At 38.9% G+C, this 72,089-nt stretch overlaps 1 protein-coding gene across 7 annotated transcripts; it reads right to left on the bottom strand.

The window, feature by feature from the left end:
* Positions 1–14,007: 14,007 nt before the first annotated feature.
* Positions 14,008–60,178, bottom strand: PKIA (cAMP-dependent protein kinase inhibitor alpha). 7 transcript variants are annotated; one of them, XM_075023479.1, is made up of 6 exons: positions 59,441–59,663; positions 41,854–41,959; positions 38,540–38,672; positions 37,233–37,386; positions 21,670–21,847; positions 14,008–16,540 (listed from the first exon to the last, which is right to left on the bottom strand). In XM_075023479.1, the coding sequence occupies exons 5-6, from the start codon at positions 21,818–21,820 to the stop codon at positions 16,461–16,463; spliced, it is 231 nt and encodes a 76-aa protein (XP_074879580.1). In that variant the 5' UTR covers positions 21,821–21,847; positions 37,233–37,386; positions 38,540–38,672; positions 41,854–41,959; positions 59,441–59,663; the 3' UTR covers positions 14,008–16,460. The 7 variants fall into 7 exon arrangements, with proteins under 7 accessions (XP_074879580.1, XP_074879582.1, XP_074879581.1 ...); XM_075023481.1 differs by having other exon boundaries at positions 41,854–41,954; XM_075023480.1 differs by lacking the exon at positions 37,233–37,386.
* Between the last annotated feature and the right edge of the window lie 11,911 nt (positions 60,179–72,089).

The following is a 72,089-nucleotide window of genomic DNA, read 5'->3' as shown; positions in this document are numbered from 1 at the left end:
CTCACATTCTTACAGTTTCTTGCATTATTCTTACTTCTTATAGTTACTGTGCAAACCTCTCCTTCATTTCAAAGAGGATTTTGCCTGAAGGAGTTGTGCAAAAATTTCCCTATGCTTTATTCAAAGATGAATTCCTAAAGTTGTGAAGGTTCAGCTCAGTTAGGAAACTTGTAAGTAGGAGTAGAGAGTGAAATGCAGTGATGTTGTCAAATGCCATTTCGAAAATAGTAATGCTGTTTACCTAACAACCCTCCTAAAATTCTAGGCAGGCCCTGATACAGTACTCCTTTTCCTTCTTATGCAAGCTGTTATAATATTATGTTAAACAACAAAGGCATTCACTCCCAGAGTTTTTCAGTAATGCATGAAGGGATTGCTACATAGTCTTCTCCTGTTTCTACATTGTTTAATTAACCAGTAAGACTTAATTACTTAGTAAGGTTTATCATTCTCTGTCAAAATCTCACTAAAGGGTGCTGAAAAGCATGTCGCCAAGTACAATTACCATAACTGTAATAATTTATTACAGCTTTTTCATTAGTTAGTCCTTCCAAATTTGTTAGCCTGTGACTTGGTCAGGAAGTGTGAGGAGAACAGATTTCTCTCTGCAGTAGCCTCTTCCGAATGAGACTTTACAAAAGTGATAACAGTAAAGCCTGTGCCGCCACAGTGACTGTGGAGCGCTCTGGTGTCTGAGAGCCTCTGCCCAGCGAGGACGTTCTCCCTGACCGGCAGTGCTACCTCTGCTTTCTACTCAGGCCCCCAGAAGTGTAAGTCGTGTTTGTTTTGGGTACGGAGCACTGGCTTACAGGACAAGCTTTGTAAGTCTTCTTTCCTTAGTGCAATACAGTCAAGCAAAATGCTTGAAAACCTTGAAAAATGCTTTTCTTAAAAAAGAAGAAGAGGCTGTCCTGATCTGCGGTTGCCTTAATAGGCATCCATCTGCTATGTGACTTCATAGCTTGCTATGCTGTGCTGCATCCATCTGCTATGTGACTACGTAAAAGATGACTACAAATGGCTTTCTGAAACCCTTAAAGAAAAGTACCCCACTCCACAATTCAGCGTTGCAGGACTTAAAACATTAAATGGGACAAGGTGAAGTGTGAAGGAGGGAAAATTAATCTATGATTATTCAGGAAAACAAAATCCCAATGTGACTGTACAATTCTTGGAAGATGCTTCAGTCTGGGATGTGTGGCTGCTTCACGCCTCCCAAGGGGCTGCAACAGAAAGCCAAAAGCCTGTGTGCTGTTGGAGAGGACCAGTCCCAGCTGGAGCAGAAACGTAACACATTCTGTGACCGGCAGGACTGGAGATAGAGCTCGGCATCTCTAGAACCGGAGTTGCTAATGACGCGCTGGGTAAGTCTGAGGAAAGGTATTCACAGGAGTGGTGAATAAGATATGTCCTTGCAGGAGACATCTAACTGTCCTACCTTATTCTTAAAAATACTGCTGTACGCCAGAAATTGAACCAGAAGTGTGGTGTGCATCGGGTTTTTGCCATCTCTATGCGCACTGTCTGACTGTCTACTGTGTTCTCTGGCCTTGTAAATGTTTTAATTTCCAAACGTCCTCTGCCATCTCTCTGAAAGCATTCAAACCATGAAGAATTCCTCCAACAGATCTCACATGTATTACTATAATTATGTTTAACCGAGCAGTGTATGGTGTTGACAAAGTTACCTTCCTCTGTACATACTTTGAGTGAAGAAAAAATGTTCCACAATGTACCAGATGTCCTATCTTAGAAAGGATCTGGTCTGTAGGGTCTAGCAAGCATGGGATGAACCTTCCTAGAATACAGCACGGAACATCTAAATTAGAGGACCCAGGCTTGTGCCCTTGTGCCCCTCAGCCCCACAGGGATGTAAAAATTTTGTGTGTATCAGCTCCCTGTTCCCACTCACTGTAATGGTTTCCATTAAAAGGAAATTGCATCTGCTGGCCTAAAAAGCCTCTGTTTTGGACAATGAGAAAAAGTCACGTGTACTGAAGACAGCACTTGACCTCAGCAAATATAAGTTCCAGAAAGCACCATGTCTCAGGTAAAGAGGATTTAGCATATGAGACCTTCCCTTTTTCCTCTCCCAGTGTGTGAGTGAAGTGAGGGTGAAGTAGAGAAGTGGTATCACCCAGGTTCATGGGGATGTCAGTCACTAGCATGGGTATGTCCTAAGGATAAAACTTGGAGGCATGTAGAAGATGTCTGTTGCTGATACATACCATTATATTAAATTAATTACTTGCCATGTATTAAATATATGCATGCAATGATTTTATTTTTTTACCCTTATATGGATGACACCATGTTTCTATTTGGGTGACTGTTTTGTGAGAAAGTCTTGCGGTGTCAAGCTATGATGAAAAAAATGAACTCAGTATTTTATTTTTATACCTAGTAATAGTCATAATAATAATAATCGTCATCATCATCATCATCCCTCCTCGTAACTCCTCAAAGTCTCAAAGCTGAATGGCAAATAAATATGAGGGGGATAAAAGTAATCAAGGTTTTGTTTAAAGGGTTTGGGTTTTGTTTGCAGTTCAAATTTATTGTTTGGTCTTCTGAACTTTCAGAACAATATGCTATTCTCAGATGCTGCCATACAGCTCTTAACGCTGTAAGCAGTAACAATATTGTATTCATATGTTCAAGCAAAGAACTGAGCTCTGAAATATATTTGCCAGATTCTCTTAAGGGTGATTTTTAGGATAAAGCCATTTTGCATAAAAGGAACTCCAGTCCAATGGTGGAACCCCCTCTGGTGGACCTGAACTAGCAATTATGCAGCAAACACTCCAGGAATAAATACATCTATACACAGATTTAAATCCTGCTAAAATAATGAAGCTGATTTACAGAATGGGCTTGATGCAGAAATTACAGGGTACAGTTGATTCCTGCTCTCAAAGCCAATAAATAAATGTAATATTCACTTCAGCACTATTACTCCAGATTTACATCATAGGAACTGAATTTGCCCCAGCAGTCTCACATCTACTCAGGGACAATGTATTATAGAGAGATGGAGTCAAGGGGAAACTCCCACTTGTGATTTTTTTTCAGATGACCACTCAATTTCAGTGTCTGACTTCATAAATTTCTCTAGTCATAGTTACAGATTTATGGTGTACTTTTCTGTCATATACACTCGTATTTCTATGCATACCAGATATACCTTTCTGTTAAACACAGCTGTATAAGCTCTGTTGTTTTTTTCTATTTGTCTGAAGTATATTTTCTTACTGAAGAATAGGTCTTTATTTATAAAAGTCTTGTCAAAATATTTGTTCAGAATACTGTAAAACCAACTCCCCAGGTCAGGAAAGGACTAACTCCAATGTTTGTAGATTTTTTTTCTTCCTCCACCCCCAAATTGTATTCATCCAGTTGTATGTTTCTCTTGATAAAGGATATTTTGGGATTTTTTGTGAACTAGCAACATATCATAAATGAAAAAGGCAGATTGTGTTATAAAGGCAAAGACCCTCGGATGGGGAAGCAGTGGTTAACTGACAGCTTCAAAAGCACCTGTTTGTTACTAGCCTCTCCCAAAATTAGCCTGGAATATTAATGTCAGAATGAAGTCTGCTCCTAGACGCCACTGATTGGTTGAATAGTTATAGTTTAAAGAAGTTTTATTATTCTTCTTGTTGGAGGGACTATGTTGGTTATATCTAGATTTCAGATCAGTAGTGGTGTGTGATCTCTCCTGTGAGAGCTGAAGAGAGTTAATAAATGTTGGATTGCATTCATGAGGAGGATGCAACTATTGCAATTCTCTGTCCTTTGAGGATGCCTAGACTGACTCTGGGTTATGGGGATAGAAATGGGATCTGCAGAAGTCGTGCCTGTAGATAAGCCTGTAAAGAATAGCACAAGGTGGTGGTTAAGACCTGCTTGTAAAGGATGTAAATCTCTCCCTTTGGGCTTGGGGGTGCCTTTCTCTTCTTTGGCTTGACTGCTCTTACTAAGCTTGTAAGTCTCTTGTGAGTAATTTCCTTTGAAGATGAATTTATCAATCCTACTCTTTTTCCTTAAAGAAAACAATCAGCATAGTTTTGGACCCATTGCCAGGTAGTCTAGTGGTTGGGGCATTCACCTGGGAGAAGGTAAGGCCTTTGATTTCTTTTTACACAGTGGGGAAATGCTTTAAAAGGAAGGCTTGGGAGTCTGAGCACCAGAATACTTGCTTGCCTAGAAGGTAGATGATGGAGATTCAAAGCCTCAGACAAAGGATGGGATTTATTCTGAACCTTTGATGTCAGGGATCAAAGCTTTAATCTTCAAACTGTTGTGGAAACAGGCACTGTTGCTACATTCTTTGATAAAGTGGTGTCCTAGGAAGACTGAATGTTAGACTAAGACAGAGTGTACTGTCATGATCATCTGGGCCTTGTTTTGTTTTATGTATGCTCGAGGTACTTTCTTTAAAGAATAAAGTGCCCCAAATTTTCTGGGGCTTTCAACAGGAAAGGGGAAGAGATCTTACCTTCAGCCACAAAGAGACAGAGCATCTAGACCTTGGGCTATATTTAGGTCCCTTATTTAAGGTTTTGAGTTTTGACTTTAAAAGATCAGCTGGCAGAAGTGATGCATAGCTGTCTAAAAGAGAAGGAAATCAACTTTCTGGAAGAATGAAGGTTTTAGGAGGCAGTTCTGGCCTCGGTAGTCTCATACTCATTGTCTGTCATACTCAGAGCCACTAAATGAGCTTAGTCAAAAATAATCTCTGCAGGAGAACCCTTCTCTCCCACATTTATTTCACATTTTTGGTGAGGATGAGTGAGCATATCAGCTTACAGCTAAAAGGTGAAAGAAAGGGCTAACCTTTTTCATGTGTGAAGCTTCAAGGTTATATGCTGTACCTTCACTTCATATACAGTGCATTTGTACTTCCTTGTGATGCAGCTTGACAGACTAGTTCATAGAAATCATAGATTTCAAAGCCCAAGCTGTCAAACTACAGCATGAAAGCTTTTAAGATAAAATTGCTTACTTTTCCTGTAATGCATCTGCAAAAGGCTTGGTGTACTTTCTTTACTGGAATATAAATGCTAACATGCCATTAGATCTCCATAATGTACATGTGATCAGGCATACAGCTTTGAATTAAATAGTTCATCCTTTTGAACAAAGACAAAAATAATCTCAGCCTGCCTGGACTAGTTAGGTATTATAATGCTCATGAAAATGTCTTCTGGTTTTCCTGTTGCTGAAACTGAAAAAATAATGACTGAATTGCTATGTGATTGTAGTTGGTGAGCCAAGCGATTTTTCTGCTTGGGGAAATAGTACTGTTCTATTCATTATAGATTATAAAGATATGTAATATGCAATATATATCTATAATATCTCTATATATTATTATGTCTGTATAAAGGTAGTTAGTATATCTCCATATAGCTGTATCTAATTCATATGATTAGATGGAGCTAGAGATGTAGATATAGCTATAAATAAAGATATATAGCTATAGATATAGATACAGATATTTTATTGAACTGCATGGTTCAAGAAACAAGTAGTAAGAAAGGGAGCCTTTCACTGGTCTGAGCTCATTCAGATCTTAAGTGGGCAAAACATATTACTCCTGGCTGAGTAGTGGAATAGATTGATTTTCTTAGTCAGTATGCCTCCATATTATGAAAAAAACTCATCGGGATGTTTCTGAAACCCTTCCTAAGTGTTCTCTAGGGTGTAGACGAAACAGCAGAATAAAAAACCCTGAATTTTCATCTCGAAGCTGTTAGCTGCAGAGTCCACATGCTTCTCTGAAGCTGTACGTTTCCTGTGTAAAAATGTTCAAAAAGCCTTTTTATTTTACTCAGAGAGGCCAAAATGGGCTAATCTTTAAAGTATTCAAAGTAGATGTCTCAGGCTCAAACAAGCAATGTATTCAGTCTTCAGAAAGTGGCAAAACAAAGTACAGAGAGAAATGTCAGTATATGGTACATAAACAATAAAAAAGGAAATCAGTTTACAAATATGTACAAGACATATACAGGTAAAAAAGTAATAGATTATATGTAATTATATTGAATTCTGTCAAATATTATGTTCAGTTCTAGACATCACCACTGGTCTAATTTGTTATGATAATTCTTCTGTTATATTCACTTTGCAGCACTATTCAAATCTTAAAATAGAAAAGAACATGGTAGTAGATGGAAAGGAAATATTTTTCAAGGTGACATATATCTCCCCCCTCCTTCTACCATTAAGTGCAAAGAAATATGATAATATGAAATACAGTAGTGTCATCCTGTCCCTTTAAAATAAAAACACTGACACAACCCAATCCACAGCTTTTTCATATATGAAAAAGTTTTCAAGTTTTTCATGTAAGAACAATTTTCAAATTCATATCAAATATCACTGAAAGTTTAAAAGCAGAGACTTGTAGCTGTCTCTTACCACTGAAGGCATTTGTCAGCTCAGGCGTGCACTTTTGTATGCAATAAGGTTGCTGAAGTGAACAAACTCCAGATGCCTGTTACTGGGGTTAATATCCTTTTTTTAGAACCTTGCATGGATGGTCAAATCACTGTCTTTTGGGGTATTGCTTTGATGACCGTTTCCAAGGTTTGTTTTTTTTTCAGCTCAGTAGATTATTATATGTTGAGTAGTAGTATCAGTGTGTTTACCAACTGCAACCTCATTGTGAATCATCTTGTGTCTAAATCTGCAAAGCTGCATTCACCCAGTTAAAGTGGTTCCTGAAACATAATGATGACTACAGTGAAACTGGTACATATTTTTGGAATAGCTGTTCCACGTTGCATATAAGCCCTTGCTATCTGTTTTCATGAGAAAGGGCAAAATGAGCAGAAAATGTAGATGAAAAGACAAGTTTGTGAGTCCTGATTCTCTAGTGTATAGCTGTAAGGAAATATTCATGCTAGAAACTGAAGGGAATTGCCTGTGTAACTAAGCCAGGTAGTCCCCCCAAACACTTTTTGTAGGGGGCAGTTCAAAGAACCTAAACTAGATTGTGCTGCTCATTCATCCCCTGGAGAAGCTTCTCCCTCTGTTGACTATGCACATAGAAAACTAACTCTATCTCAGCCAAAACCAGTATACTTGGTTAGATGAGGGATAGGAATCATTGGCTTTAAATTGGGGTAATTTATTTAGTGAAACCTCAGGGCAAAAACCCCTCCATTAATTCTCCTTGTGATTGAAGTCTTCACCAAAAGTTTATCAGCTGAATCTGCTTCTGGGAATCAGAGTGTACCTCTACATGAGTTTTATACTAGTCCAAGTCTATTGTCTTCAGGGAAGGGAGTTTTTATGAGATTGCTCTATAATCTGTATAAATCAGATCCCCCCTTTTTAAAAAAATGTGTTATTTTTGCAGAATGTACTGAGCACAGTCTACTTATTATTTGTGTATATGTAATGTGGTGTAAAACTGTCTTCCTTCTTTTCTAGCTTGAAATTAACTGCTCAGTTCTTTACATTCACTTAGATTCAGTATTACTGTGAGAATGTTTAGGAAACTGAAATATCTGCTGAATAGTCTCACTTGCCCTAAAGAAATAAAAACAGCAGAGAAAAAATAATAATCATCAGTTTTAATATGGGAGATAAAAGTAGTAAGTTCTAAATGTTTTCTGACTTCACAACACATGAATAACAATCACTGAATTATTTTAGAGAAACAGAATAATGCTTCAGAGAACAGAGCCTGAATATCAGAGAACAGAGACAGCAGGGAGGGACCAAAAAGAGGTTGTGAGCACTTAGGAAGATGTCAACTGGCCTTGTGGGTCACTGACATGAAAGCAGGTCTCCTGCAGGTCAAACGGTGATACAAATATTATGTTGATGAATCTGTGTACAAGCTTTGCATCAACGTAATTAATGGTAAAACCACCATGGTAGAATAAATAAGGTACTTTGTCTTTTGAAACAACAGTGTCTCCAGGGCAATACAGTGACAATACAATGAGCTGACATTAACATCAGATATTTTATGGCCAACATTTGGTATAAGAATGCTATTTAGTAAAGGGTGTGGATTTTTCTGTAATATTAAATATGGGAACTTGTTTTGCTTTGACTTTCACAAGCCAGTAACTAGGACAAAGCACACCAAAGAAAGGAATATCTGCCTAAGTTTTCCAGTCCTTGAATATTCACATATCTATCTATCTATGTATCTATCTATCTATCTACCTACCTACCTACCTACCTATCTCAGGAAAGTACATAGTTTTCATCAGGGATTAGGGAAGAATGTGTTCCCAAACAAAAGAAACAGAATCCACGATTGATGAGGTTCACAGGTGGCTACATACATTTAGGTATACCAGTAACTCCACTGGAGAAAGCCAAGCACATGGCAGAACTGTGTTTGGAATAGTTAAATAGCAATTTCTATTTTTTGAGTGATACAAGCATCACATTTGTGCTATGTTTGGGAGTACCATTGCAGAAGAACTTACCATCACTGTCATAATTCATAATATTACAATATTCTGTGGACCCTGAATTTGTGAAAGCATAGATAGCCTACTTTAAAGGGAATGTAATTTCTCTGTGTGGCTTTTGTCTCATGCAGAACTGTTTCATAATCCTAAAAATGATTGGTCTAAAGACTTGATTTTGAAGAAGGAACCTATTATAGAGAGACATATAGATAAAATGGAAACCACTGCAGCACTAGGTCACTTTTTAGACCTCAGGAAAGAAGGTAGAAACCAGGTTTACTCATCAGAGTTGTGGCAATATTGATTATGTGTTATCATAAGCAAACATGTGGTTGAGGTGAATGGACAATCCTTTATTTTGGCAAGTATTGCCTTTAGAAAGGCAAGTATTTTAGATTGTGGACTTTTCCAGAGCTTCTAATACCTCCCAAACCTTCTTGAAATGTGGTGGAATTAACACTGAAACAAAGAGAGAAGCAGAAACAGAATGTCATGGATTAAGCATGATCCCCTAGAGAGCTATTTTGGACTGGAGACAGTAGAAAGCTTCTGTCGTCTTAGCTGTATGTGTATAAACATGCACCAATGTTGGTGGAGTGAAGGAGGCTCTCTCTGAGATTTTTTTAAGTGTCTGATCTGTTTTAGGCATTTGAGATTGACATCCTATTTCAGGACTCTTCTGGTCTTTTGTAAAAACATGTTGAAAAGTTGTATTTCTTTGAAGAAAGAAAAAACTAAAGCCTTGATGTGAAACTGACTGTCAGCAACAAGACACAATTTGGCAGGTGAGGTGGAAGGACTCTAATTGCTGTGTGGTATTGTTAATCTTCAGAAAAGCAGCTTTCTGAGACTTCTGCACTTCTATAGCGTAGTAACACCTAAGTATGTTTTACCAGCCTTTCCTGGTGCCTGGCATTAGTGATACAGTTTAGGAGCACATTGCGTCTTTTCATATCCAACACTAAGCCTCTCTGTAAGGAAATGGCAGACAGGCTTGTTTAAAAGATTACTAAAATGAAGTGGCTTCTCATCCACCTTTCCATATGATGTCTTTTTTTCTGCGCTAAAAAGCTGCTCTTTTGTGTTCCTTTTCTTTTTGAAACATCTTGGGCTACTTATATAGCCACCAAATCCCTTCATTACTGGTCTCTTTAACGTCTAGTCACTTGGCCCTGATCATGGGATTAGCACCAGGAAAGAGAGGTCTGTCATAAGCACCCTGTAATGCTTTGGAATAGCCCTTCTTGTTCTTCCGAATTTGCCTTGATGACATTCTGTTTGTTGTTGGGTTTTTTGCCGTGGTTTTTTTTGTTTGTTTGAGGTTTTTTTGCTTTTTTGTCAGGAATTTCAGTAAGCACAAACTTAGCGCAAATATCAGAAGGGTATTCTTTGTTTCTGCTGTGGTGACTTATTTTAATTTAAAGCCAATTTGATATACTCAGGTTCTTACTTTCCTGATAGTAAAGGTCACCAGGAAGGTATGCTGTTTTGTCTGTACTATCAGACTGGTGAATGCAGGCTGGGATTCTGCAGGCTATCCTCTTAGCAAGCGGAGTTTGTATGAAGACAAGGGAATGATGCAATTCTGATTTCAGTTCATTTACTGGAATCAGTTGCAAGGACAGCTTTAAAACCGCAGTTTTATTTCCCGCAGTTACGGAGAACTTATTTGTTGGGTACAGATGCAGATCCTGGGGAAGCTCTGAAAAATAATAGGCATTTTAAGAGATTAAGGACAAAAGGCAAGCCTGTAATTTGGTCATGTAAAAGATCCATTTACAATACTTTGCTCTCGTGATTTCCAAAGAATTTTCTCAACACCTTAATCATCCCAAATCCACCGTGGCTGTTTGGACCTTTTGTTTCTATAGGTCAGTTTTATTTCTAATCCTTCTGTTTAAAATACTACCCAGTGCCACCAGGAGGTGTCCGTGTGCTATTTATCGGTTACTTTCCGGGGTGCTTGCATTTTTTAATTTTTCCGGGGGGGGGGGCTGTGCTCCATAACAATGCCACAGTGGTAGCAATTTCTATAGGATCATTATTGTTACATAGCATTAGTGTTTGCACTTCCAAACAAATGAGGATGTTGTGTTTGTGTTGAGAAAGTTCTTCATTCTTTCCCTGGATGAGAAGAATTAAAGATGAAAAAGACCTGTTAAGTCATCCATCTTCTTCCTTTACAGCACACCCTGTTCTCTGAAGTATACTGTATAATGTATTGAGGATATCAGTCTGTTGCTAGGGTAATGATGACTATAATCAGATGTTACACAGCTACATTTTGACTGCATTGCAGGATCAAAGATGAGGCTGTGGAAATGAAGATCTTTTAATGAAATACGTAAAGTGTGTCCTATTTGCACTTGTGTATAACTTCCAGGATTAGTAAAGAGAGATGAGTGTATACTACAAAATGCTAAATATCACACAGTATTTTTATGTTGCATAGTCCCATTTGGTCTGTGATATTTAATTGGAAAATATCTAGTGTATTTTCAGTGTAAATATAGGCATAAAATATGTACAGATCCATAGTCATCCATAGGACATTACAAATGATTACAAGACATCCTACTACACTAAAGCCTAAAATAGTCCCATATTTATTACCACATGGATATTCAGAAGCATTCATTAGAGTGAATAGTAAATCTGATTTCATTTGAACATCAGATAGGAAGAAATAGTTGATAAAATACGATCAGCCCTGCCAGTGATATAATGTATGGTTCAGATGTAATTCCACAGGGTCTCTTGAAAATCCTGTTCCAACCAAATTAAAATTCAGTGTGTTGCAACAGTCACAAGCACTACCTGCAGATGCTGTATGTGAGGGAGGGCAATGTGCAGGAGTGACACTTTTTTCATGGCTGTGCAGTCAGATTGACTACTTCTGCTTCCTATTGCATCTTGCAATCAAAGTGTGTTTTGTTAAAACACATGCCATCCTTGCCAAGGAGAAATCATCAGCCTGAAAGAGATTTCCAAATACAATGGCGTGTTGTATGGGTTACGGCCAAACTTCTTAAAATGTTAAGAGATTTATAAATTTGCCAAATCTCATTTAGTAGTCACATTTCACTGAGGATATGTATTCATACTTAAAATTTGCTTCTATCTGTTTGCAATATCCATGTTTGATGAACACAATGAGACTTAATTTACATGCTAATGCAACAAAACAGACGCAGAATAGATCAACGCACCTGCTAACACATGCATTATTTGGGCCACACTAGTACTGATTGAATGACAGGTAGCTTTAATTCCCTGATGCTGGTTTGCAGAGCTGCTCAAGATTTGATCTCCCTACAAATATCTCCCACCCATCTCTCAGATGACATGTCACTATTTTCTATAAATTACTGCTGAGTTACTTTTTTTTATTTCATCTCTCATCCCTCATCCTTTTGTATGTTAAAAACGGATTAATTTTTCAGGATCTAAAGGTGTTCTTTTCATGGAAGTAGATCTAAGCATTAACTGATTAACCATTGATACAATAGGTTTATTATTTAACAAATAAAAACCACTTATCATCTGTCTTTGCTAGTGCAAGAAGGTAGTGTGGATTTTTTGCAAACATTTTTGTCTCAGACATTTTGGGAGCACTTGAGGATCTGCCTTGGTCAAGCCTGTATCAGGCTATCACCTATTACGCTACACTCATGGATCAGCACCAGGGATATTCTTTCTGAAGTCAAAATATCACCTATGTTGAACAATTTATCTTCTTTTTAGCCAAGACCAACATATCCTGACTGTCCATCATATGGTGGAGAAAGCTGTATTCTGCATTGGGCTCCACCTGCCTTACTATTAAGAAAAGATATCCTCCTTATATTGCTGGCCTATCTTCTTGAATTCATGCTTCCTTCCTGGCTCTATTGCTTCTCTTGTGCCAAGAACTTTGAAGCAGATCCCTCTTTGTGCATTGATCAAAAAGATGAAGAGAAACCACCTTTCCACTACAAGACTTTAGTCAGTTAAATATACAGAAATCCAGTACAGCACTCCATATCCGTATATTTCTAGGGTATTGTTTTACACAAGGTAAGCACAGGACAGAAAATGAACCAGCGAGGAAGAGAGGCAGAGCAAAACAAAGAAACAAGTCTGGGCAAAAATACAGCAGTTTAACGTAAGAATACTGCTAAGGTAAGGCAAACTTTGTCACAGTTGAGGTTACATTACTGTGCTCAGTCTCAAGACCAGCTCTCAAGTCTTTCCTTTTCACAAAAGTCATTGATGTTTCTGAAACATAAAATATAAACATTAAGCACACCTGGAATTCTTCACTGTTTAGCTGAGGAAGACATTCATACTGTAGAAGTTCCAGCTTAACCACTTTGGCAGTTGTTCCCCTCCTTCTGGGCACCAGATAATTTCATTATCCATTTGCAGGAAATCTAACTCCTCAGGACCTGTCACTCATACCAAGATACACTTTTTCCCACTTTAAAACTGTGGAAAAAAATGGCAAGGGAAATGGCAGGGATAGGTAGTAGGTATACTGACTTTTTTTCATATTTATTTAATAATTGTTGTATGGAAGGTCACGGTGAACTTCTGGCTTAAAATGATAGTTTGATGAAATAATGGTATGTGCATACTTGCTGCTGTCTTTTAATAGCGGCTTTCTGAAGCACATGGGCAGCATTAATGGAAATAAGCAGAAGAAAGAAATGCCAGTATCTCTGCCCAATTCTAGTTTTATATTCTTTGTGTTTCAAGTGGATGGAGAATCTAAACCCTGCAAATGCAATGCCTGTGAACATAGTCATCGACTTTATTATGGGCAACAAGAACATGAGTACAGAGACAATTTTTTGAAGTGACAGGCCTGGCAGGGTGAAGGAAGCACTGAAAACATACCAACTAAAGAGATGGTAAAACAAACAAAAAACCACCACCAAAAAAACCCTCCAAAGCCAAACCTTTAAGTTGTATTCTTTTAAGCTCATAATCCAGACCTAACTTTGTTGAGTTTATGTAGCTTTTGGAGAGGTCTTTCTAAGATAATCCTGAATTAAGCAAACTTCAATATTTTACCTATCCTGAGAACAATAAAATATAAAGATAAGTGGAACAGAAGCCAGAGTGGCAGGCTTACTGAAAAAGTTAACTAGCAAAGGGAAAAATAAACACAGTCAAAGTCCAATTCTGCCATCTGTGTCCCTGTTATATGATGCAATTACACAGAAGTAAAGGTGTGACTATACTTGAACTAGCTCTTTTGTAATTGCTTGGGTAATAATAGTACTGAAGATACAGTGCTGTGATTTGGCACAGACTAACCACACGTTTACGTAAAGCAAGGCCTGCTTATAGATGCTACAGAAATACCCCAAATAAAGACAGCAAGCAGAGTTCAAGTGATAAAGCAAGCACTCATACACTTTTGGGGGATGAGGAACATAAACAGCCTTTTACTCTACTGAATTGAATAGCGCTATTTTCCATCACAGAGAGATGTGTTTCACAACTCAGCAAAGGCCTCTGTAATTGTTTTAAAACCAAAAGAAAACAATAGGAGAAATAGAAGAAACAGGTACACAATAGAGAGGAAAGGCTGAAAGAAATTTTATTTCACAACACAGAAGAATTTAAGAAGGAAAGTGTACTGAACTAAAAGAAAAGCACTGAAGGAAAACCAACACTTAAATGTACTGTAATTACTTATTCCACTATTGCCTTTTTCTGTTACATTTTATTGATGATGTTTCATGGATCATCAATAAAGTAACACTGTAAAAAGCCCTAGAATCTTAATTCCTTCTGTTGTTTGTGCTGGATTGACAGCAGTCAATGACAAAGAGGCAACCAGTTCAGCTTGAAGACTTGATGCAAGAGCAAGCGGGGGGAAATAATTTTTAAAAGTTCAATAATAATGTATTAACTTTGAAAGGTACACCGAGTGAAACAAATGAATAAATAATTAGTTTAAGGGTAACAGTATTTTCAAAGCAAATTGAGTACTTCTGTTACCAAGAAGATAGGGCATTTGACAGCTAGTAAGACAGCGAGGCATTCAGCTTCCAAACAATAAAAGGTGAGAGTTAATATTACACTAATGAGCCACAAGCATACTGCTGGCTTGGTTTTTATTAACACTAATAAATGAGCTCATAATACTGTTCAGAAGTGGGGTTTTTTTTCTCCACACATCTCACAAAAGAATTTCAGGTGACAAGTACTGTGATACATATGGTAGAAACAAACAGCTGTGGCCACAAAGATGTTTTGTTAACTGATGATTAATATATTCAGGAAGCAATCACACTATTTATTAGTAAAAGTTTACAAACATTAAAAAGTGCATAACATTTGAAACCAACAACAACACAAAAATATATATAATATATATACTATATATAAAGAAAGTGACATCACCTCCTGTTAATAAAAGAAAACAAATCTTCTGACTTTGTGATTGGTGCTTATGTGATTGCCATGGTTTACTAGTCAGTCACTCTCTTTACTCACCTTAGTCACACAGAGGTGTGGCTGCCCCATTTCGCAGTATTCAGCCTCATGTATGGCCTTGTCTATTGGGGCAGGATGCGGGGAAGGAAATCAATCATCATAGCTACTGCAGAATAGTTTATTAAATTGTAGATATTTTAAGTAATCCCCTGGATGGACAAGCTATCCTGGTATTTCAATGAAGGTCCAGTTTGGACTGTCATTTTGGAATAGCTCAAATGGGAAAAATCCAGTCTTTCGGGTGCTAGATGCCAAGTCTCTCACTTCCCTTCCCACCTCCTAGCCAAAAGGCTGCTGTAGCACTTCTAGCACTTGGCTGTACCTAGTGCATCAGTAACAGGCTACTGTCTGTGCAAACTCAACAGCCTGATCAACTGAGGCAGAGACAAGGAATAGAAAAAATAGTCCCCCTGGCTGGATCCAGCCCATGATCCACTAGTTGGACTATCCTGCAATCTAAAACTCATTCCAGAATACATAACTGGCAATAACCTATGCCAGTTATTTTCCTATGTGTAAACAAGGCCCATCGTTAACAATGTGAACCAGGAAAATCTCTAGCACCACGGAATTTGTTTGAATTTTAACCCATATAAGGTTATAAATGTATTCTTAGAACTACCATAACAATAAAATACTTGGACTAACATTTTAAAAAAATATCTCGGAGAAAGATTAAGAAATTTGAGTAAAATTAGAAAAATGGGGAAGAATAACATAGAAGATTTAATTTGAGTCTCTGATATGCAACTAACTACAGGCAAGTGGTAAAACTGTACCAAGGACACAAAACACGCTGAAGTATTCACATTAACAAATCGTTTTGAAGGCTCATCTAGTAACAAATTAGAGTGTTGCTGAGTCATTTAGGTTTAGGCATAATCAATTTAGCGGTTGACGTTTTAAATCTATCATGTGCACATCACCACATTATGCAAAAAACCAGCCCTTTCAAAACGCGTGGTAGAAAAATTCACAGTAACAGAAATATTCTTCATAAGCAGTTGAGAAGGGGCAGTGTGGAGCATCTAAGTCGTACAATACAAAAACCATTGTAAATAACAGAGCTGTAAAACAGACGCAAAGTTCTAAAAACAGTGCTTTCTTTACAGTTCTTTTAATGGGTGAACACTTTGGCCAGAGAATTTTAACCTCTGAGGATCACACAAGCCTTTGCTTAAGATATACAATTCGATCCTCTGATGTTTCAAAGGCCATTTGCTACAAGATTTACCTGTTCTACTTTCTAAAAGTGTTCCCATCAAGTAGTCATTATGAAGGGATCCATCTGATGACACTATCCCAAGAAATCAATACATGTTCAACCATTGCTAATGACAGAGGTAGAGAAAATTCTGTCTTCTGCCACAGCTTGTACCCCCATTTTTAGCATTGTGTTGAGTGGGTTCCAGCAGTGAAGACACATGCACTTTCTTTTCCACCAGCTTGCTCATGGAAACAAATTTGTTCCAGCATGCTCTTGTAGTCTGAAAACATCCAGCAGCTGCTCCAGTCGGTCAAAGTCGGATGTCAGCTTTCTTGCTTTGCTCCCTCCCCTTGGGCCTCACCGGTTTGCTCACTTGGATTTCGTTGTGCATCTCCTTCTCCTTCTATAACATACAAAAAAAGGACAAGTGATCCACCCTAAACCAAAGAGGTCTTCCTCCCAGAAGCCCAACTGTTCATCCACTAGCCTCAAAAACAAAGTAAAAAGAAATTGAAACTGAAATCTTGCATTAAATTTGAAACCTTTTACTAAGATAGCTATACGTTGCATCTCAAGAGACACCTTCAAAAACAAATTCCTAGCTGCAATCACCACTATTTATTCACTGTAATACTATGACAATGTAAGAGAAAAAAAACCCCAACTAATTACACCAAGTCTGAACAGAGTTTAATATAAAGAGATGCAACTTCAATAAAAGGAATATTGTGTTAAAGCTGTGTTTGTTCTGTGTGTCCGTTTTCAGTACCATGCCCCATGGCGTTCAGTCTAGCTGTCTCACTGAAAACCACAGAACGATCTGAGGAACAGAAAAGATCTTACAGTGGCACAGGGAACAGACAACTCATAAAGCCTGTCTAAAGAAGGCTAAGAAGTGCATTGACAAGTGCTCTATTAGTACCTATATGCAAAGCATTGTATTTCACCTAACTACTAAAGACCTAACAGGTTCAGACAGCTTGAAGCTAAGTGCAAGAAAGACGCAAGTCCCTGAACAGTGGACTAGTTAGCTATAGGTACATAATAAGAAATAATGTTAGGTAAGAAATAATGTTAAGACATAAGTTCTCTATTGTATCTTGCAAGGATTCTGAGTAATTTGTATTGAACTGGCTTGATACAGTAGTTAAGAGAAGAAAATTCCATGGACTAAGTTGTAAAGAGGCCTAAGTAGAGACAGTAGTGCTTCTTAACTCTAATCTATAGATCCTTAGAATAATGACAGGGTTCTCAATACAGATATTTATTGTTTCCCCATTTCAAATCATACTGTACTTCTGCAGCTTTATTTCTGTTTATAGAAATAAGCATCATAAACACCTTCTCTTTTCTATATAGAAGAAACGGCACATTGCTAATGGAAAAATGTTCTTTGCATTGCAAAGGACATTGCAAAAAGCTCCGACATGATAGCTGCGTTTTGTGCATGTACTGAGTATTTAGGTGGCAAAATGCCTCAGAGGTTATTGGTAATTATCAAATTCAACCTGATGAAAAGTTGTGTGGAAGGCTGATTTAACCTATTAAACAGTGAGGTTTGTCCTGTTCATTAGGGGTTGAGTAATAAATAAAGATTTGTTTTGCAAGGCACTTTCTCAGAAAACTTTTTATTTCTCAGTTTTATCCCCCACATTACAAAGGATTCCATCAGGATGGATCTACGTGCAATTATTTCCTATTGGACAGAAATCCCTTTTGCCCAAGTTGTCCAAACACTTTCCACAAAGCCTCCTACATTTGTTCTGATACCGCAGAAGTCCAGATGAGTGGAATCTGATTTTTTTTATTCCTTTTTTCCCTGCTCCATACTCCATTTATTCTGACTACTAGGAAGTCTTTAATATGGCTCATACTATCTGGGCATGTCAAGCTTTTGTGAAAGAATTTTTTTTTTTTTTTTTTTTTAAAGACAAAACTGAAGAGAGGAAAAAAAACCTTTGCAAAGTTTTTGTGTTTAAAAGAAGAATCATCCTGGACACAAAGCCCAAACATTTCACTACCTAAATGTTAAACATAGTGCACAAAGATTCAAAGAAAGAGCACTAAGGTTCTAATACACCACTTCTTAAAAGATTTTCTCAACTCACTGAAAAAACTCACTAGTTGAAATCCATTTAATCTATAATACATTGTCACGGTACTACAGACTGTCTTCCTGCTGGCAGAGCTCTCCTACCAAAGGCCTTAAAATACATTTATGGAAATAATTTTTCTTCTAAGTTCTGAGAATCCCCAAATTGCCCAAGCACACTCTTAGACTATTCTTCCTTCAAAACCTGATGGCTATAAGCTCTTAAAAGTAGGAGTTGCAATTCTTACACAGTATTTTGAAACCAAGAGGCAATACTAAAAAGCCCCAAACCAAGTAATATACCATAAGGCATAATACAGTTGTGTTAGTTGGTAAACTAGCAACAGTTACTAGTTCTGCTAATGTGTAGCTTTTAGCTCATTTTTCTTCCTGTAACTTTACTGACTCTTCAGTGTCTATCAGTGTTCCCAATGCTTACACGTAAAACATTTCTACCATGAACTAAAATCACTTTTAATCACAAATTTCTACAATCACTCCTTCACTCCAGTTCTGTATGACTTCAACGCCTCTACTATCCTCAGTTTTTTGTAGAAGGTTGGACCATTACAACTTTTACAAGGAGGTCTCCTTTCCACTTCCGCACGGAATCTGCGTTCTGTGGCATATCTGCAGACAGCTAGAAAACCAGCAGCTTATTTTAGAGATTAGACTTGCAGAGAGTGGTCCTCATTCTTCATTGTACTTTTTCCCTACTACTTTATTTAGCTACAATCACCTGTAAGATGATCTGAATATAAAATTTCTTAGAATTGCATTGGTTACCTTGAGAGAGTTGAGCAGATGAGCTACCTGCCAATTTCTCTACTAAAATCTTTCTTTTGCCTTCTGTCTTATGATTTCTGTTGCAGTTTTCTACTTGTCAGATGTACACTGTGTTGATTTACTAAATTTAGATAAAATGGGTTGCCACAGAGTACGTGGAACCTGTATTTTGAAGTTTGGTAAATATATCCATTCCATAGATATTAGCAGGTTGTTAGCTTATTATGGACTAAGAATACTGAAACAGTTGTTTTGAAGGGAGGGTATTATACAGTAATTACATGTATTATATATAATTATGCAGTAAACTCTTGATTATCTGTTTTGGCTCATCAATGAGGACATGAACCAGCACTCTCTTCAGGTACCAAACAGTGCATGACAGAAAATATGTGGTCTTTGAACAAGGCCTTACTGCTTAGTGCTGTTCAAAGCTGTTCCTGTTCTTTACAGAAAATGTATCTGCAGGCTTTTCAAAGTGAATGTACTAAATATGCTTGGATAGCTTAATTTACATATGTTTTATAATAACCTCTTTTTTTTTTTTAATCTGCATTATCCTACTCTGCCATTACTCCATGCAGTTGAAAGCAAATGTACTTGAACTTTTGCAAGAAAATGCATATAGCTGTAATAAGAATAAAAGAAAAACAGAATCTAAACTTGATGTCTATATTTGTATAATTAGGTAGTACTTAGCATAAGTTGTTTCACATGCACCTTGAAAGAAATAAGATATAACCCCCAAATGTGTTCTCCTCTTAAGCCTGTCAGGTGTGATGCATATCTGCATCCCGCAAGGACTAGTATATTCTGAACAGGGATTTGGAATACAAAGTATTTTTTAGCCTCTATTTGGTTTGGAAATACATGACAGGATAATACACTAATACTTGTATGAATGATAATACAATGCATTTTCCAATATTTGTGGTTTGGAGATTTTTATCTGGCACCTAGGTGTGCTAATAATGCAAAATTTAAGTATATTTTCATGGTATCTAATTCAAACTTTGTAACCTCCTGAAGAAGTATGCAGGCATTTTTGTGTATCTACTACCTAAGGTAATTTTATGAGCAACTCTGTATGCTTTTCTGCAATGATTAAGTTAACCCAAGCTGCAAAAGAGGTCTCCAAGAAAAACTAAATAGACTCCTGAATTATGCATTTAAAATTAGGCTAACAGTTATTTAAACCACTTTCTTCACTACAGAGCTAACTGCATGTACAAAATGCATACCAACATATATTACACGCACAAAGTCACATTCTTTTTATAGCTCACAAAAGAACACAGTTCTGGCTTACAATCACTCCAACAGCTTAACTTAAAAAATAGGGATTGTTTAGATTTTCTAAATGGACAAGATCAAAGACAATTTGGGTAAGTGTAAATTTGAGACTGAAGAAAATTAGAGCAAGAAGGAAGGTTGGCATTATGCATTTCAAATGCCACCTACTTTATATTTTTCCAACATTTTACACGTATCCCCATATTAAAATAAATAGACACACCTACACACATACTAATAAAACTTTTCTTTTTAAATAGAAAAAAAATAATGGTCCTGCCCAGCTAGAATTGCATGCATCTAGAAGCTATAGGCCCCAAATTGGCAACTGCAGAAGGAAATGACTTAGGATGTACATTTGTCTGAAAGCCAAAAAAAACAATCCCCCCTTCCAGACAGCACTACAACCCTCCAAATGTCACACTGTCCATGTCTGATTGTCCAGTGATGAGACTGCCTCTCAGAACTCTTGCCATTGGCTCCAAGAAAAATATGTGCACAAACAGGGCAGCTGCTTATCAACAGTTTGTTCTTTGCCACATTTGTTTTCTTCTGCTATTATTAAAATAAGCACAAGACCTCTTTCCTAAGATATGAAAAGGTCTGTCAAATATCTGTAAGATCCATTCATTAACTGCCCCCCCAACATGAAAATAATTACACAGCCATATTACTATTTTTATTTAACATAAGGCCCTTCAGCATACACTGTCCCTCCTTCCTCTCAACTGAAGCTGCACAACCAACTAAAAATTTTGTTAATATTAGAGGTGAAGTAAGATTTAGGATTGCATTAGTGCTAATCACCTTAAAAGAAGGACAAAGTATCAGCAGAAAGGGGAAAGAAACAATTTATTTACCCAGAAACAAAGAGCCAAGTGAAACAAAGAGCCAAGTAAAACAAACAACAATGCATTGCTATTGCTCTGTCCTCTGGCAGATGAAAACAAAATTAATCTCCGCAATAACCTTTCAAGTAGACACATGGCTTCTCCTACAGGCTTCAAAACAGAGAGCTTCCATTAAAGGATATTATGAAGAGGTGGGTCTTAATAAAGACTTCCTTATTTTATTCCTTATACTCAATTTTCCATAAAATTTATCCTGATATGGACCCTGCCACTAGGCATTCACTGCAGAATTACTTTTTTTTTTCCAATAATATGTTGTACTTGCAAATAACCACCCTTCCCATTTATGAAATCTGGGCTTCCTATTGCAGACAACCCCCGCTGATCAGAAAAAAGTATTTTTGTTGCTGCAGGACAAGGGAATAATGTGTCCACATAAACCATGTTTTGCATACTACTCTTTTCATTTTAGTTTTAAATAAATATAATAAAAGACCAAAATGTACTCACCTGCTTTGTTTATATCAAGCTCTGATAACTTTAAGGCTAATTCACTAGAGTTCCCACCCGGAGAGGACACGAGTATGTCATGTAATGCATTTCTTCTGCCTGTTCTTCCTGAAGCAATAAAGTCTGCATATGTAGATTCCACATCAGTCATTGCTAACAAATATCCACATAGCAGTACCTGGATGGGAGAAAAAAACCAACACTTAGATTACCAGAAAAACAGATGATGTTATGGAACAGGAATAGAAGAACTGAGGGGTCTCACTGTGGAGTAGATTGGCTAAGCAGTAGAGCAGCAAAAGAAGATGCCTCAGTCTCAAAATTTGGAGAAATTAGGGAAGAAACAGAGTAGAAAGCAAAAAGTGTGTGTGGATTTTATGCAATCTGTATTCAACAGTATTTTAAACAACTTCATTTTTCATACTTCATAAAGTGCTAGTGAGTACTTTATAAAAGCAATGACCTCAGCAACATAATTTCTTTATAGAGATGTCTCTGCTTTTAATATTAGCTGGGAAGTAGGAGGTAGGTAGGGGGTGGAACAAAGTTCTTTTCTGCATAAAAAGCAGAGCGTAAGGAATAAGAAAGTACGAATCAATAATGCTTTTGCATGCAGAACACTGTGCTCATACACAGGCACAGCTATGTTTTCTGTATTTTCCTTTCTGTTAGTATGATTAGTTTTGGCATTGTATATAGATGTCTTCAGACTCAACTAATTTATTTTGGTGTGGTAGTTGCACCAAAGCGAATACATTACCATCAAGTCACTGAAACAAGTGGAGACATGCTAACAGAGCAAGCAGAATTAGCTAAACGCTACTGCAGAGGTTAGAAAGCAGTGCTCTGTAAGTTAGATATAAACTCAGAACTTATTTTCATTAGAAAATAATTATTTCTCCTGTTATTATGGAAGAATGTGATGATGTGCATTAATGTAAGATCTGCCAAAGATATAAGGAGACTCCTATTTCAACCTCAGTAAAAGAAAGATTTGCATCCCTGCTGGAGTATCTGCTGTATCTGCTGTAGATCGAACGCGTTAGGATTTTTTTTTCTTTTTCTTAAGTTACAGAATTGTAACCAGAGACAGGGGGAGGGGGAAGCACTTTCTCTTGCTGATCACACTGCTTTTACTGTAGTTCCATTTGTACTCATCTAAGGTCTCCTGCAAAAAGCTAGGCTACCACGCTTCAAATGTAGCTTCCTTCATGCTTTATGTTTGGATGCAGTAGGGGAATCAGGGAAGCTTTCTGCTAGAGCGGTACTCCAAAGAAAAGCAGCCCTGGGGAACCACTAAATAAAACCAGCACCCCCCACAGTTGTATGCTTCTTTCATTTCTAAGCATTATTTCTGTGGTTTAGCATATTGCAGAGAGAGGACATGGGCATAAGAGCAACATTGCACAGTTGCATACAGTGAGAAGCTTTAGCTATTTTTACTAAAGTAGGTGAAACTTGAAACTTCACATTTGCATAGAGCTTACAAATCTTTTTAATCAGTTCCTACTGCAGCTGCTGGACACTGAAGAAGCCCCTAAAGTCATCACAAACACTAACAGCAGCAAAAGATTCAGCTTTCTCTCTTTAAATAAAAAGAAAACAACCCTCAGTTTTTGCAAACACTTTATTTTAAACACAGATACATTAAAGACAACAGCCAACCCTTCCCCACCCTCAACTCTGAATAACTTCACAAGTCCTGTCCATTCTTCATCTTCATTCTAGTCCTCACCTCCCCAGCTTCAGTTAGCTGTATGAGGGTGTAGATATGATGTGTCTGAGAAGCCAAGAAAAGGGTTCTACGCCATATTTTATTTAGTCTAAATATAACTATATCAAGTATCATTGCAAGACTGACTGACTTAAAAAGAAGTTCATTGCTACAAGCTTTGCTGTCCCATGCCAAATGCTGAATGGCTGACAGGATAATTTTACTCCTATGAACAACCACTGTGAAACAGGAAACTGCTTTTAAGAAAACAAAAAAACCAAACCACAACAAAATACAACACAACACCCTCCCACCCCCAAACCAAAAAAACAACCACAAAACCTAACAGCAAACACCTACGGAATGGAAAGAGGTCAGCATTGACTGAAAGCCTGCCTGACACATAAAATACTGTAGTGCCTCTCAATTAACAAATGGTTTCATAAGCATGAAAGCATGTGCATTTCTTCCCGTGAAGTGCCCACTTCTTGAAACACTGCAAGAATATTGAAGCAAATGAGAAGTCTACCATTTGTTCTTTGCCCAAGGTGCAGATATCACAATGCCAAATATATCAACCACGTAGTAATGAAGCATGTAACTTACAAAGGTGAAGGGGAACAGTGAGGACAGTTGTGATACAGCACAAGTTTTCAGACTTATCTGACCTGTTCACTGAAGAGTATCATCCAGCAAGATCAGAAAATAAAAGATTTTAAGTGAAACTTACATGAGTTTTATTTGTTCATGCCTGTTATTGCAACTGGCCTGTAGAAAAGGAAGTGCAAAACCTGAAAGTAATCAATGCACAGGCTTGGATTTTGTCATTAGTGTAGCACCAGTCCAAAGTCATCATAGCTATCACTCCTGCGAAGACACTAACTTTGTTTTAGCATAGAAAAAACACCACAGAGAGGAATAGTCTTTTGTTACTTTGGAAGCTGCGTATCAGTGCCTCAGGAACAGAATAAGCAGAGAAGACTGTGACTGAGGTGGAACAAGCTATGGGGCTGTAAGGCTGGCAAAATGAGCAATGTTGTACTCCATGAGCAATTCCCTGGACTGTACAAACTGCACTCCACAGAATACTCTTCTGTAAGATTATACTGTTCTTGAAACATTCCATAAAACATGGAGACCACCAGAGGAAATCTCAAGCTTATTTAATTTTAGCTATGAAACAAGCTATAAAGCCATAGGAAAATGTGCTTGTGGAGAACTTTATTTTAAATGTTCATTTTCTATAGGCTCAATATGGCATTACTAACAACATTCTGATCAAAAAAGAATGTTACCAAACACACATTTATTAACACTTCTAAGTTTTCCTGTCTGCATCTTCTCCTAAATATCAAACACCATTCTGTTTTGTATTGGCATTATCTTGAGACATTACTGCATAAATATGGAACTCCACTGACATCACCCAAGAGCTCCCCTTCCAATGAATGGCTCAGTGCCCAGCAGTCTGTACTTATTCACTGAACCAGTCATTAAGGAATTACCATTCACTCAAAACCCCCTTTTTTTCCTTCAGTCTTTCTGGAAAGAGTGGAATTTGCTAATAATTCTGTGAAATATAATTGGAATTTCCTAACTAATTGAATTAACAGATATTCCTGTGTTAAAGATTGTGGTTGCAATCCCTCTAGTTCTACTAACTTTTTTTTTTCTAGTTGCAAAACCAGTACTCTGCTACATGGTATTAAACCGAAAGAAGGTGGCTGCAAACCTCACTGTTTCTGCCAACTGAACCAGCAAACTAAAGCAAGCAGTTCTGTGAGCATAAGGACTAATGAAACCAGCTGTCACAGGATTGGATCCCTTGGTAACTACTAAGATACTATCCCATCTGAAGTCGCCTCCCAGCTGTGCTTTGTCTTTCCCCCCATGTAGAGTCACTTTGCCTGGTAATGGTTTAGAGTTTGCAATACAGCCCGGGGGATTTTCATATGGCATCTTTCCTTTCCTCAGCTTCTTAATTTCATAAAACCTCTAGAAATGTGGGTATCTTAGATTTCTGTCTCTTTCACCTCCCAACTCCTTCCTCCCAAAGAAAGATGTGCTGAAAATTTGTTGAAAGCACTTAAAAAATTACGGAGGATGAGGAAGGTAGATAGGCATAGTTGCTATCTTGGATTTTAGCCAGCATCACAAGACATCTCTGTATTATTAATGAATATTCTGGATAATATATACTGCTACACCTGCAAAAGGCCTACTTCTATATTCTGTGCAAATGAAGAAGTTTTACAGGTAAGCATCATAAGGAGTAGAATTAGTATCCAGAGAATGCAGGAGGAGAAAAGAAGGATGACAAGAACAGTGTAATTTAATAGGTACAGAAAGAATCAGTATTTCTGTTTTCAGAAAGTTCCTGGAATACTCCTTGATCTCCATAATCTAATTTCTGTGTTAAATTTTCCATTTCCATGCTATATATAACAAATCTTATCCCCCAAGTTTCTGAAGGTAACTGTCAAATTTCTACAACTGTTTTCCTTCTTCTACGTACTTCGGTTTTATTGAAAGAGTTCTTAAAAAAACCCTAAAAAGTTAGTGGTGGCTTCACAAATGAAATACCAATTTGACTGCATTCCATAATCATTTAGTGATTATGATTCCATAATCATTTAGTACAAGTGTTACACAGTGCCATTGTTCTCAAGAGCTTGGAAGTGAACGTATATAAATTATGTGGCATACCAGCATGAATTAAAAATCAGTGTCTATAGAGTTTATGGGCTAGAAGTACCTAGGTTTGTTGAATTTAGCCTGTTTGAAGGACTAGCTACCTAAAAGAAGCCCAAACACATTTAAAGTACCTTCACTAATTGGTATTTATTATTATTTTAAAAGGAAGACAGGATAAGAACGGGCACTTGACACATGGCTTGTCTGTGGGATTTGGCATATGTTGTTGGCTAGCACAGGAGAGCTGCCATTTTCTTGGCAAACCTGCAGTGTAAGACTTAAGAGGTACAATCCTTCAACGTTTACTCCCCCTCTTTCTCCATATATGCTTAATGATGGCATTGAATAAGGGATTTTCAAATAAAACTCTCCCAGGCTTTGGCTGCTAAATGTTGTATCACGATCAGCACATTATTTAAATATAATTATCTATATTCAGCTTTCATAAGGGAACAAAAAAAAAAAAAAGAGAACTTGTCATTTAATAGCATGTCTGTTATGGTGTATAATTATGCTTTTAAAATAAATTTTTGTTCCAAATCTAGCCTTAGCTTAGAGATAGGGCTCTTTCCAGTGAGGAGATAGCTCTATTCTACAGCAACCTGTACCTAGATTCCCACTTCATGCATGGAATGCTATACTGAAAACAGAAACAGAGGAACAATTTAACAAAAGTATACTTCTTCCACAAGAGATTATATCTGTTGTGCTGTACAATAGTATTGCTTTTGCACAGACACAGATGAGCAAGAAAATATCATTAACTCTTCAAAGCCAATTAAAGGAAATATAACTGTCCATGCCAGCTAGCGAGCTGGACAGTATTTCAACCTGCACTTTGGAAATCCCTTAGGTAGTCTTGTCTGTGTGATGTTTCCATAGTGACTACCTCTATAAAATAGTAATGTAGAACAGGTCACTTACCTTTTTCATGGTTAACATGTTTTTACTGTGAACATAGTATACGTAGTACTCCTAGTACTAATAAGATCTTTATGGAAATTAGTGGGCAATTCAACTGGTTAAACAATGAAACAGAACAAAGAAAATGACTACCTGAGATTTTTTTTTAAACCAGAAAAAAATTAAGAAGCTGTTTTAAATCTGCATAAAAATAGCACTATGGTGTTGGATATCCTTCAGCTCATAACCTATATATAGAGATCATTCACTAAGACAGTTAATAGGTTCTCCTTCTGCGTTATCTAAGTTATATTTTACCTAAACAGATCTACAGAACTAAAAGCCAAATAGTTAAATTCTTACTATGTCCTTGCTCAGGCAAATTTCGTTATGCCCATGACCATAAGGATTTGGTCTCTCATCTACCACTTAATTTCAGTTCACAAATTCATTTTTATCTTCCACTATTCCATAAAAATGGGCAGTGAAATAAAAGCAGCAAATAAAAAAAAGCAAACATAATCCATGAAGTAATACTACAGGGACCTTGGTTCTTTGTCATTCCCACAGACAATTATTGAGGTTATTGGAAGTAATTATAAATAACAATAAATGTTTTGATATTTTGAAATTGACACCCTATGCAGGAAACAAATCACAACGTTTAAGTATTCACATGGGGACTCTTATGTTAGGGAACGGAAGAGGGTGAGCTACTATCTACCACCACTAGTCGCTGCTCATCCTAAAGAGAATACCAAACGGCAAACAAAACGTGTTTGAGAAAAGAGGCATCTATTGCTGTGTGACTTTTTTACTTGCAGTTGGTGAATGGACCTCTTGGCTTCTGAAGGGAAGGGGGGAGTTAAAGCATCACTTTTCAAGATGCTCTGATACTCTATGAACAACTACATCCATTGCTATAATACCTCATAAGCGTCAAGATGGATAAGCGCCTCAAGCAAGATGGGAGCTATCAAGCTCATCACGTGACACACATCTGGCAGCTCTGCTGAGCATTCCCACATCCATCTGAGTTCTGGGAAGGTTGATGTTACAGGGTTCTGGGAGCTATGCAGCACTGCAGTTTATTTCTTTAGAATGGTGTGGTGCTCCAAATCAAGGAGCAGGGTTAACACAATACTGAACAAACACAATGTTTTGTTCAAAAGGAATACTTTGAGCCTTTGGGGAAAGCCTGTCCACTGGGCCTCTATATGGCAATCCAGGAGCACTCCTTTCAGAACAGAGGGATAACACGAGAGGCAAGTCCAGAGAAGAATATGTAGGCACAAAATACACCCCTCAACAGGAAAGAGGAGCTCTTCCTCAACTGCTGGATTACTGGAAAAGCCCAATCTATTGAGCATTCACAACAGACTGGCAGCTTGGAAATGCTTTGCACAAAAAAGAAAAGACTTTCTGCAGAAGTGTAGAGTAGGTGTCTGCTTAGCATCAGGATGTTTAGTAGAGAGAAGGGGGGGAAGTTTTGTGGGCTTTGCTCATGAAGCATCTCTGTATCTTCCTAACCTTGCCCTTAATTCAGGATTCATGCTATAAGCAATTTTGTTCTCTCAGACACTCTTGTCAACAAGGGCCACCCTGCATAGCCAGCACTTTAAACATAATTCTCATTAGAAAACATAGCTGAGTCTCTGACGTCTATTCTTTAGAGAACTTTTTATAAGCACTGTAGTGACTATTTTTGTAACAGCTATGTCTCCTCTGTTGTATGTATTGCTACATACAACAGCATGTATATGGCTTTATGGGAAAAAAAAAAGAACAAAACACTGAACAGTCATGATCAGTAGTCTGCAAACTTTTTGGGCCAAACTGCTGTGAGCCACTGTAATCCTTATAGACAACTTTCAACTGAAAAAAATTATAGGTTTAGCCAACTTTTAACCGAAGGCCTAATAGCAAAATAGTTCTGTGAATTACCTGCAGACCAGTATGAGCCTTCTAAACAATCAGCAGTACAAAGACGATAATGTGGAAGCCACTCAGATAAAGGGTTTTCTATTAAACAGATTTCCAATTTTGGGCAGAAGCTTAATGCTATGGAAGGGGCTAAGAATGAGATTAATTGGACTAATTTTAAATGCCTCTATACACATATGTAGGTAGGTACCTATATGAGGTGATTCATCTGATCCATATTAAGCATTTGTTTTAGAATGAATGCAACTAGTACCTTCAATGTGCTTATCTCTTCCTACTGAATAGAAAAACAAGTCTAGAAGGTGAGCAGAGATCTTTGTTATACACGCATTAAGTTAGGTGACGTTAGTCCTACTCTAGATGTCCTAAAAGGATTCTGGTCCATTGAATTTTTAAATTGCTTATCCACATAAGACCTATTCCCTTCAAGATGTTCCCCCCCCCAGAGATACACATCTTGCTAGATATTACTTTACTAGTATTAATGCTTTCAAAGTCAAAGCAAAAAAAGACTTCATTCTCATAAAAAAAACCAACCCAAAAGGTGGCACACAGACAGTATGCAGTACATTGTTGTGTACTTTTCCAGTTAAATGGGAACCAGCTGTGTTTTTTAAGAAATAGCTCCATGGTGCAAGGCGACGTCCATTCATTTATAAGGGCTGAAATACTCAGCTGAACTATAGATTTGAATGGCTAAATATCCCTAAGTAATTTATTATAGTTGCTGCAATTCCTAACAGTGAACCATGAAACTAACATGAAGATTCACAATCTTTAGCTAGTTACAAGCCAAGAAACTTAGACCATCTCTTCCATATTAATATCTGTCCAAACTGATAAAATACATAGCTTTTTTATGCTAGGATAAGAACTAATGTGAGTCTTGCTCTTCATTGTTTTAAAATATCAGTAAAGGTAATGGCTAGCAAGAAGGTATTAGCTAGCACTGCCAAGATTTATCTATGCATGTGCTGGGTTGGGATAATATGATGAAATTACAAAACCACAATATGGGCATGAAGAATCAGATTTCAGGTAGGGAGACAGCATCCAAAAGGGTACTCTGTCTGGAGGACAAGACCAGGAAGAAAAAAAGCAGATGGAGATGGGGAGTATCGTGGTTTAACCCCAGCCAGCAACTAAGCACCACGCAGTCGCTCACTCACTTCCCCCCCCCACCCAGTGGGATGGGGGAGGGAATTGAGAGAAGAACTAAAACTCATGGGTTGAGATAAGAATGGTTTAATTGAAGAGAAAAGAAGAAACTAATAACACTAATAAAATGACAACAGTAATAATAAAAGGATTGAAATATACAAGCGATGCACAACGCAATTGCTCACCACTCCCCAACCAATGCCCAGTTAGTTCCTGAGTGGCGATCCCCTCACCCCCACTCCCCCCCAGTTTATATACTGGGCATGATGTCACATGGTGTGGAATACCCCATTGGCCAGTTTGGATCAGCTGCCCTGGCTGTGTCCCCTCCCAACTCCTTGTGCCCCTCCAGCCTTCTTGTTGGCTGGGCATGAGAAGCTGAAAAATCCTTGACTTTTAGTCCAAACATTACTTAGCAACAACTGAAAACATCAGTGTTATCAATAATCTTCTCACACCTAACTCAAAAACACGGCACTGTACCAGCTATGAGGAAGACAATTAACTCTATCCCAGCTGAAACCAGGACAGGAGGAAGCAGCAATTGCCTTGGAGAACCGAGAGTTAAGTTGGAGAAACCAGTTAAGCTCGTACAAGCAGAAAGATAGCTTCTAGTGTGGTAGACCCCTCCAGCTGCTCTACCAAGAGGTACCAGCTGGGCTGACTTGACTCAAGGACTTCACACAGGGCCGTTGTTTTGAATGAGGGGTTTGGCTCACTGAAAAGACATTTTATGGGGCAGGGGGAAACCTCAGACATCTTACAATGGAATGATAACCTGGTCAGGTGCTTGACAACATTTTATACTAATTCTTTGTATGGCATCTTTCTATTTACTAGTCACTAAAAAGACTGCTTTTAACATTGTGGAGCCTATTTACTAAGAAAATGGGTATCACTTTCCTCCTTCTGGAGGATTCCATCTTAAATATTTTAATTTTCCATCCTCAGAATACAGAGTATTTCCACCACTTACTGCTGAACCAAGATCTAACACAATTATGGTGCATAACAAACCACGGACATGGTTTAGTGGGAATGGTTGACAGTTGGACTCGATCTTAAAGGACTTTTCCAACCTAAACCATTCTATGATTCTATACATTGTTTCCAGGCAATACTCATATCATTACAATACCCATTTTCATCTGAAAATGCAATGCATGAGGTTGTCTTAGAAGACCTGTCTTATCTCACTGGAAGAGATTTAGCTTAATAGAATAATCCTTCCTATTACACTGCTCCCATTCCCAAGGTAACTAAAGTTTGCATTTTGTGATGTTCTGCATTCTGACAATTTGATTGATATGTTTACAGCATCTACAACAGCAGTTTGTAGATAACAAAAGCATTTCAAAGGGAAAGCATGCAGTCAGAACAGCAAAATGAAAATGTCTAGATAACAGTATCATGACAGCATTTAAAACTTAGCCTATATATTTATCCTCTGTGGACAGAAGGATGCACCAGCATTTTCATAAGGTTTCTTCCAGACCCATTTGCTAGGATCCTTCAATGTTTCAGTACAACATGTAGCCTAGCTACCAAGTATTCAAGATATCTAAATGCTCCACAGTTTACCTATCCTTAAACTCTTCCTTAGTATTTAAAAAACAACTGTCCAGCTTCCAAGACACTTTCCTCAAATCTTTAAGACATCCAAAGCTAATAGACAGATGCAACAAATTCAGCAGTTTCTGGTGGAATAGCTCAAGTGTCTGCATGTGACTACCTTTTGAAATGATGCAGCCATGACTCATCATGAAAGTATGTGTTGCAGCACCCAGAACAGAAGAGTTTGAGCTTATTACTGTTTCTTCTCAGGCGGTGGCAAAAACAGTGCTAGAAGGAAGGGATTTGCCTTTTCGGGTAGCAAGATCATCCACAACTGTATGTTACCAAATATTAAATATTGGTTCCTACGTTTGCTTTTAATAAAATCAATTACCTCTTGCAAAACCAAAGCTTCTATAGTATGGTGTGCTTCTGTTAAGATGTCACATTTCACAGGCAAGCTCGGGGTTTGCTAAGAATACACCCAATGACACCATACTTTTCAGTATTTGCAAAGATAAATACCACTGGGCCAGCCTGGAGACCTGTGAACATGAGACAAGCAGCTTTTTAATAATGTAAGTATTTGAACCTCTTTGTACCTCAACACATTAATCAGTATTTCATTCATGGTATATTTGGACAACTTTTTGGCTCGTCAATAATAAATTAACTTTTCCATGCAATTTTCTCCTGTGGCAGGCATTTAACATCTGCTTTACATTTGAATTAGTTTTCCCAGCCACCAGACATTCTGCCTTTCTTTTAATTACTATCTAGAAGCTACAAAAGAAGCACAATTTGGCTAACAGTATTTCAGTTTTTGTAACTTAAAAGCAGTTCAATTTATTATACCTCACGTGATAAATTCACATTTTATATTGCATATCATTTCACTTTGGTTTCTCTTAGTCTCAGCCTTACATTTTTCAAGGTTTCCATCATTTTTGCATTCTGTTCCCATGTGTACACCGACTACTTTAGAGTCTAAGGACTGCCTGGCTCTGTTGCTACGCAACAGCATAGCCTACTTAGGGCTTCCTGAAATAATCGTCTCAAATGTGCTTTTTTTCAAAGACTTGTTTCCAGCAGGAATACTTTACTGTTTCTTTATAATGGACCACTGATATTATTACCACAATAGTAGACAGTGGTCACCTGGGAAGTTTTGGTCGCTACTTAAGGTGACAAACAATGTTACTGCTTGCAAAATTCAGGACATACCTCCTGCATTAGCACCGGAAGGTAAATATCTAAAATATTGCTGTGTTTGCAAGATGTTCTCCAGGTATAAAAGAGCCATATACTTACAAGGAAAAAAAAAAAAATCTTAATTGTTCTTTGTCTTACTCTATTTCATTCAAGGAGAAAAAAAGTTCTCTATTTAATGTAGAATATGCCACAAGTCAGGAAAAAATAAACCCTCTTTATATGAAGTCTATTATAAAATTAATCAGCTCAACAGAAGGAACATATATGCAAATACTCCAAGTTGCAATTCATTATAAAATAGGTTGATTTCAGAATTCTTTAGAACATGGTTCCACATTTTTAAAATCATATTACAGATGCCATGAACTGGGGCTGCATTTGTTTTTTGAGGTACCTTCGTGCAGCCCTTGAGAAACTGTCCTGTGAAACATTCAATATTTCCAGCCTCAAACAGCATTTTTCTTGTTACGAACTTCTAGTGCTGCTGCTGCAAGGGTGGGCCAATGTTTTTTGTTTTCTTATTGCTGGCTTATTTTGGAATCTTAAGTTAATACATTTCTGTAACAATATGTAGAGCAATATAAACACAGGGTTCTTGTTAAAGTATCAATCAACTCTACAGGGCCAAATGCCTTACTATGCACCAGGCTAAAGGATCAAAGGAAGGAGGTTTAATACTAAAAAAGAGATTTTAATGAAAGGAAATATTTTACCTCATATTCTTCTCTTTTCCTTTTCCACCTTAGCATGCTCAGTAGCAATTGTGTTTATGGGGAGATGTGTCAGTCCAGAACTGAGGTAGAGAGAGAAAGGATGTTTCCCAGACCCAGAGAAAATAGGAATAGGTTTTAAATTAAGGCCCTTGCAGAGGCAAGTCCACCTGCAGTCTTTTAAAGGAAGAAGGGGAAGAGAGCAGCAATTTCATATTGTTTGCAAGATCCTAAGTCTTAAAGATACTCTTTTTCTTAAAAAGTAAGACTGTGGTAGGCACAGGAATGGGAATCTCAAAAACAAATGCATGAGGTGGTATAAAGGGGTAATTTTCTGTATCCATCTGTGTAGCCACATACATGCATAGTAGCCAAGCTATCCAACAATATGATTCAGCAAGGTTTAGTGAGTGTGACTCTCCCAGAGTGATGCATTTCAAGTCTCTATTCTTTAAAACCACATAAAAAGTACAGCTCAGACTCAAATCAGTTATCACTACTGTTTTGAAAGCAAAGAGGTCAAGACCTGAAGAGCAGCAACCTTTGGAAGGATCTTTACAGTAAGCCAACAGTCTGAAACCTGGAAATGATACATGATCAGCTGGAGGAGAGAAAAGCACTAATAAGGAAATCTTTTATGATGGGGAAATCCTTTAGTGTGTTCAGTTTGCATTTTACATTTTGCAGTATTTATGGGCATTTAAAAGACAGGTCAAATAATTTCTAACATAAAAAGACAAAAAGAAAGCCCTCATATTAGTCAGGTAAGTTTGAAGATGGGAACGCTACCGACCTCTTTTGCATGTCCACATTTAAAAAAGAATCTAATTAAGCAAAGAGGAAAAAAGCAAAACAAACAACAGCCCATCTTCCTGAATAATTGTTTTGTGACCTAGGATCATTTTGAACACTTCGGATTGAAAAATCTGTACTTCAGAAAGCTGTCCTTAACAATACTGACAAGTTTCCATGTGCTGCTACCAGATGGAAACTAAAAAAAATGGCTTGCATATACTAATATTTAATTAGCAGTTGTGCTGCATTACACAATCTGTCCATGAAACTCAGATTTAAGATGCATTTCTAGATGCAAACCCAGGTACCCTGATGAATATGATACCCAACAGCAACTGAGGAAGATACAGGCTCTGCAAACCACAGCTACTTAAAATCAGTGCTAGTTACAGCTTTAAAAGTGAGAGTTAAATACTGCTTTTATCCCCAATTTCAAGCCAAACTAAAGCTCAAATACTTAATTCTTATCCCTCTAATGTCCCAATTCTTTATCTAAAAGAAGAAAGGGCCAAATGGAGGAAGATAACAGGGTGGCACCTTACAAGAGGGGGGTGGTGGAAGCATATAAACAAAGTAGAATTTCCTTGACTCTCACAGAGCTCATTGATTTCAGCCAACCATAACAAATTGCTCAATCACTTTAAGAGATGGCCTATTAAAAAAGCATACAGTAGGCATTTTGTACTCATGCCAGGAAAAGCTATCCAACCAGACTAACACATATTTTCTGCAGCTCAAGCTCTTAATTCTGGCTCACAATTCTCCTTTTCACAGCAGCTGCTGAGTACTAAGAAATGTTAGAAGAGCATAAGAAGAATCTGAACATACAGTTCTTCCTACATGCATAAAACCAACAAAACGCAATAAAGTGCAAGCCATGTTTTCTGGATATGAACATACACACAGGTATGAGCAGAAACAGAACTTACAGAAACCCTTACTACCGTACAAAGTTTCTGAGAGGAATTCATGTCGTCAAACTACATGAGTACTTCCATACTTGACTTGAATAGCTTACCTGACCCCTCAGAGGCTGTGCAAAGCACTGAATCCCTCCTTTTTTCTATCTGCTGGTGTATTGTGGATAACGAAAGGAAGTACCAGCTGTCTGCTTCAGTAAGAATGCATATGTGGGCAGAATATTTCCTAAGACTTCCAATTCTGAAATTCTGGCAAAGGTAAAAACCTCTCAAGAATAAGAATAACCCACAGATGTGAGTTTTACCATTTTTCCATAAAAGGCAAACTGCAGCTATAACCTCAAAGAGGAAGAAGATAACTATATAAAAGATGTTGCTCCAAATCTAAAGCAACAGAAAAAACACACACATATCTCATAGTCACTACAGAAGTGCCTTGTTCAAGTAAAAGCTAAACTTTAGAAATAAAGAGAATAAAAGAATTACATAATTGAGAACAAATGAAGAGAAAAGACATACAGACAGACCACGGTAAGAAAGTGCATCAAAATAAACCCAAGTGGACTCTAAGACTGAGCAGGAAGAAACAATCAATATTAAGTGCCTCCTGGCGAAGAAGAGAAAGAAACCTCCTTTATAACCATTATTCCTCCTCACAAAGATCTTGGGATGCTGACAGCTAGTTGTAAGCCTCTACCCTTTCTCAACTAAAACTGTCCACCTTTGGACCTAGATGAACATGGGAAGGACCATAACACCAGAGAAAATTAGTAGATATCAGGAAGGTTACCTATACAATGGTTTGAGTGTTCAGGGTCAGGGAACTTCAAAAATGACCTCATCCATCCATGTAAATATACGTAGGTATGCCTGCCGAGATGGGCACCATTAAATATTCGCTCCATCTGCATTACTACTTGCATCTAGAAATACTTACCAGTAGAGTCTGGGACCCTATTAGATTTTCTATAAGCTGTTTGAGAACTGCCTCATATTCCAAATATTTGTCTATTTTAAAAAATTATCTTTTAGTACCTAAAATGATTAGCTTTAAAGAACCACCTGTGGTGGGTTGACCTTGGCTGGCTGCCAGATGCCCACCCAGCTGCTCTCACTCTCCCTTAACAGGACAGAGGGAGAAAATAAGATGAAAGAGCCAGTGGGTCAAGATAAAGACAGGGAGATCTGTTACCAATAATCAGCAGTGGCAAAACAGACAACTTGGGGAAAATTAACTTACTGTGAGAAACAAAGACAAGTTAAAACAACACCTTCCCTCCACCCCCCTCTTTTTCCCAGGCTCAGCTTCACTCCTTCAGTTCCTGACTGCTCTACCTCCTCCCCACCACCCAGCAGCCTGGGGGATGGGGAATGGGAGGGTGCAGTCAGGTCAGTCCGTAACAGTTCCTCTCTGTGGCTCCTTCCTCACACTTTTGCCCTGGTCCAACATTGGTCCTTCCCATGGGCTCTCCCCAGGCTGCAGTTCTTTCAGGATATACCAGGCAGCTCTGGTGTGGCACATACTGGCAGGCAAATACCTGCTCCACTGCGGTCTCCTCCACAGGCTGCAGGGGAATCTCTTCTCCAGTCCCTGGAGCACCTCCTCCTCCTTCTTCAACCGTTGTGTTCCCTCTGCTGTTTCTCACTCTTTTGTTTCCTCCTCCTCTACCTGTGTGGCAGGTTTTAGTCCTTTTCTTACATGTGTTTTCCCTGAGGGACCACCATCCTGGCTGCGGGGCTCAGCCGGGCCCTGCAGTGATGCTGGCTGGAACTGGCTGGAACCGGCTGGAACCGGCTGTGTCCGGCTCAGGGCAGCCCCGGCCTCTCCTCACAGAGGCTGCCCTGCAGCCATCTCACTGCCAACACCTGGGCACTGACACCCAGTACACCCACCGATAAAACTCATATTCATCATAAGATACTACGTGGATATAAATGGCCATGAGAAGCACTTACTGTGCTTTCCAGTGTCTTCCTTAAACTTCAGTAATTGCCGAGACTGCCCTTCTTTCACTTAAGACTGGGATATCACAGGCACGTGATGATCTCATCCGTTACATGTCCCTGATACCTCACAGCTGATATGAGGCAGTCTCTTTCCAAGCAAAGGCTATGTGGCAAGTGTGTTAAAACCACGAGAGAGAGAGAGAGAGAGAGATAATAAGGCACTATTCTCTACTCACCAGTCTTTACTATCACAGACCAAAAAAAATCTCAGCGGTCTCAAAGATCATGATCACTGTAGCTATGACTTTTATAGACGCCAGAAGCAATACCTTTTTCCCCAAGACCGAAGCCCTTGTTTTACACGAGAGAGGACAAGGAATCCCTTCTCTGTTATTTTAAGTAACTTAAACATGAGATTAGCTTTGACATTTTTAGGTTTCTGTACCAAGAAAGGCAGAGGAGTACATACCAGCTTTTTGAGCCTATAGGCTACTTCCAAGAAAGCATTCACTATAGAAACAAGATTACAAGTTTTTTCAAGATCGCACCACATTATGCAGCTGAATTAATGCTTCTCAGAAGAGCAAGAAGTGCCAAGGATGCAAGCACTTTGCAAGAGGTGACATGTTTGTTTGTGGGTTTACTCTAAGCATTGATTAGCTTGTTTAAAAAGTAAGTACTCCACAAGGGCAGTAGGTAAAACTAAGACACTTGCCCATATGCAAGTAACATGCCAAGTTTGGGTGAATGAACACAGTATGTAGAAACTCATATTTTTAGTTTCAGATGACCAACACAAGATACTACAAAGGACCTCATGCTTCAGAAATTACTAAGAACTAACCTTTTTAAAAAGTATCTTGGGATAAGTAGTGAAATAAACTAACAAACCCAAGCCTCTTATCACTTCTGAAAAGTTGACTTAATGTAATGTTGAACTGTAGGACACCACCCATGAAATTTGAAGATATAGTGCAAACTTCAAGACTTAAGTTGATGAAAAAACCTCTGTGATTTCAGCTGAGTCAGAAATTCACCCATACTGTAAAAAACATTAAGGGAAGAAAGCGGGGCGGGGGGAGGGGGGGGAGATAAAGACATTTTTCTTTTTACTACTAAGCAATTAATGTCCACATTTTCTAACACGACTATTTACAATGGATTAAAAGTTTCACTGAACATATGCTTCATAGGCAACCTTCAGGTAAGTAAATTTTAACTTTTAGTGCAGTATCTTTGAAATTTACCACCCCAATCACAAAAACTGATCTTTTCTACCCTTCCCTTGAACAAAATTTTCCATTGCTATTACATACCTTATACCTACAACCTCCTCATGATCCAACAGAAACAGCACCAGTATTTTCAAACAAATAGTACTGATATTTGCATAACAGAAAATATTCCATATTTGTGTTCATCACAGACTCCAGTGAAATCAGAGCTGAACTAAAAATGGAAAGACAAGAAGTATCTTCATTTCAGAAAAGCTTTTCAGCACAGTCTGAGTGAAATAACATTCAGATAAGAGAGATCTTAACCATACCCTGCTCAGCCTCAGTGTCTTTCTGTTCTAAATCTTTCTTTCCAAAATGCTCCTCCTCCCCCTAAACAAATTGCTTGTTAACCCTTTGTCAGGAATATCTTTAAGTATGACTTTCAGAATCAAGCAGTATTTTCCCCCTTTTGTATTTTTCCACTCTTCTTGCTTAATCCCCTACAGGCATTATTCAAATATTAATACTTGAATATTAAAATCAATTAAAATTTTAAATATTTAATTCTATTATTAATTATTATATATAAACTTTCAAAAAAGTTTAAACATGCAAAACACTGAAAGGAAAAAAAACTGCCAAGAATCTGAAAGGCTAATTGAAATGGAAAACTATTTCCCCAGAGCTGACTTTTGGATGAAGACTCACACACTCTGGGCACTTCACTTGTGTGAAGCACTGCCGAATCCACATGTCTTGACACATGTCCCCTCCTTTCCACAGAGCTATTTTGCATGATGTCATTACTGGAATAACACATTTGTATCCAGACAGCAGTGATCTACATGTGCCAAGATGCTTTTTGGGAATCACTACAAATCTTTTAGCCATTTGACTTGTATGCCAAATGAGGCAAACCTACCTGTAAAGTCAAAGGGAATTTGGCTATTTGCCTGAAACTCCATATACATCACATTACATAACATGATGATTTTTAGGTCCATTAAAGCTATTTTTAAGTAAATTATTCTCCTGTTTGGCATACCTCAGTATACCATTTAAGAGACCACCAAAGCTAATGGGTTCAACAGAAAGTAAACCCAAACTTATTCAAAGTTTTCCCCACAAAAGAATAAAAAGGGAGGGGACTCCCTTTTTAAAGAATAAAATGGAAGGGTTTTTTTTTTTCCTTTTTTTGAACAAACTGTACTACAGAGAGGGTGTAAAGGTATGCAGATTCTCCAAGTCTGACAATTGAAAGACAATATTATTTGAAGACAGGATTAAAATGAAGAGCTATGCCATCCTCATGACAAAAACAGTAGCACAGGAAAAGGCAGACACTATATTCACCTTAGGAATATAAGCAGAAAGAAGGGGTTTTGTTTATTTTTAAAAAACAAACAAACAAAACCCCCACACTCACAGGAAAAACACAACCACACCTCCCCCACTCATCACACACAACACCAAACAAATGCTTCTTACCCAATGAAGCTTATTTGAAACATTTTCAGCCAACTTTCTGGTTAAATGATAACTTGAAGAAAAAAGAAACAAACCCCAAAAGACCACCACCCACACAAAAAAAAAAAAAAACAAGCCCCAGATAAACTGAACAAAACAATCCACCACCTCTAATTTGATTAAATACAGATGGTGACCACGTTGCCAACAAAGGCAAACTGTTTTAGTCTGATTATTAAGCATGTAATCAAATACTCCAGTGAGCTCTAATGTTACTGCATAAAGTTTTTATGAAGCTGCATAGTGTTATGTCTTTTAGATGTTACAACAGTAACAATCAAGTATTTCAGAGTTAAACCTTGCGACTCAAGACAATTTTTGCTCTGTTCAGCTTCATATTAGGTTCATTCTTCCACATTCTTCCTATTAATCTTGGGCACTCTAAAACAACAATAATAAGGCAGAGGAGCTCCAGAGACAGAACCATGCCTGATACTAGATAAGGAGAAGGTTCTTTCTTAGAAACAAAAGGCTGATGAGGTACATCTAGAAGAATAAGTAGCTTCACGTGCTTCATTAAGAAAATTACTCTCAGTATACTATTATAAGGCTGAATATCTTTTTCCTTAAAATATGCAAAGACAAAAACATGCTATGTTGCAAGGCTATTTTTATTTGCTGTGAAGAAGTGTCAAAAATATTGTGTTGATCATGATTAATACCAAATTGATCAGCATAGAATTTAGCAGCTATAATCCTATGCTAGTTTTGTTTTAAGAAAGCAAGAATTATAAATAGGCAAAAGCAAAGTTAAACTATAGTAGTGCAGGATGATTAGACAAAAAACCTGTGTTCTATATAAAGAGATTACTTCATGTTATGACACTAGGAACAATACCAGCAAATATACCTTCTTTTCTGATTCTCAGGTGGGGGGGTGGGGGGGGTGTTTTCTCTATCCAAAACAAATATTTTTCACTAGCTTTCCTTAACAAGCCTGTACAGAAAGACTTAGCAGTTGAAAGTAAATATATTTCAGTAGAGGAAGCTACCAGGTCTCCAGGAGCAGTGTTGACAACATTCACAATAAAAAGAACCACACAGAAACCCCAACAAAATCATTAACTTCTACACTCTTTGCTTGATTTCTGTTGCTTCTTGTCCCATACCAGTACAATTTGAATGATATACAGTTATTAATTTAAATTAATATACTTCCCAGGGTTGCTTTAGATTTCACAGATTTCAGCATGTGATGGAGCTTTTCTTGAATAATTTTTTATGTGGGTGGATTTGCTAGAAGCATAGGTTTAGTTTGCAATGCCTGTTGTCACATACCTGTTTTTCTGCACCAGAGTAAGGTACATTAAACAATGACAAACTCATTAACACCTAAATATAGAATTGCTTGTTTGGTTTGCATTTCATTTTCTTAGTGAGAATTTCACTTTGTGTGGCAGCATACAGAAAACAGAAGCAATCTCTTCACAGAGAACACTGTGGTCATGTCTTACAGGTTCAGGAAAATACCAGCTTGCCATAGCTCTGTTCCTCACGTAGAAGTTTGAGAACCATATCATCTTGGCACTTGAGTATTATTCTGCTGCAATTGGACACTTTCTGTGGGGCAGGTCTAACTGAAGCTGTGTCTATTGCGTGATCTTAGATCAGCTTATTCCTGTTAAATAAGTACCAAGCGACAGAAAAGCTTGTCTTGTGCATAAAACCGACAGCTAGGACTTCCAGAACTGCTCATATATTTTACTCCAAAGTCAATTAAAAACAACAAAAATAATCTAAGGAGCATGATCCAGGAGTGGAAGCTTCCTATTTTTCAGCACACAAATCATAAGACTACAGAGTCGGGCATCCTCTTGTCAGCAAAAAGGCACAGGACCAGAAGGAAAGCAATTATGCTTGTACATAATAAACCAGTTTCAACATACCTTTTATACTGGTGGTTGCGTCCTCTACTTGGACATGGTTTCAGGTTCCTTGAGGTCAAGGACAGTTTGGAGTCCAGGTCTCCTCCTTCCTTCACATGAAGCTATTCTATGGAAGATGAGCAATGAGATTCTCTTCTTCCCCATCTCCACGCAGAAGCTATTAAGTTAAACGCTGACCCTGAGTCAGGACTGATAAGTCTGTACGGGCACACCTAGTAAATCAACAGATCTCTTTGAATCATAGAAAAACTTTGGCTGGAAGGGACATCTAGAGGCTATCAAGTCCAACAACCACTTGCTCAAAGCTAGGCTATCTTTAAACTTCAGTCTTGTTTCTCAGGGACTCCAGATCAGTTTTGAGTATCTCCAAGGATGGCGGTTCCCCAGGCACTTTGGACAACCTATACCAGTGCTATTCCATTCTTGCAGTGAAAGATTTCCCTTTCATGTAGTTGGAATTTCTCTCATTGCAACTTGTGACCATTGCCATCTACCCTTTTGTTGTACACCTCCAAGAAAAGTCTACGTCATCTCCATAACCCTCCTTGGGTAATGCAGTTAAATCTCCTTGTAGTGTCTTCTCTACACTGAACAAACCCAGTTCCTTCAGTCCCTGCTTGTACATCATGTGCTCCAGCCTCATAATGGTTTTGGTAGCCTCCACTAAACTTGAGCTGGTGTGTCAATATCTCTTTTGTACCCACCGGTCCCAATGACCACAATGGCACACTGCTGCCTCATTCTTCGTGAGTTTAGGATCAGAGAGTCCTAGTTACCAGATCATAAACAGTCCTAGGTGAGACAGATGGTATGCATGTAGAAAGAGTCTGGCCAGCAGTTCTAGATGCTTATAGTTTCTAAATAAAATAGGAAAGATTAACAGTCTTGAATTCAGTCTCCTAAAAGATACATGTAGTTCCCAGATATTTTCTTGGCTCAAGAGTCCAGTTTCATTAAAAGCACTGTAGAACCAAAGGGTACTGGATGACAGTAACATTGTTTCATTCCATTGTTTAACTAGTGAGTTAAAAAATAAGTTTCGATTGTTTAACTAGTGAGTTTTAAAAGTTGTCACTATCACCATGTCATAGGTGAAATACAGCCCTCAACTTACACACACAACTGAGTCTTGATAAGATGATTACCTGACATTAGTGTGGCCTACTCTAGACTTGCTTGTAACTGATATATTAAATACAAGTAACTAGATATTTTCCTTTTAATCACACATGCACAGATTTTATAAAATCAGATTTTAGCTCTCTACTTGCTGGAGGATAACACCACAGGTTTAGACTAAAGTTGATACTCCTTCATATCCTGGTACAATTCAAAACGTTAACATTACAGGCCAAAGCAATTAATCTATAAAGGATTAATCTATAACACTAATCCACAAAGGATGAGAGTTTTAACTCTTCACAAGGCAATCTGTCCTCTCAGCTTGTGGTCTCAGGCAAGGACTACCTAGATAGCTGCTCACAGGCCTAAAACTTAAGCAGACTGCCTGCATGAACCAGGCACTGAAAGATCCAACTGTGAGATCAAGACAGCATGTTTTAAATTACAGACTGTGTGATTAGGCACAGTGACGGCCACCTTCTCTTCTGGAGAAAGACCTGTTAATTACTTTGCTGTCTGCCTTCTGCTGCCATTTCTTGTCCTGAAGGACAAGCCGCCCTTTACCTCCTTCTCTTCCCCCTGCTCAGACTTCAGAGTCTATTTTCCCTTTGGAAAAGTGGACCATATCTACTCCTCCACTCCCCAGATACCAATATTCAATTAGGAACAAGCCCCTTGATATTTTTTAAGCCCAAAACAGTGCTACAGATTGAGTAACCATTAAGATTTCATTAATTAAGGTTGCAGAAAGTAGAAGTATAATCTGATACAAAATTAATGCAAAGCGTTCTCAGGATACCAGCTTTAATTAACTTTACTGGAGAATTTTCACTGGTTGAATTCTCATCAGATTCTACCTATACAGTCAAAAATATTTAATTTCTCAAGAGAAGATGAAGATTTGCATATTAACTCCTACATTTGCAAGAACACACATTCTTTGGCCTTGAGCTTGATGATAGCTGAAACAGAAACACTGCTATGTATTTTGCTACTAACACATCTACTTACTCTACCTAATAAAGTCTTACATGTACATCTTATCTACAAGCTGGGTAGCATACTACAGGAGGCAGAACGATGATCTCCATTATAAACCGGCACACAAAAGAAGGCCTTAGGAATACACAGGGTCAGCAGGCATTGAAATAAGACCTTATATTAAAATCAATTTTTGAAGTAGTAAAGTAAAAAAATCGTAAGAAATTCCATCCGTTAGCAGCATCTGGAAAAAACGACATCATAATGCATTTTTGCAGTAAGGTTTCCTCATTAGTATATTGTAATTATGAACTTTTAAAGCCTTTCAGTGAGTTTGTTTTTAAACTATGAATTTGTAAAAGAAGCTAGGAAAAAAAGCAATAGATGTATAGTATGAAGCAATCACTCAGACATATGGTCCAGAGTACAGAGCTGACCTTCACATCTGTCCTGTGAGAGAAAATAGAAAGAAAGGGGAGGGGTACAAGAACAGAGCAAGCTGGAACTGCTAGAGGCTGAAGACAAAGGATTCTACAAAGGCAACTCATATGGAGTTCTGGCTACAGCACTGAAAAACAAGTAGTTTATAAATGAGGGATTTTTTTTGTTGTGTTGTTGTTGTTTTATATCTTTAAAAGCTGCTTCTCAGAGACTCCTCAAAAGATCTTATTCATTGTAATTGGTGACCTTTTTTTGCATTTCTTCATCTTGTGTTTCTCATGCCATTTTCCTTAATTAATTTGAAAGACCCAGTCAGCATCCTCTGACTGCAACTTATACAAGAGGTTCTCTTCATGCTAATAGATAACATGCATATGGCACAGCTGGCAGTCTTCTGTTTTCACAGCAGTCAAGTCTTCATTATATCTACTACAAGAGAACTAGGGAAGATAATGTGACATTAAGCCCCCTGCTTGATTTTTAGGCAACACGCTGATGTCTGGAAGAATCTTACCCTGTTGTAGATAGAACAAGGAGCTGTAACAGAACAGACTGTACCAAAGTTCAAAATGAAAAAAAAAAAAAACAAAAAAAACAAAAAAACAAAACCAAAACAAAACCCAAAACCAAATAAAACAAAGTTCATATTGTCCAGTACAAACAAAGTAGAAAGAACCAAGACACACAATGTAATCACAAGGAATTAATGAGGTGTAAAACATTTAAATGAGGCAAACAAAGTGATGAGTCATATGGAAAGAAACAGAAATGCACAGTTTCAGCATTTCAACAGTTTCCCAGATTTCAAGAAAAAAAATTATCATTTTGGAAGATTTAATAGGTAAATTTGCAATGAACATGAAGACAGATGCATTACATATAAGCAGCCAAAAAAGCAATAGTCATACAGGTCTTTAAGATGGCCTGGGAGAACTCTTAATCCTCTTTGTGCTGTCTTTGAATTCTTCTAACAAACATGCTTAATGAGCCTTATGAAGAGGTATTTTACAGTATTGTTGACAAATGTGCTATATTTAAACAACATTCTGACTACAGACACTTTTGAACAAGTAAACTTAATTTGTATTTCTTTGGTTTCACAGTTTTATTTTAAGAGAAAGATTGAAAGTTTGTGTGTCAAGCTAAGTCATCAACAGGAAAACAAATTTTTCCATTGGTAAAATATGGAAGCTGTATGAAATCACGTAGCTCTCCAGATATTCACAGTTCTTTAGAGCACTTCTGAATTCTGTTTCTACTTTCTACTGTAGGAAAAGTTTCCCCCTTGCTTTTCTTTCTTGGTGTCAGGGGAGGTCAGGGAGGAGAGAGAAAGGTAAGAGAACACCCACAAATACTGCAAACCATTGCAGAGACTGAGCAAGAAAGGGAAAACCAGATACTCATTGTCAGATAGATACTCGTTGTCAGATAGATACATATCTGTATTTTCTGAGCAGGTAAGACTTCTGTAACTACTCCATCTTTTAGAAACCTTTTCCCAGTGAATCCAGAAGCAGCTGCTTACAGTCTGGGCCGGTACTGATCTGAACACCACCATGAATGTGTTGGGAAGACATTCATCACACCTATGTGACAGGTACAAAGAAGTTCCAGTGGGTAAGACATAGGTATGAACTTAACACATCATATGTTCTGCTGTAACTGCTTACCACCGTGTTGCCTGGCACTAGAACCAACTAGCAAACGTGGCAGGTAACATACAAGAGGTGTTTGAGTTGGCAGACATCAAATAGCATTAACTTCAGTTTTCACTGAGTAAAATACACTATTAAGCCGATTTCCTTTAGACAAACTTATAACCTCCAAAATGTATAAAGCCAGCACATCAGGGTCTCTTTGACAGGATCTTTTTTTCATTAACCATCAGTGATTTGCATTCATTATAAAGCTGTCCTCCAAAGCTATAAGTGAAAAGTATATTGCTTTTTCTACTATTTTGCCTGGGATTCGTATCAGATCAATAGACCTTGGTAACTAAGTTATTATATTTATCCTTTTTTATAAAATATATTATATTAGCTTTCTTTTGACTCCTGTAATTTCCTTGCTATTCCAAAATATTCAGTGAAGAGTACAAGAGCATGGAAGAAGGAATGGTGAACAGTTTACTTTAAATTTGGGTGGCACTGTTGGGTGTTTTTTTGAGCAAGTTGTACCCAACAATGTGGAACAAACAAACTCCACCCTTTTTGGTAGCTTATATAAGCATAGCAACAGAAACAGACTAGCAGATTTGTCACAGATGTCATTAGAAGATGAGAAGGATGCCATAGAAGGGCCACAGAAATAAATGGACTTCATCAAAGGCTTGTAGAAAAATCTCCCTGGGAGATAAAAATTCTTTCTTGCCTATGTCTTCTCCTAAGAAGCCTGAGGAAGGAGTCAAAATTATTTCTGTGGTTATGTGAAGTATCTTGTCAGAAAGGTACTTCAAATGGTGAAGACTACAAATGACAAGCTGGTAAACTACTTTCTTTCTGAAATGGGTTATTTGAAGTAAAGCCATTTTAGCTTCCTCACAGCACCTAGCAGAAAAATTTGCATGTTGAGACAAGCTTCATATGTGTAAGTATGTACTTCTCCTTCTGCTTCGGATAGATGAGAAAACACCAAGCACATCCTCTTCCAAGCAATTGTGAAAATAGAAATTACTTGCCAAAACAGGTATTTTCAGCAGAAGGCTAGGGCTAAGGCATATTGTCTGATAGATCCTGCTGGAGCTGCTCCAGCAAATAAAAGGGCTAGAGTATTGCTCAGTGCAGGTAGTAGAGTAGCTTCTGTCATTTTGAGATGCGAAGCAGCTCCCCAAAATGCTTGCCTGTAGAAAAAGCAGCAAAACATGCCAGTCAGTGAGACCAAAAAAAGAGATCCTGGTTACATTCAAGTTGCATGTTTCACAAGTACTTTGCAGACTTGTCATGATTAAATGTCAGGATGAGACCTAGGCATTCCCATTCTCTGCATCACCGTTCCAGTTTCCATGGAAAGGACATGTACTTGTGCACAGTCCAAGTAGGTGTGCTGTGTGTGATCCAAATGCAGATGGTGAGGCACTCAGCTTGGCATTTTAGAGCTTATTCCAGTCTTGGTTTATTCCTCTTGTGTTCAGAGACAAAAGGATTTTCAGAGGATGACAAAGAATCCTTCAGGAACAACAGGTTATTGTCAGATATAGTTGTGTGCAGATTTCCCAGGTGAAACCAAGCAAATTACTACAAAAGCCAGAATGTGTTTTCCTTAAGTTCTACGTGCAGCTCTTGAAGCAGTCAGTAAATAGGGAAGGAGAGACATAAAGAGAAAGCAACCTATGTTCTGCTTTGGTTAGGTTTTGAATGATAAAGCACTTGAAGGAAGACGACTTGAATTAAACTTGTGAATAGTTTGCCCTTTCAGTTAACAGACAAGCCAGCATTCAGCAAGGCCTTGCTTGCAATCTTCCTTATTTATAGAAGCACATGGATACTGACTTCATCTATGTCTCACTCTCAGATGTCATCCATGCCACCTTAAATAACCAATAATTCTGGTCAAATATGTCTAAAAACCACACTCAAGGGTAGGAGAGAAGAGACCCTTTTCACAGACAGATGATTATGGGGAGGTACATAACGGCCACTTCAACAATTTTTCTTTAGCCTTAATAGGCTTCTTTTCTGTCTCTCTTTGTACTTGATCATTTGTAAACTGAAGACCTCTGATTCAATGCTTTCAGTAGCTGAAAGAATTTTAAGAATCTTCTTTTCTGATTCCCATTTTACACATTAACTTCCCACAATTAATGCCTCTTTCTTTAGCTTGCTTTTAGCTTTCAAAGGCTGCTCCTGCATGGAATAAACCTGTATGCTTTGCTATTTAATCCTACAGAATCTTTTCATGCTTCCCTGAATACTTTTTCATTTAGTGATACATCAGCTGGGTTGAATATAAACAGCCTCCATGCCAAGTGTAAGATTTTAGCTTTAAATGAGCTGGCTAGTTGGAGAGAAAAGTAGGAACCTAAAAGAAAAGCAAAACAAAAAACCCAACACAGAAGCCTTTGTTCCTCAATTTATAAGAAGTCTTTATGCCCAAACTATAAAACAGAAGCACCTGACTACCACCCAAATACATATACAGGCAGAAAAGAAAAAGGATAGGAAAAGTTCAGAGTAGAGATCACAGCTACCTTTACTTTCGGTTAATCAAATTTTGCTATTACTAATCTTTATAAAAGGAACTACTTCTTCCCTCATATTGGTCTTGCACTCATTAGTTCCACACAGAAGGCACTTTGTGTGGATGAGGAGGGAAAAACTTACCCACAGGACAAAAAACTGACACATCAACATTAGTATGCGTATACAAATAATAAGTTTTAAGTCCTATAATTGACTTATCCAGAAAGACCCTCACTAGAGTCACCCTCCCATTCTTCTGGTGACAGTTAACTCCTATTTATGTTATCCTTTCCAACCTGTTCACATCTATGTCCTTACACAAGAATCTCTTGAGAGACAACCCTTGGTGAAAATAAAAGCCTAATATTTTGGCCACTGTTATCAGAATGTTAATTACTTACATAAATTACCACTACATAGGGAGAATCAACAAAATTGAGGTGCTAAACTGTAACTTCTCTTGGATTTTCACATCTCACCTTAACACAGAACAAACACATGAAGAGAGTAAAACTATTGAAAGCCTCTACAACTGTTACTATGAAAGCCATCGTACTCCAAATTATTTCTGTATATCTGCCTTCCCTGACAAGGCCTTCAAATGTGCTCAGAGAATAGAGATAAATTAGAACACTTCACTGGAATTACTGCTCTCTGAGCAGAACAGGAACACTTCAGAAAGGGGGATGGGAAGTTGAAGTTCTTCAACAGAACAATCGGCAGATATGAAGCAAGTAAGTGTTCAAGAAGAGTGTCACAGAAGGAACATCAGTTGAAAGACAGATCTCGCAGGATGCATAGAAAGCTTCCACTGTTTTCATCAGTTTGAACAGAGAAAAGCCAGACAAATTGGCTGAAAATCTGGTCTGCCTCAACAGCAACCACATCAAGGGAAAGACAGGTAAACTATAAGGCTTCTAACAAGAGAATTTATTTTCTAAACAACATTCACATTACCTACTGGGAAATGGGAGGTAACCCACACCAATTCCCAGACCAAGTTTTAGACTTGCTCAGAAAAACAAGTTGACACAAGCCAAAAATGTACCAAAATACTTGGCAACAGTTTAACACTCATATATGAAACTGTTCTAGCGCTCAGCAGTGTTCACAGACACTGTTTAACTTAAAGCAAAGATTGCAACTCTGATCCTGCTGATACAAACAAAACGCCTCAAAACCCCCATACTTGTCACCAAAATTCATACAAGGAAAGAATTACGAAAGGACATGCTGAAGACCAGCCCTGAGAGGAGAGTGTAATGAATCACTACTAAGCACAGAAACACCGGCAACTGCTCCTCTCAGGAGGAGCTGTATAGAAGAGCTTACTTGCCAAAAGCACGCCTGGACACCAAAATGAGGTGCTCAGGTTCTGCTTGAGGCTCAAAGAACACACGACATTCAGTAATTGGCTCAGATCACACAGCCTGGAAAGCAGGGGAAACTTGCAATGTTTTTGGCACTTTTTTCTCCCCCTGTAGTAGGAAATTAATGCAACATACCACCACAAGAAGATAGGCAGTCACTTGGATGCTGACCCCAGAATAATGCTAAAGTTTTCTTTTTTCTAGAATTCTGCCTTGTAGTTTGCTTAAGAAATCACATGCATTTGTTTAAGGTAGGCACTCTTAGTCTCCAAATAAATGTATAAACATATTTATAAATGTCTTGATCTCAGCTGGGATAGAGTTAATTTTCTTCCTATTAGCTGGCATAGTATTATGTTTTGGATTCAGTATGAGAAGAATGTGGATAACACACTGATGTTTTCAGTGGTTGCTAAGTAGTGTTTAGACTAAGTCAAGGATTTTTCAGCTTCTGATGCCCAGCCAGCAAGAAGGCTGGAGGGGCACAAGGAGTTAGGAGGGGACACAGCCAGGGCAGCTGACCCCAAATGGCCAAAGGGGTATTCCATACCATGCGTCATCATGCCCAGTACATAAACTGGGGCAAGTTGGCTGTGGGGGGTGGATTGCTGCTCGGGCACTAACTGGGCATCGGTCGGTGAGTGGTGAGCAATTGCATTGTGAATCACTTGTTTTGTATATTCCAATCCTTTTATTATTCTTGTCATTTTATTATTGTTATTATTATCATTATTAGTTTCTTCCTTTCTGTTCTGTTAAACTGTTCTTATCTCAACCCACGAGTTTCACCTTTTTCCTTCTGATTCTCTCCCCCACCCCACTGGGTGGGGGGGAAGTGAGTGAGCAGCTGCATGGTGCTTAGTTGCTGGCTGGAGTCAAATCACAATAAAATACCGTGCTACCAAGAGAGACCCAACTATAAACTGAAAAATTTTACTTACTGACAAAATTCAGTAAAAAAATATACTTGCAAAATGAGTACCAGTGCCTGGCTTAGACAGACCAAGAAGGCTAGAGGAGATGGAAGAACAGAAATGTTAACAAAGAGTGGACTTGGAGAATCTAGTAAACTTACACAAAAAACATTTGCATAGTGTGTTGTCCAACTAGAAACGCTGCTTAAGAAGCAGAACTGCAGTCTGTAACGGATCAATGACCTTCAAAAATTGCTTCTATGAGGCACAAAAGTGATAGGAAAGAGAATTTTCTGCTTGGAAGGAAATAGCATGGTTCAGCGTGCTGCAGCAGTCATCAGAAATCAGTACCTTTTTCTGGAGATTAGCATAAATAACTCCCTGATCTGCAGTCTTATCAGCTATACCACTGTGGGAAAACAATGTTTAAATAACAGCTTTCAGCCCCTACTTGCAAATGATGTCAATGAAAATGGAAGTGCTGCAAAGTGTTTTGAGGTCTTCCATGATGAAAGGTGCTACATAAATAATATATTTCCCCAGTATCTGAGAAAAAGAGAATAACAGAAATGCCTCCTCTTGCTCTTTGGTCGCTACAGCAATTGCCTAAATGTGCAGACTGTACAATTGAGAAGTATCTTCTTCTACAGTGACAATTAGCTAATGCATCATACTATGCAAAATATTTCCATGCACTTGCTTCCTTATGTACTAATTAAAACATTCCCCATTATTAGCTTTCTATATATTAAAAGCCTATTGTTACATGAACATATAATGAATACTCAAGCATCAGTGAAGAAGTGATGTTACATGCTTAAGTTTCTTATACAGTATCTATGTTCCTCTGGGTACACAGCTATCATGTTCATCTTCTATAAATACCCATTCAAACTTTATTTGTTCTGGAGATGCTCTGTGCATGCATTGGGGACGAGTGAAGGCTTTGCACATGTTTTTAACCATTTATCAGTGCTTTTGTAAAATTCAAGAGAATATAGCCATTTCCCTAGTCAGGCCCTAGTAGTACCACATTAGGCATAGATACAAAAATTACACTCTAAAAGGACATGTAGCAGTGGTGGCATTATTTTTGCACATTGTCGCTCAGAGCAAATGACACTGGCATTATACAATTCTTTACTACCTTATAATATTATAGCTGCCATTCAACAGATTAACATCTGAACTCCCTGCAGGTAAATAAACACATTGGGGGGGGAGGGGGGAGGGAGGTGTTCAACAAGACCTCTAGCTATTCAGAATAACTTAAAGGACTCCCCATTCAGGATAAATATTCTGCTTGGAAAAGGCTTTGGTGTTTGTCTAAGAATTGAATGTAAACATTAGTCGCCTGTATATAAAAAAACGTATAATAAAATGGGCTTACTTGACTGACAAAAAGCTGTGGTTTCCTTAGGCTTTTAAGGCATGCCGTAATCAATTTTGATAAGCTATGTCTCTTTTTCAAGTCATACAGCTTCTATATTCATGCATACTCCGTTCACATCTCTTATCACGCTTTGACTCCATGAGACCTTACAAATAACAATTACTTAAAATGCAGCAGTCTATTTTTAGTTTGTTTTTTTTTTAGTGTTTCACATTATGCCTGCCTCTTAGAGTCTGAAATTTTTTCACATGCTCCAATTCTTACATGCATTAAGAAATCCTATTCTTTTTTATTTTCTGCTTGCCATGTCTGAGCTCACAAACATTAGCCCAAATCAGTAAAGCTGCCATCATCCCACTATTTTAGAACAAGAGGAACACAAAACAAAGGGTTTATGACTGAATCTCCCTTGCTCTATAAGGCTACACACTACAGTTTGCTCTTTCTTACATTTAAAATACACATTTTTGATATCCAGCTATCAACTTTTATGTCTCCTGCTAATGGCATGAGTTCCTTCCAGGCATACAAACATATTGTTGTACTGAACCTACAATGAAAATGAACCTAACAGGGACACAAGAGATCAGCCCAAATGAAACATGTAATTAGTAACTGGAAAAAATATGCTCAGTAAAAAAAAACTGGGAAAGGAATGGAACAGAAATAGAAATTATCATGCTACTAAACAGAGTTCCTAAGTTCTGTCCATTGCACATCAGAAATATATTTGCAGCAAGTATATAAAAATGTGACAAAGAACGAATCAGATATGGAATAGAATCTATATATACAGAAAGAATAAATAGACCAAAATGACTGTTCTTGAGGAAAAAGCTAATGTGATAGATGTGCGAAATCATGACTGATTTAATGAGAAACTGAAAAGGAAACAACTGTTTAACATTTCTCACATCATGACAATTAAAAGGGGCCCCAACTAAATCATTAGGCAACAAATTTTAAGGCAAAACAAAGATACTTACTTCCTTAATGCTCTACATGCACTGAATCATATAACTGCCAAAGATACTGTAGAGGCTGAGAATCTAAATCAGATCAACCAAACACATATAGCAAGGACACGATACCCTCTGCAATTAAACGTAATAGTGCAAACATTACTTTATGCTCATGGAACTCCTAATCAATGCTGGGCACCAAACACTGGGAGACTGTATCAAAAGATGATTACTCCATTTAATTTATGCATTACTTCTCTAAGCATCCTTTACTAGAATTTTGCCAGTGGTCTTATTTTAATAGCAGATTTATATTCTTACAGGCTACATCTATAATGATACGCCACACAGCTTTTCTAGCAAGAAGAGGGTTTTGTCCATCCTATACAGCTTGAACAGGCATCTGACAGTCACCGTTCTAGCATGAACAACTATTATTTAATTTACTAGCTATTCTAAACCCAACCAATGCCATCTGTCATGCACCACAGGAAAAAAAAAAGTCTCCATATGTATTTCATTTAAAAAAAAACAAACAACCACAAAACAAACAAAAAAGACACTTACCCTAATAGTTCTTAAGAGCTCTTCTTAAACTTAAATACAACACGTCTTTCGTTCCTTTTTTTGTTAAATATATATTTTGCAGTGTATAATAGTGTTTTCTTGGAATTCACTGGCAACATGCAGATATCAAGAACTTTCTATGCCTCAAGCAAGCACCTTGGGAAGTTTGAAAGCAGCAGAGTCTGTTTATCCTGATTGCCCTTTTAAATTTACATCTCAGTGAAGTGAGAATGATAGTGAACTGCCATTTAACATCAAGAATTTTTCTTGGTCCACTTGTGGATAGATGATTTCAAAGTAGAAATACATTTTTGATTTCTACTTTGATGAGATTAGACAAAAAAAAAAAAAAAAAGAAAACCACACAAGTAAAGACAAATCTAGAGAGTTACAGACCAGAATTATCGGCAGAACTCTAGAAATTCTTTGAAAGCAAAGTTGAGAATCCAAGTGACTAATTAGATTGGACAAAGAAAACAGGGAATTGATGGAATATTTGTTTACCTAACTTTCAGTTTAGAACTGACTTTTCCATGGAAAAAAAAATATATTAGGAGACATTCTTGATCAAGACTCAAGTTCTGCTTTATTTACTTTCCCTAGCTTTGAAGTGTGAAAACTCTGCTTTTGAGCCTTGGCCTGAAGGAGTTCACATCAACTGTGCTCAAGGCTTCTGAGCATAGAGAATCTATGCACTCACACTTTTTACAGTTCTTTGGGTTGATCAGCTACCCAAATAGCAGTGGTCGTTTTCACAGAACACCTTGTACAAGATTCACTGACAGCTGTCTCATTAAGCGTCATAGCTTTGACTGTCCTATGAAGTTTACCTCTCTCCTACCTACAAACAATCAGTAAGTAGAGATGCTAAACAGGAACCAATTTAAGGCTCCTGCTGAAGTAATAATATCCTTTACCAATATGATCCACAGTATTTTAAGTGAGGTTTAACATGTACTATAAACAGTATCATGGAAGGACCATTAATAAGTATCTGTGCTATTTTAAAACAACAGGTGGTGAGATCGTTTCACCACAGTTATGTACTCACCATATGTGTAAGTGGAAATTCTGTAGGAGGTAGAAGGCAAATGAGTGAATAGTTAGCAAATATATATATTATATAATATATATAATTATATAGATATATTAAGATGTATATGATCTCATTAAAGCTGCAGCACATTTTACAGGCTAGCTAACAGCTGCCAAGATAACTTTGATATACCTTTGCGTCTTTTGGAACAGTTGCTAGAACAAAGATGTGACAAAAAAAGCAGTCAAATTAAGAGAAACTAAAATTGTATGTTGGAGTTAGACCTATTTGCCTACCGCATCTGATAAATCACTGAGACATTAGTGCAAAAAGGTATGCATAATTGTGCAAAGACCAGCCAGTTGCTTTAACACACTTCTGAACACAGCGAAGGTTAAATTGCCACCCATGAGTCCTGTAAAGCCGAAGAACAGCAGTGTAGCCAATTTTAAAATTAATTTGAATAAAGTTTAGAAAACAAAACAAATTCTGCTAGAGAGAACTATACCCTGGCTGACGTGGAAATTCTTCCACTGCAGCTCTTCTGCAGAGTTCATGTTTTATACTTGGTTCACCCAGAGAAGAAGGGCAGAGATACCCTGGAATCATTTTACCACCACAGAAATGCGACCAGCTCAGAAATGCAGCGTATCTTTGGTATGTTAGGGAGGACAAAAACCACTATCATATCTTATTGGTTCTACCATAAGAAATAAAGGAAGAAAAATAAAATTATTTGATCTGGCATTTGGCTGGGACATTTGCATCAACTCTCCTATGAGAGAGTCCATTTTGTGTTACTTTCTCCTCTGATATGTTTATATTTAAAGACAGGAATATATACTGGAAGCGCACACTTCTTGTACAATCAGATCCTTTCTTTTATAATGTTGTTTCAAAAGTGTCATTTTGTAAGAGCATACAATATGAAGACTTTCTTGAAAATAGTCCTCAATGCATCATGAAACTAATACATATAAATGGATTCATCCTAGTGTTGCTGTCACATGCAGTCCTCTTCAAGAGAGAGGCTTAAATCAGCTTGGTTTTGCATGAAGCATACATGAACTCTGCACTTCTATCTCCAAATTTCAGATATTAAACTCAGGGGCTCATTATCCGGGTTGTGAAGTGCTGACTTACTTGATTAGGTCAAATTCAAGACAAAAAGATGATTAATGCCTGTCTTGTTCCCACCACTAATATATTATAAATGGATGAAACTGTTAGTTCTCCTTAACAATTGCTACCTTTGCAGTTGACTGGCCACTCACATAAAGATCTTCTATTGATAATAATTAAAGAGCCCAACATGAAATCCATCTGCATAGTAGGAGACAAAGTTTAAGTCTATGCCTGGAATTTATTTCTCAGATGGAAATTTTTTCTCACCTAGAAATGTTAACTACTGCATATAAAGGGCATGCATTTGGAAAGTGTCAATACATTTGTTCTTCAGAAGAAAAAATGGTATCACTACTGTTAAAATACTCTTGATTGTTTGCACATGCTAAAGTACATAGTCTTAAGTTCACTTTATAATATCTGTCCACTCACACCCTGCTCAAGTCTTTCTTTAAGAAATTCTTAATTTAGGGAAAATAATCCAACTCAAAGCCTAGTAACAACATAACTGAAAAATTACATGCTTGCTCTGGAATGTGGTTATTTCAGCTAGTTCAAACAGCACTTAGAAACATCAGCTTTAAACATGCTCATAATAATAGAAAATATATTAACTGAACTGTTTCTTTTCAGCTCTTGGAAAGGACCACAAGTGAAATCAAACCTCTGCAACTTCAAGTGCATTCAAGGTTACTGGGCTTTCCAGTTTGTTCTCCTAAGGAAACAAGTCTTACGCAAACAGACCCATCTGGCCCCTACTCATAAATTTGGTCAAATGAACCTGCTGGTTCAAAGGCTGTCTGCGGCCTAGAAATCTCAAAGATAATTAAGCTCTTATAAATTTGCAGAACTAACCCAGATGAAGAGTTTCAAAATAGCAGACCCTCTGAGGAAAAGGCAGCTAAATCTCGGCTGCCACCCAGTCTGTCTGGCATCAACCAGCTGGCCAACTAGGCTGTTGTTCTAGTCAGTGGGGCTGTCACCCCCAGATTAACCACAATAATGATGCTTTTCTTTGCTTGGCAGAGGTATGGAAGTTACTGTAACAGAAGGAGAAAGAGGACTTCTGGGAGAGAAGTCTGTAGGAAGTGGATTTACTGAGTTACACCATTGAATTAAATTCACACTGATCATAAGATACCCATTTTTTTCTGTGGACACACGCACATGCACTCTTGCATTTAACATGATTACACCATCTGTCTTTGGAGTACACATAAGATAAAAACAAAAGCAATTCAAGTTTTCAGAGTCAAACTAATCAGATGTACGTTCACATCTACGATAACGTACGGCTCTTGGTCAACAAACTCCTTCATCCCTGCCACCAGACTGTTTTAAAAAATGTCAGCCAACAGTCTTTTGAAACATTATTTAGGTTTGCCTGGAAGCACAAATGGCTAAATTTACTGTGCTAATGTTGCATCAGCATTAGCGAGTACTCATACTACTTTGTATTTGCAACAACAGAATGGGAGACCATTACTCGATGCCCTCTTCAGTGAAGAAATTGACTTTATATACAATGGGCGGACTAATAGGAGAAGTATCTGAAATCAGCTACACAGTTTCTTCTTGCAGCCAGAGGCAATTAGAGGAGAAATCAGCAAATGACTACAACATTGCAACCGCTGAGACAGCCATCCATCCTCTATTCTAGAAAGGAAAAAAACAGTAGAGATGTCATACTCAGACTCCCAAGTGTTTTACAGGAACAAAATAAACGTTTGGTAAATGAAAGATACAGGTTTGATGGAATGGGATTTTTTTTCTAGCTGTGCATACATTGGATGTACGCATACATTTCTATCTATGCATACGTTGGATGTGCCATGGAGTGCTTAAAAGCAACAAGCTTACACTGGGTCATAGTTGAATGACTGTTCCAGAGCAATGATTTGCCTGCAATTCACCAGTCACTCTTTGTTTCAGCCTTATGAAGCCTCAACTGTCTTCTATACACGTTTCCTGTAGCCATCGTTTGCCTTCTGCGTACCCAGCAACAGCACTGAGGCAAATACATGTATTTAATTAATTTCCTGAAATAATGACAACAGGCCAATCAACTGCCTGTTACATCCCTAAGTATTACTTCCATCACTCTAGCACATGACCAGAGGCTTCAACCACAACTGGGCATCCCACAACTGTGTGAGCTGCTCTGTGAACACGTAGGATAACAGGACCCTTTAAGATGAACGTACAAGTAAATAGACATTGAATAAAATAACCTTCAGCTTCCAATATCCTGCTTCTTTTTTTTTCAGCAGGAACAGATTAATACCCTATCCTTTTCTTCCCAGAGGCACAATCATTGTTTTTGCTTCCAAACCAAACCGCACAGAGCCATTAGCCATTACTACAAGCAGATAGTGCTCATTCTAATGATCTGCCTCTGCACGCCAACCCTAGCCTCCTGTACTGACAATCCTGCCTTAGAGCAACCTTTTTTAGAGCAGAACAAAGGAAAAACATAACCAAAAATCAGCAGCGTATCAGGCAGAGACATAGCCTGGGCAGATTTTTCTCTCCTACTCAATTCCAAAAGGCCATTCACCTAGCACTAAGACCTGCGTACATACCACAAACAGCGTGCAACGTCAGTGGCCAAGCTACAATGCTGCAGGTACTCTTGTTTTTCCACTTCTACAGGTGATACGAAGGAAGAGCAACTCACTAATTCTTCCATTTAGCAAACAAAGGCATCTGAATTTAGCTGCTATTTAGTTTGTCTAGATGACAAAAATGGAAAAAGGAAAAACAAAACCAAAAAACAAAACCCACAGGCAGAAGTCCCCGAAAAAGTCAACAGAATCCATTTTGGCATAACGGCTGGCTCTCCCTTTAGTTTCCTGAGAAGCGGCTTCCAAATCCAGGAACGCGAATGAGACGACATCCTTTTTCGCTCCTGTTCCGCCGAAGCCCTTCTGCCCTAAGATGTCCTCCCCGCCCTCGAGGAGCGCACACCGGAGCGGAGGGAGCAGGAGGAAGGAAGCCCGGAGCGCGGTCCTGCACCTGTCGCGGCGCTCCTCCAGCCCTTCCCGCTTCCGCGCCCGCCCGCCGCTACGCCACCGACAAAATGCCCCCTCCGCGCCAGCGAATCCCTTCCGGCAAGGGGAAAGAAGGCAGCCCGGGCTGCTGAGCGGAGAGCTGGCGCCGAGCCACCGCGCATCCCGGCCGTCAAAGACGACACGCAACGCTGTGGCGCTTCTGAGAGGGCAGCCCTTCTGCTTCTGGGGGGAGCCACAGGAGGAAGGAGAAGGGAGCGACCCGCCTGAGCGCGGCCGCAGACCCTGCCTTGCGCGCACGCAGCGCGGCGGCTGCTTCCCGGGCCGCCGGCCCGGCCTTCCCCGCGCTCGCCGCGGGCAGGCGGCGGCCCCGGCCGCCGGGCGAGCCGAGGCGGGCGGCTCGCAGCGGCAGCGTCGCGGCTCCCCGGCCGGGCAGCGCCGCAGCGCTCGCCGCCCGCCCCCGCACACGCCCCCGGCGGCTCCCGCTCACCTTTCCAGCGACCGGCTCAGCGCATCTTCCTCCCTCCCGCAGCGGCTGCTCCTGGCGGCCCGGAGCCCCTGGGCTCGGCGGAGCGGGGTAGCCCGGCGCTGCCCCTCCCTCAGCCGGCGGCGGCTCCCGCTGTCACTTCACCCCCACATCCCGCCGCCGGCGGCAGCGGCGGCGGCAGCTGCTGCTCCTAAATTCACGGCGCTCCGGCGGCATGAAGTCATCCTCCCCGCCCCCTCCCCGGGCCGCCGCACTCCGCTCCCGCCGCGGAGGGGGAGACGGCCCCTCCGTCCGGCCGCCCGAGCCCCGCGGGGCCCTGGCGCTCCACCCCCACCCGAGGGGCCGGCCCTCCGGCGGCTCTACACGCACCCCGCTGCCCCGGAGGCTGGCCGGGGCGGCACGGTTGCCGGGCGGCACGGCTGCGGGCCGGGGCTCCCTCCTGGGCACGGCTGCAGGATGGGCCGTTCCGCCCCGCGCCAGCCTTCCCCTCGCGGGAGTCCCCTCAGCGGGCTCTGGGGAGCGCGGTGCTCCCGCCCAAAGGCCGGCGGCCTGCGGCCCGCTCCCACCGCCGCCCCCACCGTGTCCGTCGCCCAGGCCTCGCCGCCCTGCCCAACCCGGTCGTACCGGGCTAAGCGGCGAGGAACGGGGGAGGGCGGGCTCCCGCAGCGCTGCAAGGCCGGAGCCAAGGGAGAGCCTCCCTCCGGGAGAGCTCTGTGTGTGTGTGTGCGTGTCTCTGTTTTGAAGGAAAAGCCGCTGTAATCCTCGTGGCTCTGTGTGGGCGCGCGGCTCTCCCCACGCCCCTCCCGGCTTCAGGGCACGCAAGCGCTCCGCAGCCTGTGCCCCTAAAAAAATGCAGCTCCTTCTGGGGTGGAGGGGAGTTTCTTTGCCAGGGGCTGTTGCTCGGTGCTGGGGAGGGGAGAGCAGCGGAAAGGCACTGTGCTCAAGGTCACCGGGACACACTTCTCCCTTACCAAGGGCGTCCTGATATTTTTAAGATCCACCAGTAGGCAGCATGTCTATTTTTGTGAGTTACAGAGCGCTGTGCACGTACTGGGTAACAGGCAGGCTCATAAAGAAGGCTAGATTCCCATCACAGTTTACAATCCCGCAAACCCATCCCGTGTGCAGGACAAGCACGGCTGTGTTGCTGTGTAAGTAACACCAGGCAGTCTGGTTCTGACAGATAACGCGTGTCGCCAAATCACCATAGTCAGAGCTCTTCGTATTTCGCGAGCAAGGCAGGGTTGTGTCTGGTCAAGAAAAGTCTTGCCGGACAAGCTCCCAGGAAAACACAAATGCTGCGAGCACAGGTGTTTCCAAGGTGCTGCGCCTGCTCTGCTGACCGGGTGGCCAAGTGGTTCCTCAGCAAGGTTTTGGAGTAGACCCAAGTTGGAAATGTTGATGTTTTCCATGGTGGTGAGGTCTGAAACAGGAGAAGAGCTGCTTCAGCGGCCTGGGTGTAGATAGGAAGGTTGTCTGTGGCGGTAGAGCAAAGCAGAAAAGGGGAGATGAGTCGCATTAAGGTAAGGATCTTAATCTCCATCTCTCAGATGAAATATAAAAACTCTGAGCCTGAGTTCCCTTTTGGAAATTCATTGTGTTTACTTCTATAGTGGTTATGGTAAGGCTTTTAACTGTGCCAGTGTCTTTGATTTGATTCCCTGTATCTGTGCAGTCCTACAGTTGCGCTAATTTTGGGCTGCTCCTGTTTACTCCCTGCCTTGTGCCTCTTCTATTGATTGGCATTGCAGACCTGAATGTGCAGCACTGGCAGCATTTCAAATACAGTGATACTTAATCTCTGTTTACAGTGCGTTAGGTTAGGTGATTAAAGGCTCATCTCCACGTACACAGAGGAGCTCAGGGGCATGTGGGCAGGCGGGGCAGCCCCAATAACAGGGTCAGAGAAAGGGAACCCCTGCCCAACCCCTCCCAGGGCTGTCCCAGGGGACCCTCAGCCCCATGGGGCTGGGGGTGACACCCAGCAGCCAACCAAAAAGCTCTGTGCCTCGCCTCACAGATTGAGGGGGTTGCTGCCTAGGGGTACGGGACACATTATGGGGTGCATAATAGGGAGAGCATTTGGGGATTGTATAAGGCTTATTATGGGATGTTTAGGGCAAGAAACAAAGGTGGGGAAAGGAAGGGATCAAGGTGCTATGGGAATGAGCGAGTGTGGGAGAATAGTGGGATGAGGAGGTAAATAGGGCTAGTCCTGTGTAAACAGGCTGCTGCTGAATACGGGTGTCTGGCTATGCCCTGCACCTGATCAGCGCAGTCTCTCCTGTCTTCTCATGAAACTCTATTTCTAACTCTTTTACTGGGTGAGAGGACTGTGTGCGTGGGGCGGGGGGTGGGGGTGTAAGTGCCAGCAGCAAGAGTCACACCTCAGGTCATAGGGACCCATGCCAGAGAGGAGGACAGGATTACACTGTTCATGCCATCTTGTGTTTGCTTGAGTGTTTGTGTCTATGTTGATCTGTGTGGTTGGCCATGTGCATATTTATATATATATTTATGTATACATAGTGTGTGTGCGCCTCTTAGGAATATGTGCTCAGACTTGCTACTGACTAGACCTAGGAAAATGGAGCCATGGCAGCCTCTCTTCTATTGGGCTACCTGGTTCAGCAACTCCTAACAAAATCCACTAAGTGATTGGTGTACTAGAAAATCCTTGATCTGTGCAAAAGTTATTATTATTATTTCTTCTTTGATAGCAGTAAATTCCAGAGTCAAGAGAAGTAAATGCTCCTAGCCCAAGAGTATTAATTAGTACTATTCAATATATATAATTACAAAAAAAAGGAAGGACACATGGGCGAGACACCTATAGAATTTTATTTTAGTAGAGAAACAATATAGTTGTGCATAATTTAGCAACATTCAGACAGCCTATTCTACTCAGTAAATATAATCTTCAATTTAGTAATCATGGGTTCAATCAGTTTAAAATAAGTGCAAATATAGATACAAATTGAAATCTAAGCATTTCAGCTTTAAAAGTGTACACTGTAGGGAAAATGGAAGGAACTAGTTAGTGAAATCAGTTGAACAGCTGAATATGGGGAAAGCTTGGAAATGTCTTTAATAAGTGAGAGAACAATGTATAAGGAAGAACTCCAGGATTAACTGCAAGGGGGGTGACTTCAAACAAGATATTAGAAGTAAGCTGTCAACCAACAAGTGAAGAGAAAGTTGTGGCTTAGAGGTTAGAAATAGTAAGGTTGAGGTGAGATTTGCCAACATTCAAATTAAATTAGATTGTGAAAATAAATAATAAATAGTAAAATGTGCTCACTTGTAAAAATGTAAAGAAAGCCTGAAATGAAGAAGTTGAGCTCTTTTTTTTTGTGAGGATGGGGTGAAAAATCTAGGCTTTCCCCCTCAAACTGACTACTTTGCTTTCCCGATAATTGCTGTCTGGAGTAAAGGGTGGAGTGAAGGAAAAACAATGAAGGGGATTGCATAGATGTGTACAAATGGATGTTACTGTTTTCACAGTGAAATTAAAATCAGAAGGGTGTGTTCAAGTCAGACAAGTGAATCTCCATCTAAATGTAATGGAAAAAATGTGGTATAAAATCTCAAGATGTCTTTGTTAAGTCAAAGGTGGTACCCTATGCCTGGAGATTGTCAGACAGTTCTAGTATTTAAGAAGTGAGAAGAGACCTAGGAAATTTCAGCTACATGAGATAGTTGGTGGTAGCATGCAACACTGAAATTCAGGGATGTTTTTACTATGGAACCCATTTGATAAACTGCAGAATATAGGGATAGGTGTACATGCAAGAGACTAGGAATATGAAGGATGGCAAAAAGTTGTCCTGTTAAGGCAAAACATCATTCTGGAGAAAAGTTAGGGGTAGCATTTCAAAAAGAGTATTCTTGGATTTGATTTTATTTAGCATTTTCAGTAGTGGCGTTGGCAAGTAAGTACAAATGAACTAAATTTGGATAAGAAACGCTATTAATATACAGGATGTTTGGAATAACTTACTAATCAGATGAGGAGTAAAATCACAGAACTGGGATGAAGTTTTAATGGGAAAAAAAGCCCAACATTTTAACTATACACTAGAGACTCATGAGCTGGAAATCAGAAAGGAAAAGAAAGAAAAATTCTTAACTATTAGATGATCATAGGATGACTCTGAGCTAGCGGTGTCAGAAGTTTTGTGAAAGGAAAATGTATTTTTATCACATATCAACTGAGACTAGTATAGATATGGAATTTTGTTGACCTGGCTGTATCTCTGCTTACCTGTTTGAGTTTGCTGCAGTGACACTTCTTGGTAGAAAGTGTGTTACAATTAACAAATAGCTTTACAGAAAGCTGTTTCTGCTTTGCCTTTAATCAGTGAATTGCAAACACTTAGATCAAGTGACCAGTTACTAAGTGTGTGCCCAGCCATACACTAATTTGAAAAATAAGAACAAAGGGCAAGAATCAAGTCCATCCACAGAATAACTTGTAGGAAGTGTGTCAATAGGACAAGTATGCATGTATACACAAGCTGTGAATTATAACAGTAAGAGAGAGAAGAAGATCACTTCATACGTTGCCCCTGGGTTTGACTTCAGTGTCTCTGTATCTGAGGGACTGTGTGTATTTTTTCTGAGTTCTTGGTCTATGTTCAGAGGCAGAGTAAGGTAAACTCCCATGGGCCTGCTTTTATTTTCAATTTTACCTAGGCATTTAATGCATCAAAAATCTATGCCATAGATTGTATAACAGTATTTAATAACTTATGGGAGCTTTCTGAAGATCTCTTCTTAGGAAATACTTCATCACACCCTTGCTCACATTCACATATGTGAGCATATACTTAAGTAGAAAGTATATAAGAGTTTTCATGAGTATTAGGACCCTCAGGAAGTTCCTAATAAAAAGAAGTCTCCTAGAGCTGACTTAGCTTTTACCAGTGATAAAAATGGCATAGACCATGAGGGTTGATAAAAGTGGATCTGATTTACAAGATGTGTTACTAATGAAGGCATATATTATGTGGAGAACTGTTGTGGTTTAGCCCAGGTAGGCATCTCAGCCCCATACAGCCGCTGGCTCGTGACCCCCCCGCAATGGGATGGGGAAGAGAATTGAAAGGGTAAAAGTGAGGCAGCTCGAGGGTTGAGATAGAGACAGTTTACTAAGTAAAGCAAAAGCCATGTGCACAAGCAAAGTGAATCAAGGAATTAGTTCACTACTTCCCATCGGCAGGCAGGTGTTCAGCCATCTCCAGGAAAGCAGGGCTCCGTCACACGTAACGGTTACTTGGGAAGACAAATGCCATAACTCCAGACATCCTCCCTTCCTCCTTCTTTCCCCCAGCTTTTATTGCTGAGCATGACGTCCTATGGTCTGGCATATCCCTGTGGTCAGTTGGGGTCAGCTGTCCCAGCTGTGTCCCCTCCCAACTCCTTGTGCCCCCCCAGCCTCCTCGCTGGTGGGGTGGGGTGAGAAGCAGAAAAGGCCTTGGCTCTGTGTAAGCACTGCTCAGCAGTAACGAAAACATCCCTGTATTATCAACACTGTTTCCAGCACAAATCCAAACCATAGACCAAGCTATTATGAAGAAAATTAACTCTACCCCAGCCAGAAGCAGTACAAGAACATAAGATATGAGGACCACTGCACATAGGCTTTTTTAAAGTCTGTATTCCTGAAACTAGGAAAACTGGTTGTACTGAATATAAAAAAGAACTGTGATCTCCCTTCGACTTTTTTCTGCCTAAATAGTCTACCTCCTATGGACCTGCTTATGTGGCAGTTACCTACATTAGGTTCTTTTCGTGTGTTCCAAAATGCTAATGCTTTTGGAGTCTCTGCAGCGCAAGCCAATGTGCTATTTTCTGGAGAACAATAGATCATTCCGTTATAACCAGTTTATTTATCATAGTTTGCCATAAACTTTTTTTTTCTTTTAATATTAAACAAAGTACTAATGTACATTTTAATAACGGGGGTTTTTTTCTGGATTTCTTCAGGGTGCATTTAAATGAAAGCAAGACAATGAATAAACAGTTCTTATGAAATTTTAGCAGTTTTTGTGACAGATCTGGGCAAAAATTTTACATAAGCATTCAAAAAATGACAGAAAAAACAATTGCCACATGTTACCAGCAGTGCAATATAAGATATTAAACATTATTTTACAATTCCCATGAATAATATAGCAAGTGCAGTCCCTACTGGATATCAAAGCAGTCTTATTGATGTTGAAACATAATGTGAGAATGCATCATAAGAACCCTTAGTTATCCCTCTTAATAAATTAATGTCCATCTGATCCCTCTGACACTGTTTAGATGGAATAATTTCAGGTCTCACAAATAAAATAATGCACAAAATGAAATTTGCTATAGGCTTTCTACTAATTAGAAACAGTACTTAAAAATGTTGATGTTGGAAGTATTTTTTCAGTAGATATTTTTTTAAAGCAAATACACAAAACTCTCTCCATGACCACTGTTTCAATTGCTTACTCTTTCTTTCTTTATTCTTTCATTGCCATTGTAACTTGTTATGTATGGATATGCCTTTAAGTAAATTGAGTAAATGAACACACTTTGTTCAACTGGTTGTGTTTATGAGGTGTAATGTGTATGGCAGAAATAGTGACCCAAAAGTAGTATGATAATGAAGAAGAACATTGCAAGAGGAACTGCAATGTCAACAATACCCAAACAGACTTTCTTGTAACTAAAACCATCATCAAGAAAATACATTTAAAGTAGTGATATATATCTGCAATCATTTCCAAACCATTTGGGAGGGAATAATTATTAAACTCAGATTGATTACTTGATAACTATCAAAATAATATGAATTAAAAAGCAAACAATGCTGCATTCAGTACATTAGTTTCTAATCTTCAGCAACAGGAATTTTCAAGCAATATGATCTGGTTGTAAACAGTTTAGAATAACCAAACTCTGGATGCAGACAGCCTCTGCCAGTGTTTCTAAGTATCCTCCTCTTAATGATGGTTGCATATTTGCTTAGACTAGGATACTCAAGTTTTCAAGGCAGGGACTGTCAGTGTTTCAGTTTGTACAACGTTGTTAGGCATTTGCAAAATGCACTGATGATAATTTATGACACTTATGTCTCTACTACGGTGTTTTGACTTCTATGCACAAGACCCAGTTCTACCCTAAGTTACAAGTTGTTTCAGCTGAAGGTAATGGAAGTTGTGCATGTACAGCGGTAGAGCCTGGCCCTTAGCCTCCTGACGTCAATAGGAACAGATGTGTTCTCCTTTTTTTCTCCTTGGGGTTTCCAGCATTGTCTCAATACAAAGGAGTCTGATTTTCTTAACAGTTTAATAGCAACCTGCTTGGGTTTTCTCATTTTCCACTGTCAGCTTCATTGCTTGCTTATACATTTTCTAAACTTTGTAGGAATAATAGTCCCATAGCATTTTCTGTGCTTAAAATTACATTGGTAACGTAATATAAAGCATCCTTCCAAGTGGGAAAAATAGCTTATAATAATATAACGCTGTTATAATGCATATGCCATAAGGGGAGAAATTAAGATTGTACTAGCATTTTCAATTCTGGCATTAGCCATAATGTTTTCTGAGCACTTGAATTGCCAATCTTAGGTTTTTCACATTTTTAGATGTAGTATGTGGAATCTGTTCTTTTTAAAGAAATAAAGTACTGTCATGTGACAATTCTGATACTTATGTAGGTCTTCAGTATGTTTACTTATGTGAATGGGTATCTAGTGATCTAGTGAAAGTTGTCCCTGCTCATGGCAGGGGGGTTGGATTAGATTATCTGTAAAGGTCCATTCCAACCCAAACCATTCTATGATTTTATGATATTAAAGTGAGATGTAGCACTTTATCTCTTGATTCCACAACTAATTGTCAACAGTGGAAAAGCAAAAACTGGAGAATCTTGACATATGTTGTTCATGCCCTCTTCTAACTCCATCTTTTCATCCTCTTGGATCTTCAACCCAATTCCTGTCTTCAGGTTTCTCATACTAGTCCCCACAGATGTTAGTTGTTCTTCATTATTTCTGCTAGTATTCAACATAGCTCCTCTCCAGATCGTGGGATTTTCCACTTCCTAATAATATATGGTGAAACAAAGAATTTGGAGGCTCTGTAGTTCAGTCTCACTTCCTGTTCACGTCTTCACAACTGCCAAGCGTCATTTTGGCTTGTCATCTTATCCCTTCATCTCCTTCTGAAAAGCCCGAGCCAATGTACTCCTATTAGCAGAACCCTTTGCTTGCTCATATCTCCTTTACGTTTGAACGTCGCATGTTCCTCTTCCATGCAGTCTGGTGCTAGATAGATAGAGTTGGCTGTCAGAGAATAAGAGGTGAAAACTTCAGTTTTCCAGAGCTGGTACTAGGTAAGTAGTTAATGAAAAGTCCTACTGACTCTGCTCTGGAATGTGCTTTGTGAGAGTGGGATCTTAGAAGTGGTTGTTGCTAAAACTCCCCAGTTCTCTCTGAGCATGTGTAGTTTTCAGACTTTTAAGGATTTGGATATGTTTGAATCTGAGTGGTTAGTTCAGTTCCTCATCCAAAGCATGTGGACTAAAGAGAGCTCATCAGATTTATTTTTATTCTGGTTGGAGTTACCCTGACAATTTTTTTGGGGGGGAGGAGGGGGGGGGAATTTCTTGTGACCTTAAAGTACATTTTGAAGCTCGCACAATTCTGAAATTCATAGGTCAAATGGTTAAAATTGGTAAAGTTATAATCAAGAGTAAAAGAGTCCAGTCCAAAGTGGTGAGTAACTCCTATATATATCTGTGTGCAGTGTCCACATTTCATTTTTAGTTTGATGCCTTTCTCTCTTACTCCCAGAAGTTCAGCCTGCAGTCATATTTGGCATTTAATATACAGCCTGTATTTCTTTGACTGTCATTGATACAGATTTAAAATTTTGTAAAGTTTTAATCCTGATTTTCTTTCAGATTTCTTCCCTTAAGCCTGTTTGTTTTAGTGGAGGAACCCATTTAAAACTGGAGTCAGTGAGTCCAAGTGTTATTGGAGCCCTTAAAAAGAGATTTGTCAAAAAGATTGTCCTCTCCATTTTTCATTTTGCAATGCAGCAGAGAACATCTTGCAACACATGTAAGATCTTTAATTTAAAAAAAAAAATTTTTTTATTACTACCAAAAGTTGCAGTGCGTAACAGGGAAGAGGGAAGCAAAGACCATGAGAGCTGCCAAAACCTGGTGCCTTTGCAGATGCAGAGAATTTGACAAAGTGGCAGAAATGTGCCACAGTGATCCTGTATAATTTAGGTTATCAGTCACTGCCAAAACAGTTAAAACCAGCCAAGAAACATGAGAACCTTGTCTGTCTGACCAGAGAAAATACATCTTTCCTAATCGCAAATCTAGCACAACCCATGAGTCAGGTTTTAGGCAGGTTTCTCAGTAACTTGCCAGCACCTCTAAAACTTTGTCTAAAGCAATTTCTAAAACTGAAGAATGCCTGTTTTGATTCTGTATATTAGCTTTGCTTCCTGTTTCCCTTTCTGTATCCCTTTCTGTTCAGCATTCTTGGGCAAAAAATTTCAGTTCAGAATTTAAAAAAATTTCAATTTTGGATAGTAGCTAATCTTAGTTTTCTAAATAACAGAAGCTTGTGGGTTGCTTGTAGTTTTTTTAAATGTTGGTGAGTAGGTGGCAGCTAAACATATACAGTTCTCCTGTTTTTCAAGGCATTTGCAATTCTCAGTTGTTTCTTTGGGTACTATCTACCGAAACTTTCATTTAGGTCCCTGCTTCTGCCTTTTCCTTTACAAGTGTAATTCTTCATGACTTTAATGCAGTGAGGATAACACTGGACATCTGGATTTTGAGTTAGGAATATTTTTTTATTGGTTAAGACATCTGCCTCTTTCTTAAGAAAATTTTTCATTGTTGTACAGGTGTGTATATTTCATGATTTTTTTTCCCCAACAGAATAAAAGAAGCAAATTCATTACTGAAAAGTGCTGTGCCCAAAGCTGGTCAGTGGTTTTGATTAATGGGGTTGGGGTGTTGGGGCTTTCAGCTTAAAAATAATTATTTCCCAAGCTAAGTACTTTAGTGATTCTGTATCGATGCTAGTGAATCTTTTCCTCAAAAACATAGTTTTATAAAAAGTAATTGACTTGTAATTTTTTTTGTTTAATTTTGCTGTTTCATTTCTGAGTGTATATTGGAAAATTCTGTAAGTGCTCCTTGCGCACGCCCACTCACAAGCTCAGTGCCTCCATATGAATCCCACTTTCAAGTCAATCTTCTGTTGTGACTGTGGACTTCTTTTAGTCTGTTTATGTTGCAAGAGCAAACTGTGTCAGTCATGAAACAGAAGAAGCGATAATCTTTTGGAGATGACTTTCTCAACAATAGGTTAAAGGGATATTGTTTTGTAGGATGGGAAGGAAAAGGAGACTGGAAAAATACTACAAATTTCAGCAAGAGCTGAATGGAAGGTACAACTTTCACAAAATCCTTCTGCAAACATTTTTTGTCCAGTCGAAAAAAGCATTACCAAAGAAGAGCTTGTAAGAGATTTAGTTGCTGTTTGAATGAGCTTAGATATTATTGTGATAAACAGGGGAATAAAATGGTACAATAGGTTGAACATTGACATTTTAGCATGTGTGGAATTTCATTGTACTTGTACAGATACGAACACTCAGATAAAATTGTATAAAATGAGTCTTGAATATCCACACAGGCAGTATCTTCCAGAGGTAGTATCAAATTACATGGCAGTGGAGCAGCAGAGCATGCTCTATCAGCAGAGAGCCTTTGGACAGTGTATACTAGCTATCTCAAGGCAATAAGAGTTTAATTAAGTAGGTAAGTAGCTGAATAGCACAGACTTGTAACTTGCAATTTGTAGGCCAAATGTATCTTCCTTCTAGTTTTGCTAAATCAGACCTTTGAAGCTGATGCCCAAAGTTACAGTTAATTTACTTCAGTTTTATAAGCAACTACAGTTTTCATCATTCTTTGAACAGAATATAATCAGTACACATATACCAAACTACCGCCTTTTTGAAATTGGAATTTTGCTAGAAATGTCAATAAAAAAATATGATTTGAATTACCATAGCACAAAAAAGTTTTGATCCTAGATCAGGATCTGATTAGGCTAGGCACAGTATGAAAACAGCCGCAAAATAAGATGTTTTCCTGTGTAGCTTACATTCACAGGATCAAGACACTGGATAGTAGGATACAGTTGGGTAATTCAGTCCTGGTCTTCCCCAATATGCAAGAATCATAACAGAGGAGCAGCCTAAGTACTCATTTTTTAAAGACATCATAAAAAGAAAGGGAATAGGGAGGGTAATGAGATGACTTGTCCTGGTTTTGGCTAGGATGGAGTTAATTTTCTTTCTAGTAGCTGGCATAGTGTTATGTTTTGGATTTAGTATGAGAGGAATGTGGATAACACACTGATGTTTTCAGTTGTTGCTAAGTAGTGTTTAGACTAAGTCAAGGACTTTTCAGCTTCTTATGCCCAGCCAGTGAGAAGGCTGGAGGGGCACAAGGAGTTAGGAGGGGACACAGCCAGGGCAGCTGACCCCAAATGGCCAAAGGGGTATTCCATACCATGCGTCATCATGCCCAGTACATAAACTGGGGGCAGTTGGCTGTGGGGGGTGGATTGCCGCTCAGGCACTAACTGGGCATCGGTCAGCGAGTGGTGAGCGTTGTACATCACTTGTTTTGTATATTCCAATCCTTTCATTATTCTTGTCATTTTATTATTGTTATTATTATCATTATTAGTTTCTTCCTTTCTGTTCTGTTAAACTGTTCTTATCTCAACCCACGAGTTTTACCTTTTTCCTTCTGATTCTTTCCTCCATCCCACTGGGTGGGGAGAGTGAGTGAGCGGCTGCGTGGTGCTTAGTTGCTGGCTGGGCTTAAACCACAACCCTTGTGAAGATGTCCTGTCTCAGGTCTAGAAGCTTTGCATGTGAAACTGCAAATATAGGAATGCACAGAAATTAATATTGCAATCAAAGTGATGGGATAGAAAGTTCACTGTTGTAACAATGCTCTGATTTTGTACAAGCAGGGCATGTCCTAAAGCCAAAAAAGGACATTGTGGTAATTCATAAGAACATAAATGAGATTTTTGATTGCATGGCTAAATAGGAAAAAAAAAAGCCCCAAATGTTTTAGAAATGTTTTGAAGAGAGACCATAGAGCCATGGTTGAAATAAGATATAGAAGGACAACAGAAGGAGAGTGAGGACAGAACTCCAGGAGGGTAAAGACAGGAGTTAAGAAAGCTACTTTAAAGGCCATGCTAAAAGAAGTGGGAAGAGACCAGGAACACAGCTTCACAAAAATGAAGAAAGGACAAGATTGTGCAGTCACCAGGTTAAAAGTCAGTGGGGAATAGGAATTACTCCAGGTTCTCAGTTTGGTAGAGTGATGGGAGGACAGAGCAGAAGCTTAGTCTTTCCTAGGGGTTTTTTTTTCCCCCTAAAAATTCCCTTCCTTTGGTTCCTTAAAACAGCTACTGCATATATCGATAATACCATTAATTTTTTAGCTTGCTCTAGAATCTGAGTTTTCAGGGATTTAGCAAGTATACTGCCACTATATTGCAGGGTTTTTCAGCTGAAAGTTGTCTTTAGATGGGGAATAAACTCTCAAA

Source organism: Buteo buteo, chromosome 3 (genome assembly GCF_964188355.1).
Source record: "Buteo buteo chromosome 3, bButBut1.hap1.1, whole genome shotgun sequence".
NCBI lineage: Eukaryota > Metazoa > Chordata > Aves > Accipitriformes > Accipitridae > Buteo > Buteo buteo.
This window is presented reverse-complemented; position numbering and strand designations above follow the sequence as displayed.

Coding starts and splice junctions, on each gene's coding strand:
- PKIA (XM_075023482.1), bottom strand. CDS start 21,820: ATGACTGATGTGGAATCTACATATGCAGACTTTATTGCTTCAGGAAGA. Junction 16,541..21,669: donor GCTTGATATAAACAAAGCAG/GTGAGTACATTT, acceptor TGTATGTTATAG/AAGGAGAAGGAGATGCACAA.